At 42.0% G+C, this 72,089-nt stretch overlaps 4 protein-coding genes and 1 pseudogene across 4 annotated transcripts; 4 read left to right on the top strand and 1 right to left on the bottom strand.

Annotated features, from left to right (window-relative positions):
- Nucleotides 1-101: 101 nt before the first annotated feature.
- Nucleotides 102-5,302, top strand: LOC146712152 (uncharacterized). The gene is made up of 6 exons (XM_085452831.1): nt 102-237; nt 1,545-1,586; nt 1,681-1,950; nt 2,137-2,379; nt 2,463-2,657; nt 5,235-5,302. The coding sequence occupies exons 1-6, from the start codon at nt 207-209 to the stop codon at nt 5,300-5,302; spliced, it is 849 nt and encodes a 282-aa protein (XP_085308957.1). The 5' UTR covers nt 102-206.
- Nucleotides 5,303-19,215: 13,913 nt separating this feature from the next.
- On the top strand, nt 19,216-25,374 carry LOC146712151 (uncharacterized). The gene is made up of 6 exons (XM_085441819.1): nt 19,216-19,335; nt 19,599-19,640; nt 22,729-22,983; nt 23,071-23,307; nt 23,391-23,603; nt 23,681-25,374. Exons 1-6 carry the CDS (start codon nt 19,248-19,250, stop codon nt 23,755-23,757), a joined length of 912 nt encoding a protein of 303 aa, XP_085297945.1. The 5' UTR covers nt 19,216-19,247; the 3' UTR covers nt 23,758-25,374.
- Nucleotides 25,375-34,446: 9,072 nt separating this feature from the next.
- LOC146712150 (ladderlectin-like) lies at nt 34,447-36,140 on the bottom strand (annotated as a pseudogene).
- Nucleotides 36,141-42,393: 6,253 nt separating this feature from the next.
- Nucleotides 42,394-44,042, top strand: LOC146712149 (uncharacterized). Its single transcript, XM_085441842.1, has 2 exons — nt 42,394-42,896; nt 43,784-44,042. The coding sequence occupies exons 1-2, from the start codon at nt 42,637-42,639 to the stop codon at nt 44,040-44,042; spliced, it is 519 nt and encodes a 172-aa protein (XP_085297968.1). The 5' UTR covers nt 42,394-42,636.
- An 11,484-nt stretch (nt 44,043-55,526) lies between these two features.
- Nucleotides 55,527-57,483, top strand: LOC146712148 (E3 ubiquitin-protein ligase TRIM21-like). The gene has a single exon (XM_085441792.1). The coding sequence runs from the start codon at nt 55,531-55,533 to the stop codon at nt 57,211-57,213; it is 1,683 nt and encodes a 560-aa protein (XP_085297918.1). The 5' UTR covers nt 55,527-55,530; the 3' UTR covers nt 57,214-57,483.
- Nucleotides 57,484-72,089: the final 14,606 nt, after the last annotated feature.

The following is a 72,089-nucleotide window of genomic DNA, read 5'->3' as shown; positions in this document are numbered from 1 at the left end:
CTTTTATTATTTCCAATCATGAAACAAATATCATATTAGACAAATACAAACTGAGTAAATACACAATGCAAATATTGTTGAAACTTACCCACTGTGTGGGTGTGCTTCTCATCAGTGGAGCGTTTGCTCAGACAGTGAAAGTGTTAACAGGGAAGTTGTGAAGCTGAAGACGTCTACGCTGCTCAGACTTAAAGCATTCAGACACCATGAAGACCCCGTCTGCCTCTCTGCTCCTCGGTGAGTCAAACGTTCATCTACTCATTTATCCATGATATCATCTGCCCAGTGTTGGGAAGTAAAAGAATACATGTACCGGTGTTACGTATTTAAAATACAAAATATGGGTAACTGCATTCCTTTACAGTTACTGTTTATATAGGTGGTAATCAGAAGTTACTTTGTTGAAATAAATTGAATACACGGCGGTCATTTCCAGTTTCATATGTTAGCTTATCCCCTGTCTATGCCTTCTCCAATTTTGGTGCTTAATTGCAGCCCGGGGCAGGCTTAGCTCTGTTGGCATATTTCGCATTGCTGAGAGCAGCTGGCCTGGGTTTGAGTAGCATTAATCAGTGAAATCAGGTGTTTTTAATCTCATGACCACAGGTGTATACAACGCAGCAGCTGCCATGCAGACTGCTTTTAGAAACATTAGTCAAAGAATGGATCTTTCTAAAGAGCTCAGTGAATGCGAGTCTAGAACTGCAACAGGATCATAACACGTCGGTTTGGAAAAATCTTTTTTATTCTATTTTATTCTAAATGTTGCCTCTTTCAAACCATCTGTCCTCTCTGTCCAAAATGTGAACATTGGCATCCTCAAAGAGTGACCTTTGTCCTTTACATGCAGATGGACTGCTGACTCTTGTCCTGTGGAGGTGGCTCTTCTGTGTTGTGCCATGCGCTTGTGAAGTGGCTGTTTGGTCTCTCCAATGTAGAGGTCTGGGCATTCCTCGCTGCACTGTACAGCATACACCACATTGTTAAGTCTGTGTTTTGGCGTTTTGTCTTTCGGGTGAACCAGTTCGTGTCTGGGTGTGTTGCTGGATGTCAATAAACTGGATGACTGAGAACCTCCACAGACAGATTCTAAATTTTCCACAGTCGGCTCTAAGTGAAATTATTTCACAGAGGAAACATTTAGTAACCACAGCAGCTCATCCCGGAAGTATAAGACCATATACGGTCACAGAATACAGTCATCGAGTCTCGAGGCAATTGGTGTGTAAAAGTCACGTAAAATGCGGAGCTCCAAACGTCCTGTCAAGATCAGCACAGACACTGTTCACCGCAAAATTCATCAGCATAAAGTTTTTATTTTAATGAGGAGACTAACTGCTGTAGTTTGAAAGATAAATTATTCTCTTTCTAGCTTAATATAAAAAATACAAACTACACAATAAAATGACATCCAACACTTCTGAGCTTGAAAGAAGAATGGCTCATGCAAATACTAAATTCCCTCTGATGACCGTTCCAGGGGTAACTTGTCCGTAGTAACTAATGACCTCTGACCTTTACTGACCTCTGTCCTCCTGTTGCAGGTGTGTGTGTGCTGCTGCTGTCTGCACCGACTGTTTCTGCAGGTGAGGAGATGGAAGTGAAAACCATCAGTGAGACTCCAACAAGAACACAAATACACTTACTGTGTGTGTGTGTGTGTGTGTGTGTGTCCTCCAGTGTCTCTGTCTGTCAGTCCAAACCTTCAGCAGGTCTTCAGAGGATCTTCTTCAGTGTCTCTGAGTTGTGTTGATGATGGACAGACAGCTGATGGATGGACAGTGAAGAGGACCAGAGGAGGACTCACTGAGGACTGTGGAGCAGCTGCAGGCTTTGGGAGGGTTCATGGTTCCTCCTGTGTTCTGGATCACTCCGTCTCCTCAGGGGGAAGTTACTTCTGTGAGAACTCATCTGGACAGCAGAGGGATGAAGTGTCCATCAGTGTTTCAGGTAGAGACAGGGAGATGTTCCAGCTGTGTCTCTGTGCAGATGTTTCCAGATGTTGGATACATGTCTGTCAGTGAGCTGAGAGTGTGAGACTGTCACTGTGGAAGACAGCAAGGTGCTCATTCAGACAGGAAGCAGCTCGTCTGAGAGGAGCTCTTGACTCTGCTCTGTTTGTGTTTCTGTTGTCAGATAAAGGTGTGATCCTGGAGATTCCTGCACTTCCTGTGTGGACAGGAAGTAATGTCACACTGCGTTGCAGAGAGAGGAGCGGTGACACAGCTGCTGCTTATTTCTACTTTAATGGACGTCATGTTGGAGCTGGAACAGCAGCAGAGCTCGTCATCAGAAGGGTCAAACAGGCTGATGAAGGTCTCTACTCTTGTGCTACTGAAGCATTTGGATCGTCTCCTCAGAGCTTTCTGAGGGTCAGAGGTCAGAACAGTGACATCACTTCCTGTTTACAGACATGACCTGCTGATAAAATGACTGAACCGTCTGCATCATCTCTCCTGCAGATCCTCCTCAGCACAGGAGCTCAGACTCCACTCCTCCTGTGAACTCTTCTGCTGACACTGCTTCATCACCTCCTCAGGGTCTCACCTCCTTTCTCACTGCACTCATAGCAGGCCTGGTTCCTGTGGTTCTTCTGGTTCTGCTCTTGGTTCTAGTTCCACTTCTTTTCTACTGCAAAAAGCAAAATGAAGCAAATGGTACGACCTCTGTCACATTGACTTCATATGTTTTATTTTTTATCACAACAAGGAGCCCAGCTGCTGCAGTCTGAGGCCAGATGTTTCTATGTTGGTTGCTCTCAGCTGCTCCTTTAAGAGAACTTTTGGTTTGATAAAGCTTCAGATGTTTCAGTGGGTGAAACAGCTGGACTACAGGCAGGCTAGCTGAGCAATGTTACGGATTCAAATATTGGGGATGGATACAAGAGGAAAAACCACAATAACAACACTGGTCCGGCCGGGTTGAGTCAAACGATGATTTTAATAGTCACACGCGTGGGAGATGGACACTGATGCAGACAGCCTCAGATCTCAAAATGGTGGAGCATTGCTCAAACTCTTATAGCCTCTGGTGCCTCCACCTTATCATAAAAGCCTAAACATTCACATGCTTTCTCTCACACGGCGCCTAAGCTACGACCTTGGCTCCCTGTTTATCTGCTCCTGCTGAGATGGGGCAGAAAACTCCAGCATGTTCTCTTCTAATCAGACAAATAAGGCGATGACTTTCTGCAAACAGTATTTCTTATAACTCAGCAGTATAATGCATCATAAACAATATCATTCATTCACAATAAATCAGCAGTCTAATGTAATGCAAATCAGTTTAACTAATGCAATAGTTATCAGCTTCTTCTAATTCAGGAGAATAATGCAAACTAAGACTACATAATAATTCACAATCTTTAATTAGGGGTATAACATGGCATAAAATAATATTATAATCTCACACTCACCCTGATGAGCTCTTTAGAATAAACACTTAGGCCTTCAGGTCAGAGGTCACTGTTGGTCCCACGTACTCTGTTCAAAACACCAGTGGATTGTGCTTTTCAGGCAGCGGCACCAAGGTCGTCTCCTCCGCTGTGTTTACACTGAATCCACTGAGTGTCTTTAAAAAGCAGCTGAAGGCATTTCTGTACAGACAAGCTTTTAATTAATTCATGGTTGCATATTATTATTTTATTGATACTTCTGCTTTTATTGAGGAGCAGTTTGTGGTTTTTATCTGTGAGTGTGTGATCTACTGTGAACACATTTTACTTATGGTACTGTAAGGTCATTAAGATCAGACGGGCTGCTGTGAGGAGCTGACATCATGTTTGTCTCTGAACAGGAAGCTGAGGACACCCTGGGCCTGATGGACCTTCATCCTTCCTCTGCTCCTCTTCTTCATGCTGCCTGTGCTTTAGTCTGTTTAAAATACAGCTGTTAGCTGTCACCTGTGCACACAGTAACATCTGCTCAGGAAGCAGGTTCAGTAACTCTGAGTTTCCTGTTGTCACCTGTGCAGGTTTCAGACTTGCACACAGACACTGTGTGCACCGTGCTGCACTCTAACACACTCTCACACTGATGGAGGCTGCAGGCTCTTTAGCACAGAGGTCCTCTGACTGCCAATCCACAGTCTCTGATTGGTGGGGACCCGCTGCACCCCTGAGCCTGAGATGAGCCGACAGCGCCCTCTGCTGGTCTCAGTTTGAGCTGCTGCTGATCGTCCACAGACCATCGTTGTTCATTCCTTTTCCTCCTACATGCTCTCCTTCACACTCTTTACATGTTTGTACTAAAGATCAGAAGTCATGGCTTTCTGGATGCGTGTCATCTGTTGCCATGGTAACTGACCCTGTTCAAGTTATCCTTCTTACTGCGACCAAAAGCTGAGTTTCCTTCATCTGAGGATTAACAAACTCAGAGTTTCACTCAAACCTGCTTCCTGTAAGAGAAACTGTGTGTGTGTGTGTGTGTGTGTGTCTCTGTGTGTGTCTGTGTCTCTGTGTGTCTCTGTGTGTGTGTGTGTGTGTGTGTGTGTGTGCATGTGTGTGCATGTGTGTGTGTCTGTGTGTGTGTGTGTCTGTGTGTGCGTGTGTGTGTGTGTGTCTGCGTGTGTGTGTCTGTGTGTGTGTCTGCGTGTGTGTGTCTGTGTGTGTGTCTGTGTCTGTCTGTGTCTGTGTGTGTCTGTGTCTGTGTGTGTCTGTCTGTGTCTGTGTGTGTCTGTGTCTGTGTGTGTCTGTCTGTGTCTGTGTGTGTCTGTGTCTGTGTGTGTCTGTGTCTGTGTGTGTCTGTCTGTGTGTGTGTGTGTCTGTGTGTGTGTCTCTCTCTGTGTGTGTGTGTGTGTGTGTCTGTGTGTGTGTGTGTGTGTGTCTGTGTGTGTGTGTGTGTGTGTGTGTCTGTGTGTGTGTCTCTCTCTGTGTGTGTGTGTGTGTGTGTGTGTGTGTCTCTGTGTGTGTGTGTGTGTGTGTGTGTGTGTGTGTGTGTCTCTGTGTGTGTGTGTGTGTGTGTGTGTGTGTGTGTGTGTGTGTGTGTGTGTCTGTGTGTCTCTGTGTGTGTGTGTGTGTGTGTGTGTGTGTGTGTGTGTAATCTTTTTTGCTTTTGTTTTTCAATGATTTTTTAAAAATGTTTTCTAAACGTTTGATTGGATAAAAAGAATAAAACTCTTTGTTTGTTTTGGGGAACTTTTGTGTCATGATTATCAGATCTGTCCTGTGTCAGTGGAAGAATCAGCACACCTGTCTGATGTTTCCCTCTGAGCTCTTTATTGTAAAACATTTACAGGTCTGAGCTCCATCAGAGTACATGTGGGTCCGACCAGCTGGTGTGCTGAGCTGCCACAGCCCTGCTGAGGGAACAAGTCCTGGTCCTGAGCCAAAGTCCAGTCTGAGGTCTGAGAGACTCTGTGTTCTCTGAACTGTTCAAATATCTCTGTGTGTAGTCACACTGAGAGTTTTTTATCATCACACTGAATAAAATAATAATAAGACTGCAATAAAAACATGTCAGTCTCTAAAATCACAATAATCATGATCTATACTGAAATCCGTCCTGATTTAAATTGTGATCATAATAATCATGATGATCATTTTGGCAGTGCTGATGCATGCTGGACTCCTGCCTCACACAACCTCAGTGAGGAGTTAATAATAAACTTTAACTCCTGCAGGAGGAGAACGTGAGGATCATGGGTCGACCAGATGATCATGAAGGAGTCCACAGTTTTATGATTGAGCTGATGTCAGCACTGACAACATCAACAAAACAAACAAACCATCATCTCCTCATGAAGTGGATTCAAAGACTGTTTGGATTTACAGATATGGCTGTAAAATACGATGAATATCAGATAATCACCAACTGCAGATGCTGATCATCTAAATCCATCAGAGTTCATCACGACTGAACATCACAGCTCTGAAGCTTCTAAACACATTTACACATCAGTGTGTTCAGCTCCAACTACACAGAAACACACGGTTTACACAGGCAGAGGGTCAAAGGTCACGGGACAAACTAAGATCATTTAAAATATGAGGATTATTTTTAATGCTAATGAAAATCACATGCAGTCAGTGACTCAGTCTGGAGCTCATGGCAAGGCAAATTTATTTGTATAGCACAATTCAACAACAAGGTGATTCAAAGTGCTTTACAGAGACATTAGAAACAAAAACAGATAAAAAGCATGATTTAAAATTGATTAAAACAAGCAAACAAACTAACTAACTAATTAACAAACAAACAAACAAAACAGTATATAAAATCAAAACAGATAAAATCAGAAATAGATAAGATCAGTAGTTAATGTAAGTTTTGAAATTTAAGCTTAAAGTGTGGATTTGGTGCTTTATTCAAATGCAGCTGAGAACAGGTGAGTCTTCAACCTGGATTTAAATAAACTGAGTGTTTCAGCTGATCTGAGGCTTTCTGGGAGTTTGTTCCAGATATAAGGAGCATAAAAGCTGAATGCAGCTTCTCCGTGTCTGGTTCTGACTCTGGGAACTGATAAAAGACCGGATCCAGATGACCTGAGGGATCTGGATGGTTCATACTGGGTCAGGAGGTCATTGATGTATTTTGGTCCTAAACCATTCAGAGCTTTATAGACCAGCATCAGAACTTTAAAGTCTATCCTCTGACGGACAGGCAGCCAGTGTAAGGACCTCAGAGCTGGACTGATGTGGTCCACTTTTTTGGTCTTAGTGAGGACTCGAGCAGCAGAGTTCTGAATGAGCTGTAGTTGTCTGACTGATTTTTTAGGTAGACCTGTAAAGATGCTGTTACAGTAATCAAGCCTACTAAAGATGAATGCATGGACTAGTTTTTCCAGGTCCTGTTGAGACATCAGATCTTTTATCCTTGATATATTCTTGAGGTGATAGTAAGCTGATTTTGTTATTGTCTTAATGTGTTTTTCTAAGTTTAGGTCTGCATCCATCACTACACCCAAATTTCTCGCCTGGTTTGTGGTTTTTAGATGTATAGATTGAAGTTCTCTGGTGACCTGTAATCGTTTTTCTTTGGCTCCAAAGACTATTACTTCAGTTTTGTTTTTGTTTAGCTGGAGAAAATTGTGGCACAACCAGTCATTGATTTCCTCAATGCATTTACCAAGAGCCTGTACAGGGCCTCGGTCTCCTGGTGACATTGTGATATATATTTGTGTGTCATCTGCATAGCTGTGATAGTTTATTTTGTTGTTGTTTATAATCTGTGCCAGTGGTAGCATGTAAATGTTAAACAGAAGGGGTCCCAAGATGGAACCTTGGGGAACTCCACATGTGATACTTGTCTGCTCAGATGTGAAGTTACCTATTGATACAAAGTATTTCCTGTTTTCTAAGTATGTTTTGAACCAGTTTAGTACAGTTCCTGAAAGACCTGTCCAGTTCTCCAGTCGTTTGAGTAATATGTTGTGGTCAACTGTGTCAAATGCTGCACTGAGATCCAGTAAAACTAGGACTGACATTTTTCCACTGTCTGTATTCAGACACACTTTGGTCAGAGCGGTTTCAGTGCTGTGGTTCTGTCTAAAACCTGACTGGAAGGCATCGTAGCAGTTATTCTGTTTTAAGAAGTAATTGAGCTGTTGAGAAACTGCTTTTTCAATGATCTTACTTAAAAACGGGAGATTTGAGATCGGCCTGTAGTTGTTCATTTGTGTCTTGTCAAGATTGTCCTTTTTCAGTATAGGTTTAATTACAGCAGTTTTTAGTGATTCTGGAAACACACCTGATAATAAAGAAAAGTTGACGATCTGTAACAGGTCTGACTCTAAAGTCTTTGAGACCTTTTTGAAAAAACCTGTTGGCAGGACATCTAAACAGCAGGAGTCATTGCAGGCCATGGTTGAATGAAGTTCAGCTGCCACTGGCACAGGAGGGTTTGTTAGCCTGTCAACTGTAGAAAATAAGGACTGTGATTCCCCGAAATCTGTGATTCAGTTCTCTCCATGGCCTTCATGATAGACTACTCAATATGGTTTATTAACACATTTTACAAGGTCAACTTTGACCTTGAAGGTCAAGGTCAAATGTTTAGCCAAGCTAGCGTTTGACAAAGCCCTGGTGTATTGTTGTGAAGTTTGAAGATAAATATACAAAGTTTCTATTTTTTTATATTTGCTATGACCTTTGACCTGTACCATGACAGAACATTTGAACATTATATGTTGAAAACTGTGGACGTGGACTGTAGCAGAGTAGCAACGAGTAGACACAAGACTGCAGCGAAGCAACAAAAAAACCTTTACTCCAGCGCGTAGACACAGCCCAGAAACAACAAAATAACATTCAGTGTGTAGACACAGCCCAGAAACAACAAAATAACATTCAGTGTGTAGACACAGCCCAGAAACACCTCTAACAAGCTCAAAACCAGACCTACTCAAACAACAACACCGAGAAGTCCAGTAGAAGAAACCCAAAGATGGACACTGACAGAGCTCTGTGACCAAACCAAAGAAAAGAAGGAAGAGCGAATACTTATAAGTTTACACTTCCCAAACTGTTCATCACATCTGATAATCTTTTGTTCTTTTAAGAAATGAAACACATTTTATTCATTGACATGAAAGTGATGATACTATAAGCTGTACATGACATCATTTTCCAGGTAAAAGATGATATTTTTGTGTGAGCTGAGCTGGAACAACCCTGCTCGACCTGCCATTGTAATATTTGATGTGAAATATTATCACCTGTAATTTTAGCATTTTTAGCCAAGTGTTGTTATGATTTTGGGATTTTTAAATAAAACAGAATTAAATCAAATAGACTGAGAAAACAGAAATTTGCAATCTATGAATAAACCTCATCCAAACCATGTGCACACGTGTAAAAGGTCATTCAACCAATGAACTGTTTTAACTGTCATGTTTGGATTCAGCTCATGATGAACAAAGAGCACATTTTGTCCCAGAACAGACGACACAGGCTCAATCCTGAAGAAACAAACTACTGTACGACAGAGCACATGCTGCTTATCAGGAACAATCTCCAAGAAAACTGATTAATATGAACTCACTGCTAATGAGACCAGCTGAGGACCTGGTGGAAACAATCACAGACCAGTGACCAGTGAGTACAAAGCCCCCAAAACACCAACAAATAGAAAGAAGACTAAAAGGAGGTGTGGACTTGATGACACCATGACGAGATGTGTGGCCTTCACGGGACCACTAAGACCTCGTTGTACAGAGTCTTCTTGATGGTTGGATATGGTAACAGGGATGTTAGCGTGACTCTGAGGGCGTCTCTGCTGATCAGACTGACGTCTAATCATCTTCTGGACAACATGAAGTCTGCATCTATAGCTCTGCTCCTACAAGTGCTAATAAACATAAACATAGCTGCTGAGTGTGCATGAAAGACCCTACTGTGACACCGGCAGTACAAATGTGTCACAGAGGATACCTTAAATCAGACACACGGGGGGAGTTTAAAGCAAAGTTCCAAAAGGGGGCAGCAGTCCACTGGTGACCATGGCAACACTCCTTAACAACGTCACACTTTATGGTCATCTGTTCGTGGTGGGGTGTGGTTTGTGGCTCTGCAGAATGGGAGGGGTGGAGTAGCAGCTTAGGTGTGGTGTCAGAGGAGGCTGGTCGTCGCAGCTGGTGAGCATCATCCAATCACACCTACATTAATACTAATATAGTACTGTTAGCCAAAAGTCACAGCAAACTCTATTTATAAAGTTTTCTTATTTATAAAACTTTATTTAAAAACTGCAACCTGATATGCTGGAAATAGCAACACAATAAAATGTAAATAAAATAATACAAATAAATATAAAACGAACAGAATTAAATTACAACACAAAATGAGAGCATCAACACAATACAACATATAATTAAACTCATATAGCAGCAGTATTACAGAGCGCAGAGTGAATGTGAGGCAGATAAAGCAGCAGAGTGAGTGCGAGAGGAAACAGCTGCTGTGTTAATAAAGTTTCATGTGTTTGAAGGACAGCACGGAGGTCACAGACCGATCTATGATTAGAATAGTTTGAGGGGTTATAATTAGATCATTCATTACATGTTTAAAGGCTTTTATTCTCTCGGCTGCAGACTTGCTGCTGTAATAAATAGTAAATGAATTCAAACATAATCTGTGTACAGATCTGATCTGAGGTCAGCTGGTGCACTGCTGGTGTTTCAGGGTCAGATGTTTGCAGAGCAATAAAGTTTTTCCAAAATTCTTCACAGCCAACAGAAAAAATGAGTCCAGTGATCCTGTATGTTTGTTGCTGATGCTCATCATTGAAGCACAGAGACTTCAGATATTAAATCACTAACACTGCAATAATATCATAAATAACTAACACTGTAACAACAGTGTGACCTCCAACATGAATGCTTACAGCTTCAGGTCACAGAGGTGGGCCCTGATTGTCACTTTCTAAAATGATTTTCCATCTTTATCCTTTTTCAGGGCTGAAAACCAGATTTATTAAAAACTGCAGCCAAATCAGTTTTAGTTAATTAGTGCTGATGGTGGACCGACATTAATATGTTACTAACACAATATTAATAAACATAACTCACTCTAATTTGGATATTATATTATAGATTATTGAATATGATATATAATATATTAATATATTATAATAATACTGAATATTTCCTGATCAAACAGGAAGTAGGTTGCAGGAGAGGAGCCCCTGTTCAGAGCCCTGACAAGCATACTGACATGTAACACGGAGACGTTTACTTTGTTCTACAGTTACCATAAAAACACACACTACTGACAATATCAGTATTTCTGTGTTACCTGTAACACCTGACTGACTCTACAGGTGTGCTACCTGTGAGTGTCTGCAGGTAAATAGCACATAATCCTGTTAATTACAAGGGATCAGCTGTGAGGCGTATTATAAAGAGTTTCACAGTGAGGGTCTGATACTGGGACACACAGGGAAACTTGCCTACGGGTCACCATGGCAACGGGTGAATAAAGGGCAGAGCCTCCATTGGATTGTACCAGTGCAGCAAGAATGAAGGTGTAAGTAATGACCATATTAATGTCGAGAGGCCTGTGCTGCGAGATCGATCAACTTTAGACCAGACAACAAACGACAGAGGCTCTGGAAAAGTGCAATCAAACGATGAGTTTTATTATCACAGGAGAACAACCAACCGTCAGCATACGGAATGTGTTGCTCTGACAAGAATACACTGGGTTCTGGTTTTATAGGACAAAATATCACACCTACGTCAATACAGTTCAAAAATACAGGGTGACAGACGGGCAAAAGTTCAACCCGTGCAGACAAGGGTTCATCACCTACACTTCTATAAACCGACATATAACTTCTCTTTTCTACATTACTTGCCTTTTAAGGTAATAATTTCAGGTCTTAGCATCTCTGAGAGCTAATAATGGACCCTCGTCATTAATCACTAAGTAGAGTACTTTGCAGCCAGTCTCAAACTGAAGTAGAAGACGCTTAGGCCTTCACTCAGACCTGCTACTAGATTAATATGTGTATCGTAAGCGTGCATGCAATTAACCTGCTATGTTCTCATCTCCCCTCAGCATGTATCATCTGGACACTCTCACCAGTGAAGCTTAAAACCTTCTAGAATGGAACATCAACTCTAACCAAGCACATTCATGCATTGTGTATAAAATGAACTCAACCTGTAAAAATAGAAAGGTCAATGTGATGACAGACATATTCAATGCAATATAAACCCTGCAGGAAATATTACTGATAAATGATACTGTGAAACATGTTATTAATACATTCTTCATAAGGCAAATTATATGGTAGCAATAAAAGAATCTCTGAATCCCAACACCTGATAAACAAAGTGACCAAAGACAAATAATCCCTGATGTCTAATCCAGAATCAGAGATTATTCTGCTGTGATGAACACGCCTGTTTATGATCAGTATGAATGTGAAAAATGTAAAACAGCTTGAACTTCAGGCCTTGGTCAGGTGCTTTAAGCAGAGAGGTGATGAGAGGTGAGTCACATCAATGCTATCAGGACATATTCAGGGAAAACCTCATTTAAACATCAGCTTCTTCATTCTGCAGACGTCAGCTGACTAAGTGAGGTCAGAGTAGACAGGGCTGACCTGCTTCAGCCTGTTTCAGATGCAGCAAAGCTGGAAACAGTTTGTTGAACTCTTTTAAAAATGACCAGAATCAGCTGATGTACAGAAATAACACCATGATGAGGCTGAAGGTATAACATCCACCCACCAACACACCCACCGTGGGTTTGTTGTTACAACAGGTGGGTGTTACAGCCAGCTGTGAGGACAGCCGGCTGTAACACCCACACACAGACACTAGGTGGCAGCAGAGTGTGAGCACAGACATCAGTGATGGAGGTGATTGTGCAGTGACAGGTGGAGCTGTGATGAACACATGATCAGATCTCAGGGACCTGAGTGAGATCGTGTCTGCGTCACAGAATCATAAAGAGACAGATGAACTTAATCAGAAAAGCACCATCACAGCCTCCTTGTTCCTGTGTGCTGGCTCAGTGTGTGACACGTTACCCAGTCAGCACCTGTTTAAACAGAACCATCATGGCTGATTAACATGTGGCAGGTACCTGACAGGTGGCTAGGTCATATTCTTATACTTGATCTCCTCAATTTGAAAGCTTATCAGAGACAGATACTTTATTGATAACACAGGGGAAATGTTTGTGTTACAGCAGCATAAAGTTCAGTCTACGATGAACACAGTTAAATAAGTGTCACAGACACAGAGAGAGACCTTACATCAAACAACACACCAAGTACTAGAAACACAGATAAACTCAAGAGACACTGGAAAGAACTAAAGTCAAGACTAAACCGAACAAAGCTAAAGCTAAAGTCATCTTATTAATGTAAAGGAAAAATAATGAGTCCACACAAATCACAGATGGAGAAAAGGTTTTTCCACCAACTGTTTCCTGTTTACAATCAGGCGTCCAATTAGTGTCCTCCTCCAACTTAAGTCCGACCATGACACTAACAGGTCCCATGATGTAGAGATAATCAGTGTTAGGTGTCAGTAGTCATAAACTTATGCCTGACTGGTTCATGGTGACTCACTGAAACAGACTCTGACGTCATTCTGCAGCAAAGCCTCAAATATATCAGCAGCATTAAAAAGGAGATTTTACCCAGACTTAGGTTTTTGGGAGATGTAATTGCCTTCTGTATGTATCCAAACAGGTTGATTCTGTTCATGTGGACACAGTGGGAGAAACGTTTCATCACTCATCCAAGTGACTTCTTCAGTCTTAGCTGGTCTTTAATCATTGGTCGAGACAGTTTGCATATTAATGATCATAAACTGGCCTCACAGCCCGTTGCTCCTTCAGTGGTGTTAGTTTCAGTCTTTGTGCAAAGGTACTGTTTATAAGGTTTGGCTTTGTTTACGGAAGTGGCTCTTTCAGGTGGCGGATGCTGAGGCACCTCTGGCCTGGATGCACGTCCTCGCGAGAGCCGATTTCAGCAGACCACAAAGCCTCAGCTGAAGCATCTCACTGTGTCAGTAAATGTTGACAGTCTGGCGATCTCACAGCTGTGGTCATGTTTGTGCGTACAAACACAAAGTGTCTGTCTGTTTGTCTCTGCGCTCACCTCTCAGAGCTGCTGAGGCTGAAGCAGGATTAAAAACAACTTGTCGTGTGCAGTCAAACAGAAAACGTGAAAGCATTTTCCACCTTGGTAGGACTGAGCTGTACGTGGGAGTCGTGATAAGATCAGCTCTGCTGTTTGTGTCCTTCTCAGGAACTCTTTGTCCTTCAGATCATCTGCTGTTTTGTCTTTAATGAAACGCCCACATTAAGCCATCGGCTCTCTGACTGTTACACTAATTCTGTTTGTGTAGCTTTGTAACTTCTGTGTCTTTGGACTTATGTTGTACTTGTAATGTCATCACCGCCTGTTGCTGTGTTTGACTTTTAAACAGCTATTAAAGTTCACACAGCAGTTCTTTGGATGAATACACAAACTAACCTGAAACTAGAGATGGCACGATACCACTTTTTTATGTCCGATACCGATATCATAAATTTGGATATCTGCCGATACCGATATGAATCCGATATAGTGTTTTTTAATCAACAAAACTGTTTTTTAAATATCTTGCTGCATTTTGTATAAGTTCATACTCAAGTTTAAAACAACAACTACACTAAACCTATTCTGTTATACCTGTATGCAAAAAAAAAATATTTCATAGTTCAGCAATACTGATCAATCTAATAAACTTAAACCTGCACCATCCTCCCTATTCTGGTATTTTAAAGAGTACTTAGCGTAAATATTAAGCAACCTAACTAATAGGGCTCCAACTCCCAGCAACAACAAAAATAAATAAATAAAAAATAGGGAACCACCCCTCACACTCCACCTCATGATGCTTAATCGACGTAATCAACCTTAATTTGATGCAGTGTGAAAAAAAAATGCACAGAAATCAATTATTTTTCAAGAAATATTAAATAGATTCAACATCTTTCTTCAACAAAATTGCAGACTGCACAGATGGTACCTTCCCAAAGGAAAAAGTACTATAGCTTACTAGGGTATATATTAGACTTAATAGTCACTATATACAGTAATTGACTTCTATTCATTTTACATCAAATTAAAACTTTGGGTGTCAGATAATTATTTATTAAAAGCTCGACATTTTAAATGAGAATAAGAAAGAAAAGTATGTCTTTGTGCCCCCTTTTCCCTGTTCATGCCTTATCGGCCCCCCTGGCTAAACTTTGCTAGATCCGCCCCTGCACAGTTACCAGCGTCAGCTACGTAGAAAAAGATCCTCGAGTAGAAAGTAATATTAAATAAATTCTAACAACAGCTGATCAAGCTTAAACGTGCTGCTGTTGTTCAGCCGCTGGTTTCCTCTTTCTGGTGCAAAGTGGGCCAAAAGCAAACTAGAGACAGGGACTCGCGACAGAAAAGCCGATCAGCTGATCATTAGCAGTTTCATGATTGAAGTAGCAGCAAGAAGAGGCAGTCGCTCCATATATCGCTTGTTAAGCTTAACGCAGGAATGCTTTACAAACATTCAGAGATGGACTTACACACTTGCTTTACTTCTCTCGGGATAACTTTGTCGGAGATGAAATGCCGGGTTGCTAGCGAAGCTCCACATGCTATCCAGACCACCGACAGGTCCCGCATGCCACAGCCGCTCTATCACGTGATGCATACTGCTCCGACTGCTAACGTTCTGAGGTGAGTTACGGCGTGTTGCAAGTTTTGTGAGGTGCTTTCGTGATATTTAATGGATCGGATTACATTTTTTATTTTTCTCCGATATCCGATCCAGTAATTTAGGTCAGTATCAGACCGATACCGATACGTAATATCGGATCGGTCCATCTCTACCTGAAACGTTTTCTAATCACAATTTGTGCTAAAATAATTTTAGAAAAAAGTCAAAGAACAGTTCTGGGCCCTAAAAAGCATCAAATGACAATCTGTGGTCAAACTAATTTAAACTTAAATGACTTAAACTGTTGGTCAGATGTCATGATACACCACTAAATTAGTCCTGACATCGAAACCAGAATCTATTTCTGTGTGGAGGCCTGAAGTGACCATAAGGAGAAAAACACAAGTTTAAAACTGATTAAAACAATGTGCACAGGTGAAACGATCAGCAATTTATATCCCTCAGCTGGAGTTAAACAAAAAACCATTACACCATGCTGCCGCCTGTAATACCTGATCAGCACTCGCTAGGAACCAAAACAAACCATGTGTCTGTGAAGGTTCTCAGTCATCCAGGTCATCGTAGTCTAAGGAGCTTGCAAAGAAAAGCGTCTGGACTTCTTTAAGTCGCTTGAAGACGTTTCACCTCTCATCCAAGAAGCTTCTTCAGTTCTAAGGTCAAATGTTTCCAGTCTCAAAACTTTGTTTTCTGCATTATTCATTCACTTATTACCAGTGTTGGTCAAGTTACTTGAAAAAAGTAATCAGTAACTAATTACTGATCACTTCCCCAAAAAAGTAATCCTATTACTTTACTGATTACTTATTTTCGAAAGTAATTAGTTACTTACTACTTTTTAAAAACACGATTTACAACCTGAAGAGGTGATAAAGTGATAGATCTTTCAGCCCAATTCTACTTTTTCTACATAATCCATCATACAAAATGTAATCAAATGGAAAAGTCTCTTTTTAAAACTTGTTTTATTAGTTTTAATCTTTTAACTTTATGCATCAAGCAAACATTAAATTATATGCAACATTCTCTGACTGGAAGAAATTAGTTTAACATTTAAACCTATTTTCTGCACATTCCAGCACATAAAATAAAATATTTTTTGTTTTTACACTCAGTCTTTCAAATAGATGCAAGTAAAACACAGCAGAACATAAATAAAGTCAAAGACTCAGCGGTCCTGTTGCTCTATTTTCACCTGTAAAGCAGGAGTGGGGTAGGCGGAGGGTTACCCTGGTGCAGGTGTGCCGCGGTCAGTGGAAGAATCCACGAGTTTCTCTGTGAGTTTCCCATTACGTCGTAGCTACTCGGTGCTTGTTGGAAGTTTAGGGGTTTTTTCGCTGTAAAAAGAAGTTTTCTTCCCACGCACAGCGGACACTAATGTTTTTGTCACTTTTTATGGAATCAAACTCAAAGTAAGGTCAGTACTTCCACGCTTTAAACGCTGCACGCTCATACTCTCTCTGCACTCGATATATGATCCACTGTTGATCTGCACACAGCTGTTGTCACTAACGTCGCACTCGCTTACGTCACTGTCGTGAGACATTCTCGCAAAAAAATCACGGTTTTAGTAACGCAGTAACGCAGCGTTCCTACGGGAAAGTAACGGTAATCTAATTACTGTTTTTGCAATAGTAATCCCTTACTTTACTCGTTACTTGAAAAAAGTAATCAGATTACAGTAACGTGTTACTGCCCATCTCTGCTTATTACCCACCAGTCTACCGTTGTTTACAGCGCTGTCTTTTTCTTTTTTCACTTAAATGACCTCGGACAAGAAAGCCTCATTTCTGCTGTTCAATACTGAAGAAATTTAAACTTCTTAAAATTATGCAAAATTGCAGATTATTGCAGAATATTTTAAGGTTATCTGCTATAAAAAGCCAGACCAGGAAATCTCCTTCATGTTTTTCTGTTTTATTCTCAGTTACTTTCACACAAAGGCATCTGCTGTGATGTTCACAATGCTGATGAAGTCTCACATGTATCAGTGCTGATAAATGATCAGAATTATAATATTTCTGACTGTCTGAGGCTAAGTTGAATCGAATCGGGACTTTGAAAACCGGAATCGAATGGATGATAGAAATCAGTGATGATACCCAGCCCTAGTGAGCAGCCTAGGCCTGAGAGAGTGGATGTAGCTGTGGGTAATGAGAAAAGATGAAAAGAACGATTGATAACTTTTTCATTAAGGCCTGATCCTTCTGAAATTCATAGCCAGCTCTGACACGGTGCCATCAGTCTTTGAATGCTGAAAAAGCAGCAGTGTATCCAGGAAACACATTATATGCTGCAATAAATGCACTGCCCAAGTGTCCCCTCTCCCCACTGCCTTTCAGCAGCAGACAGGTCGTCAGAGGAGCCGATGTGATGATTAAGTTAAGACAAAAGGACCATCAGGGGGTCCTTTTGTCCCTCTTTGGGGGGGGGAGAGATACCCCCACTGGGTTTAAATCGGTGTGAAACATTTAATGACCACTAACCCACTGTGACTGTGACTTTCCACAGTAATGAGTAACACAGTCAAACATACCAGTAAGCTTCCTGCCTAAATGTGTTACAGGCTGTAAACAAAAGAGACTCAGCACACAAACACTCACATTTTACATACTTCATGTTCCCCCCATCACAATCAAAAGCAACACAATTCTGTGGGCTACATATTGAACACAGAAACAAAGCATTGATCGACTACAATTTATATCTGGATCAATCCACCCGCCTCTAAATCAGACCCGACCAACACAGACTGAAAGTTCATCACTTCCCATCATCAGTCACGGCTCGCCATCACGACACCTTTTAAGGAAAAAGATGAAGCAGGAAAAGAAACAGAAACAGTTTCAGGAGCATCATGTAGAGACGTGCAGGATAAAAATACAAACTGAGAGTCGCAGCGCTGTGCAGGACCAAAGTCTGACGCTGCAGGACAAATGGACATATATTTAAATCCACAATGAATATCTGAACACCTTCAGCTAACCTGTCAGTCCAACAGTGACCCAGAGCAGACATCCACATAAACAAAAGCAGGAAACACCAGAAGAAGGTGAAAGTTTTAGATGATCCATCTGAAACCTGTGGGGTGACCTGATGAGGTAAATGGTAAATGGCCTGCATTTGTATAGCGCTTGTCTAGTCCATAGGACCCCAAAGCGCTTCACACTACATTCAGTCATCCACACATTCACACACACATTCACACACTGGCGATGGCAGCTACATTGTAGCCACAGCTGCCCTGGGGCGCACTGACAGAGGCGAGGGCGCTCATAGAGCTGCAATGTTCCTGCAAACATGGGCAAAAATCTGAAGGTGCTTCTGCAGAGTTTGAGAAACACCTTCACCTGAATGCAACCAGGTTATTGTAGGTTTTTATTTTATCCCCGTTAATATTCCAGCCCAGTTCAGGGCGATGGTGGCGTTAAAGGTGGAAATGTTCAGGATTAAGGTGAGTTTCCAGACATTTCTGCTGATTCAGTGATCCTGTCTCTGACTGTGACTATGATGAAGCACAGGTGAGGCCACATGCTGCTGTTTTGTAGGTTTCTCTTCAGATCTGTGACGCTGTCAGCATGATTTATGATGGACTAGTGACACTTTAAAGTGTGATCTCACCCCAACCGGTCGTGGCCGCCCCTCCCTGAGCCTGGTTCTGCTGGAGGTTTCTTCCTGTTAAAAGGGAGTTTTTTGTTCCCACTGTCACCAAAGTGCTGCTCATAGGGGGTCATATGATTGTTGGGTTTTCTCTGTATGTATTACTGTAGGAGCTACCTTACAATATAAAGCGCCTTGAGGCGACTGTTGTTGTGATTTGGTCCTGTGTCAATAAAGTTGAATAATGTCTCTGTTTGGCAGAACAGGATCTGTACTCACACACCAGGAGGAGGTCACTTGTTATGATTAAGATGCAGGATTACATGGAAAAAAGATCATTTAATAATGAACTTGTGATGTTGGTGTAACAGAGGGATTCTTCACTTGATGCCTGATTTTGTGCAGGTGCGTTCTGACTGAGCTCAGTCAGACGAGTAGTGAAAGCGTGGAGCAGAGGGAAGTGTTGAGCGTGTAACAGGGAAGTGATGAAGCTGAAAGCATCTCTGCTGCTCAGGCTTCAGACTCTCAGTCGTCACTCAGACATGAAGACTGCGTCCGTCTGTCTGCTCCAGGGTGAGTGAACATCCTTACAGCTTCATCCAACACGCGCTCAGACAGCACGTCTGCATGAGTGCATCAGGGACACTTCCACTGATGTATCACCTGAGTATCTGCAGGTACATGAGCTCAGTACCTGTTCTGCTCAGAGTCGGGATGAGGTTCTTGGTTCTGGTTTTCCTTCAGTCGAGGAACATAAAAATCCTAAAACAGCATCATTTCTGAACTGAGCTTTCATTGACCTCTGACCCTCAGTGACCTCTGCCCTCCTGTTGCAGGTGTGTGTGTGCTGCTGCTGTCTGCACCGACTGTTTCTGCAGGTGAGTCTTTTCTAAGTTTATATTTATGATTTCAGGAGACAGTCTGCAGTCATTCCCAGTATTCAGATCTCTGTGACAGAACAGAGTGCGTTTCATATAAACTGAGCCAATACTAAATGTTTGTCTAACAGCAGTAATCCCACTCAGTTACATGTAATACAGAGCAGTTACATGTAATACAGAGCAGTTACATGTAATACAGAGCAGTTACATGTAATACAGAGCAGTTACATGTTTCCAACATTACTCATTTTTACAGAGTTATTCATTCTTTTGGAAGTGCCGTAAAATTCTAATTCTTCATATAAGTTATAAATCTTTTTAAATATGGCCTTTTTCATTGGTTGTGAATGGCCTTATGCACAATGTTCTCCACCAGCTGTACTTTTTCCATTAATACATTTTTACTGCTTAAAGTCTTTAAAATAAACTGTTCGCCGGTCTTAATCTTAAGGAAAGCCCTTTGAAGAGGTCCCTCATTGACCCTGTAGTCACAGACTTACAGTAAGTTGTAGATTTTGTGGATAATTTACCAGAGTAAATATCCGTCTGTCATCACCCTTGTTTCCACGTATCAGGATGGTTCACAGATGCATTAAAGAACAACACATCCACCCTTATTCACAATATAATCTGATATTTTTGGTAATAAGCGTTAAGCATAAAACATCCTGGCTTTTACTTTTTGTATTATGACGTACGTATAATAAATGGTTTGTAGGAAAAAGTCCAAATTTATAAATATCAACAGTGTTAAGACAGAGATGATTAAAATAAGCAAACATTTTGTTAATAAGTTTACGCAGGCACGGTCAGTCATTCCCTGTCACATAACACGGACCTTAAATAAGGATTTTTAACTTCATATATCAAATACTTTTCAAGATACTTTATAAAAATATCACATTGCAAAAGACACATAGTGACTGAATCGTACTGTACATTAAACATAAAATTCTCAGACACAAAAATAAAGAAACTTTCCTGCATGAATTAGTGCGACTGCAGTGATGCAGATGCTGACAGATGCCGGTCCGTCATGGTGAAGAGAGAGCCGTTGATTTATCAGTCGATCTGCATCCCTACCCTCACCCATTCTCACAAACTCTGACTTTGACCGAAAGAATAAGATTGTGGATGCAAACGACGGAAATGAGTTTTCTCCAAGGTGTGGCTGTCAGAGAACAATTTCCTGCAGACTGATTCTTTGCTGATTTAGAATACATTTGCACAATAATTGCAAAAGACAGCCAAAGAAAAAATTAAGTTATTTTATTTACATTTAGCTTTGACTCAAACTCAGAATACGAATATCTGACGATGTGTCAGAGGCATGTGTGGTCCTTTAAAATCTGCCTGTGCCTCAAAACTACGTACTGATTGTACTGATTTTTAATGGTCTTTAAAAGTTCTTAAACAAAGCTCTTCCACTCTTATGCTGATGACACATACACATTTTTGACAGTTATAATTGATGATTTACAGATTTATAGTCTTTAATACTAACTGTCGAAACATTAATGGCCACAGAGGTTATTTTTATTGACACACTTTAGTTCCATCTCTGGTTAACTGAGCCATACTGTATGTGTGTTGGTACAATTCTCACTATATTTTGAACTAAATGAGGTAAAAACCGTGCTGCACCAGTTGCAGGCATGACAGAGTGGCTTGGCCAACCCCCATTAAAAGGGAGTTGGAGTATTCGAAGCGTGAGGTGACAAAGCATGGATCACAGTTTCCAAGTTCATGCCTGGACAGAAAGGGCTTTAGCTTCGATCTGACGTGATAGAATGAAGATTTCACCGCCATGTGGCCATCAAAACTAAGTGCAGTGTCGATTTTTACCCCAAGATTAGTAACAGAGCTCTTCAAGCGAGGGCTCAGAGCAGCAAAGTGAACATTTGGGATACCAGAAGAACGATTGGGACTGAATAAAATTGCTTCCACTGTTTGTTCATAAAAATGTAAAACATTTAAATCCATGATTTAACTTTGCTAAGACAATCAAGCAGGAGTCCAATCGATGAGCTATCAGAGTGATTGAAAGGTAGATCAAGCTGGCAATCATCAGCATATAGATAAAATGAGATTTCATGTTTTCAGAAGATCACACCAAGTGGCAGGAGAAACAATGGAAACAGTAGTAAAGTGTTCCTGGGTGAGATGTGGACATGCCAGGAACACCCAGGAGATGCTCTGGAGGCATCCTGGTCAGATGCCCAAACCAATGAACACAATCTGTGACAAAGGGCAGCCCTGGCAGAGTCCAAGACCCACTGGGGACGAGTTCCACTTATTGCCAGCTATGAGGACCAAGGTCTTGTAACGGTTTTATGAGGATCTAATGATCCATAGCAATGGGCTCGACTAGTGGACGGACTCTCCTTTCCAGCACCCTGCCTTATACAGCACTAACTAATACACACTCTAACTAATACACACACTAACTAATACACACTCTAAGCAGAATGGTATTCTGACAGTTGGCATGGTGGTGGAGGTTTGGCATCATCACCAAACACCACGAAGGTCAAGAGTTTGAGTCTTGTTAGATTAACTGACAGAGGTGGTCCACCTCTCCCTGAAATTCAGGGTAAACGTTTTGTAGGTCTCCCAGGTTTCAAGGATGTTCCTTAGAGGGCAAGCCAAATTTCTGGATGAGAACTTAAGTGGCAGTCTTCTTCATGTGTCGTCCTCTTCGTCTTCTATTGGCTGCTGCTTTAGCTGGTTCCACAGGAGGTCATCTGCCTCCATCTCATCCTATCACAACATCCTCCTCGGTCACACCAACCCTCTGCACGTCCTCCTTCAAGACATCCATGAACCTACTCTTTGGGTTTCTTCTTTTTCCCCTGGCATCTCCATAGTTGCCATCCCCCACCTATCAGTTGTAGTCAGTCATGCCAAGTAAAGAGTTAATTGGTCTGCATCCTGTCAAATTCAAATTACCATGGCAACCATGCCCATGTGAGCTGGCTGCACATTTGGATTCTGGTTTTGATGCAGGTCGGTGTGAAGTTTGATGATCATCGTGACACTGGTCCTCTCCTCTTTGGTGGTGATTATCTGTCTGTCTGTCCTCCAGTGTCTCTGTCTGTCAGTCCAAACCTTCAGCAGGTCTTCAGTGGATCTTCAGTGTCTCTGAGTTGTGTTGATGATGGACAGACAGCTGATGGATGGACAGTGAAGATGACCAGCGGAGGACCCACTGAGGACTGTGGAGCAGCTGAGATGAGTGGAAGTTTGTGTGTTTTGGATCGTAACTCGTCCTACGGTGGAACCTTCTGGTGTGAAAGCTCATCTGGACAGCAGAGCGATGAAGTGTCCATCAGTGTTTCAGGTACAGTGAGATGTTCCAGCTGTGTCTCTGTCTCTGTGTGACTCCAATCTGATGGTGGAAGTCTGTCTCTGTTTACCTGCTATTCAGAAAAAGGTGTGATCCTGGTGATCCCTGCACTTCCTGTAAGACCAGGAAGTGATGTTACTCTGCAATGCAAGAAGAAGAGTGGTGAAACAGTTCCATCTTTTTTCTTCATGAATGGACGTCTCCTTGGGTCTAAAGCAGAACACGTTATCCCTAATGTCAGGCACTCTGATGAAGGTCTCTACTGGTGCGCTTCTAACACATTTGGATCATCTCCTCAGAGCTTTCTGAGGGTCCGAGGTCAGAACACTGACATAACTCTGTGTTTAAAGACCTGACCTGCTGAGCTGACTCATTAACCTGTTTCATCATGTCTCCTGCAGGGTCTCCTATAAATACTCTCAGAAAGTCCGTCCCTCCACCTCCAGTTTCTGAGGCCAGTTCTTCTCTGTCCACTCTTCCTCCTCTCACCAACTCTTCCTCCCCTTCTTCGCCCTCTGTGTCTTGGATCAGAGTCATCTGCCACCTGTTGGCCTTCTGCCCGTCCTGCATCTGCACCATCCTGCTCCTGTCCATCTGCTGCAGCAGGAGCTCAGGTACAAACTCAGGCAGATACTCACAGAAACACTTTGATCACGTCAGCACTGTCCTGATTTCTCCACTCTGCCCACAGGTAACAAACATGATGTCTCCATGGAGATGCCATTGGATGTTGACGAGCATGATGACACCACTGAGCATTATGTTTGAGCGGACGGATCCTCTGATAGAATTAAATGTTTCTAAAGCTGAAAACTCTGAAGTCCTCACTCTGAGTTTCTCAATCAGAACCTGATCTGTTCACTGATCGATCAATAACGCTCAAACTACTGATGAATTACTGAATTATTGGATGAAAGCTTTGGTTGACATTGTTAGCATCTTCAAACATTGAAATCTCTGTGCACCTCTCTCAAGTTATTTACTGCATTTCATTTATTTACCACTGGTTCCCAACCTTTGGGAGCCACGGCACATATTTCACATTGGAAAAATCACACCACCAACAAAAATATCACAGAAAGTATATTGATAGTTTTTCCCTGCACACCAGGTACAGTGGTATCGGCTCGGTTTGTCCCCAGTGTACCTGTTGTACTTTCTTCTGACCACTACTCCTGCTAGGACCTTCATCTGCATCTGAGTTTTCTCCAGAACCAGGTCCGATTGTTTTACTGCCAGTTGGCAACTCATTTAAATAGAGCTGGTAGTTGTACTTCCCTCTAGTGGAAGAGAATGTAATTGTTCCACCCGTTACTCGATTACTTCGAGGACTAATCAGGTGGAACCAGATAATCGTCCACGGCACACCTGATCATTTCTCAGGGCACACCTATGTGCTGCGCCACAGTGGTAGGGAAACACTGGGATATATGGTATCAAACACTGGGAGCGTTCGCCGGCGTTTTACAGAATGATGGTGAAAGAAATGGTTGATGCACTTTGAGTTCTTCAGCTTTGTTAAGGTTTTATTTTAATCAGCAGGAGAAAAAAAGCCATGTAGTTTTAGGAGATTATCATATTTATTACCAATCCCAGGTTTCTGCCACGGCTGACTAAATACAGTCAATCCAGCAGTGTGCACGACCTCTTTAAAAAAATGATATTTCAACGCTCAGATCCATGAATTTTCAGTTCCATGGATAAAACGATAAAATTAAACCAGATTGTATTCCATTAAGATTCCAAATGACAGTTTTTTTACTTTCATCCCTGAAGAGGAACTTTGTGTTTTTGAGTTTTGTTGAGATGTCCAGTGTGTCGGCTCAAATTTGGATTTATAAAAAACAGATTCAGGTTCCAAAAGGTAAAACAGGGAGAACTCAGCAAAAACGAGGGTTAGATGACAGGAGGTTTAATAAGTGTGTTGATCAGTGTTTGTGGAAAATCTGACAGAGTTAGTTCAGTTCTGAAACTTTACTGTGGCCTCACAGCTCTTCTTCTACTGTGTCATTGAAGAACCTTCAAACTCTCTGAGCTGGTTTTCCTCCTCAGCCCTGTTTGATGACAGAAAGCACCAAACTGTGTCCTAATCTCACTTCATTATTTATCAACTTGTTTCTTTACTAACCAACAAATTATTTGAACATGTCAGCAAATAGCAGATTGTAGAAAAGCAAAATAATAACTTTAACTCCAAGTGTCTCATATTTGATGCGTGAGTTTTTCACACTTCTACATCGTCATTTTACATTTTACATAATAACCTGCTGGATGTAGTAAATGTGATACAAATTAAAACTCACATATGCAAATGAATGTTACATTTTTAAGTTCTGTTTTTTATGTTTCGTCAGAAGGTTCAATAAACATTCAATAATTTTTTTTATTTTCTGGTGATTATTTCATAGTTAATGGTTTTAAGGGCACAGGAGCTAAACAAAAGTCATCAAAGGTCAGCATGCAATGACATGAGTCAACATCACACTGCTCTGTGACGTCTGTGACATCACTTCCTCTTTTGTAAAGTTTTTTTTTTTCATTTAAATGTTCCATTCAGAGTTTAATCATTCACTTTATTTGGACACTGTTGATTTGTTTCACACAGTCTGCTCTGTGTGGTGACTTCAGCCTTCTGTGAGTTTTTATTAATACACTCACAGTGCACATGTCAGTCAGGCATCTGTTTGTCTTCCCAATAAACACGTTAGAAAGAGACCAAACCAACAAAACCTCTGCTTCAAACACTAAATCCATCCATTCTCCTCTGCTTGTCTCTGTCGGGTCACTCGAGCCCTCCTTTATCCCTCGTTTCAAACAGCTTCTGGATGTTACCTGGTAACTGTCTTCTATGTCTTTTAATATTATCATCTAATAAATCCTTAAATTTCATTGCATTGAATTGAATAAATGATGAATTTGTTGACTTTAGGATTAGGATTCAACTTTATTGTCATTACAAATGTATAAACAGAGACTGAAATATAGTTTGCATCTAATCAGATGTGCAAGAACAGTAAGTGCAATAAGAGCAGATTATATGCAGATAAGGATAGTGTGAAAGGTGGGAACAGTTATGAACAGAGTATGTACAAATAAGCTAAGTATACAGATGTTTATATTGCTATACAAAAAGCAAATATACAGATGTAGTACGGACAATGTACAGATATACAAGTCAAGTGGCTTTATCGTCATTTCAACCATGTGCAGTGGTACAGTACAGAGTAAAATGAGACAGCTTTCCTCTGAGACCCTGGTGCTACACATGACATATAACAGACAAACACACGACTACGTAAAGTGCAATGTGCAAAAAAATTGCAAATAAACAAGACAACACAGTGCAATGGAAATGTGCAAAATGCTAAGTATTTTGAAAAGTAACTTGGTGTGTGTGTGTGTGTGTGTGTGTGTGTGTGTGTGTGTGTGTGTGTGTGTCTGTGTGTGTGTGTGTGTGTGTGTGTGTGTGTGTGTGTGTGTGTGTGTGTGTGTGTGTGTGTGTGTGTGCGTCAGCCCAGTCTCTGAGTGTTCAGGAGTCTGACGACACGACTATGTCAGTGTCCTAAAACTACAGCAACTTTATCATGTTTTTTCAAGTTTTTCAAAGTAAAATGATTCAGCTGATGTTTGTCTCGGGTCTCCTGGCACCGCTTCACAAATATTGCTGTGAAACTTCATTTATTATATTTTTTGGTGACTATTTAATGAGTGATTTCCTAATATTAAACATTTTTTCCTAAGTGAAGAGAGAGGTGAATAGCATGTGTTACAATCAAAGCAGTTTACTAACAGTCACCAGCTCACGTTCCATGGGATCCAGAAGCTGCTGTAAATGTTCCTGACTACAATAAAGTTGTGTCATCAGCAAAGAAGATACACCTCAGAGACATGAGACTGAACATTAACCTGTAATAAATAAACAAACATGGTCCAAGCACCGAACCGTCTTTGGATGAGAGTGCAGAAACATGAGTGAGACTCCTTTATAATCTGGTTATTTCTGCTTTAACAGCAACGATACTCGGGGGGTTCCCCGGAGGCATCTTCCTTGGGGGGCTCAACCCGGGGTAGCGGTCACGTCCGGTTGAGGGCTCTGTTGGCTCTCAGGTGACTGTTTCCTCGCGGCTGCGTGCAGCGGGGCTAGAGGAGGGTCTGTGCTGACGGACGCGGGTTACTGACCTGGCAACCTGGCTGCCCCTGGGTGGGTCCGGGATGGGCGTGAGGTTCTGGGGGCGCTCCGTCTCTGGGCTGGGGCCCGGGCCGGGCCTCGGGGGCTCGGGTCCTGGTTGGTGTGTTGCCGGGGTTGTGGGCGGGTGGGTGCATGGGGGCCCGGCCCTGGAGCAGGGTGCCGCCGGTGCATCGAGCCGCCTGGGGGGCTCTTCAACTGGTGGGGGGGATGGTCACATCTTGCAGGAGCTTTCTTCTCTCAGGAACTCTCTGCAGGAGGGGGAGATACAGGAGAGGTGGAGGAAGATCTCAGCCTGGGCGTTTACCGTCTTATGTAGTCTGGAAGATGTGTGGTTGGTGGGGTGGGTGCAGTTTTCTCTGTGGTGGGGTTGGGTGGACTGTCCAGGGCTCTGTGGAGCCGGGGGGCGCTACTGCACTGGGCCCCGGTCTGATGGGCCTGGGCCCCCCTTCCCTGGTGGGTCGTGGAGGGTGGGAGTGCCTACTGGGGTCAGCGGGGGAGCTGGCCCCAGGGAGGGGTCACTTGCCCCTCCCTTCCTTCCCTCCCCATCTCCAGCTGCCTCCCTCTTCCCGCTCCTCCACAACCACCCACACATGCAGGGCCTTGGAGTGGGGGTATGTCACCAGGGTGCAGAGGAGGCTACCCCCCCCCCCCCCCCCCCGTCCCCTTCTGGCTGCCTCTGCCTCAATTTTATCCCACAACTTAGACATTCACATTATTCACACTCTCATTACACATACATATAGGATCTTGGGGGTGGGCACAATCACGGAGTCCAAATCACCATCAGGGTGTACACCCCACCCCTGACGTCGTTGCCCACCTCTCAATTTTAAATACACTTAGTCATTGAGGGTTAGCAGGAGGGACTATGCGCTTACCTGCTGCTCCTTGGCAGGTAGCTCCATGCCCTCCTGGGTTTTAATTGCACCTTAGAACACATATGCATCAACACTACAATGAGCGGGTGGAGGGAGGTTTGGAGTCTTCTCCCACCCCCATTCTCTGCGGCCTGCTGGAGCGGGAGGGCTAGTGGGAGGAGTTGGCCGTCCGACTGCGGTCTGGGGTGTGGGGCCTCCCTGCTGCTGCGGAGTCGGGGTGGTCTGCCTCTCCCCACCGCAGGGAAAAGGGTAACACCACCTGGGTCTGGGTGCAATTCCCCCCTCCAGGGGCAAGGGTACCTAGACCCGGTTTGTAGAGTACGCTTGGGGAGTGTGATCGTGTGTACAGCGTCTCTTTATGTCTGTCTCCACGTTGGTTGAGTGTGGAGTGAGTGCATATGAGAGCATGAGGGGGGGAATGGATGTTTGTGTCTGTGTGTGCCTGTATGTCTGTGTCTATATGTCAGGTTGGGTATCAGACGCCACCTCTCTGGGGACACCTCAGGCCCTCCAAGGTTTGGAGGCCTATCTCCACCCACCACCACTTCCCCTGCCGGTGGCGGACTCCCTCAGGTGTCGGTGTGTTGGTGGTTCTTTGTGTCTGGGGGTGGGCGTCCGGGTACACACCGGCTCACTCCTTGGCGGCCGCTTGTCGGGGCCTGGAGCCTGGGGCTCGCTCGGGCCCCTTTGGAGGTGGGGTGCCCCCGGCCTCTCGGCCTAGGGCTCGGTCACTCAGGCGCAGCTGGGGGCCGGCGGAGCTCACGGGCGCGTCACTGCAACTCCCCCTGACTTCTGCTCCGCGGCTGCTGGGCGAGCCCTCATCTGGGACTCTCCTCAGCTCTTACTGGGACAGTGGCGCGGCTGCCCCTCTGTTGGTCTTCCATGGTCTCTTGTGTTCTGGGGGCCTCTGGATGTCTGGAGTTTTGATCTCCTCCATACCCGCTTCACACCCTGGAGGACGGGGCTGTGGCCCCCCCACACTCCCTAGCAGATCATTACATGGAGAAACCTTTGGAATGCAAGCATGCTGATCCACACAGGTATGCACACATGGGTATTCACAGACGCGGACTAAAGCTTTCTTGGCTGCTGCCTCAAAGCACACTGTGCGCTGTCTATCTTGCGTGCTGCACAATATCGTTTATTACTTAGTAAATACTGATATCTATGACTAGCTAGTTTATTGTGATGGTGCTTTGTTTTCTCTATTATTATGTTGCTCTTTGTTGTTTGCTGTCTCCTCTGTTTGTTTTTGTTTGTTTGTTTTTTTTTTTCTCCATACAGGTGACCCAGGAGTTGTTTTTTTTTTTTTGTCTCTCTTCCCCCCCCTTCTCACCGTCTCTTCTCCCCTTTGGTTTTCTTTCTTTCTCTCCCCCTCTCTCTCTCATTCATTCCCCCTGTCCTATTTATTAAAAAAAAAAAAAAAGACAAAGGATGAACTGAAGCTCTGCCATCACGTAATGTCGCATACTGCTGTTTCTGATGTCATTTAGAAAAAAAAAACAAAAAAAAAAAAAAAAAAAAAAAAACAGCAGCGATAAAAGGAGGAATCACCAGGACGCTGCAGCTGCTTCACTCCAAAAACTCTAAAATGACCTGTAATGATACCGGCAGGAAACAGTCACAAAGAAACCCAACAGAGTGGAACTGATCTCAGCAGCTGGACGTCTATTTTAGCTCTTCTGGAAACAGCTCAGTGAAACCTGAAGTGACAAACTGGGACTTCTGCTTTTCATGCACAAACTGCTTCCATCCTGTCCGTGAGCTGCCTGTGAGGCCATGAACCTGCTGCTGTGATCTCTCTCTCACACACACACACACACACACACACACACACACACACACACACACACACACACAATATCATTTTATTCTGTCTTTGCACATTGCACTTTATGTCGTCCTGTGTTGATTGTCTGTTATATGTAGGGATGGGTAACGGTATCCGGTGACATAAACGGTAGTAACCAGACCGAAAAGCAGCGCACATTTCGGTGCTTTTTTTTCCTGAGATGTGATACACTTTGGATTCTAGCCAATCATTTTACCTTTCCAAGGATAGTAGGCGGGCCCAGGTACGTACGTTCTTTTAGAGCAGAGCTACAGATTAAAAAGGCGAAGTGGTCAAAGTCTGGCTGTACTTCACAGCAAAAGATGCAAACTCAGCAGCAACAAGTGCTTTAAGCTGATACTGTGATACTGTCAAAGGAGGTAACACCTCGAATCCGATGAAACACCTGGCGACGCATAGCGTTTTTTTAAAAGCCGAGAAATGCGCCGTATTTGATAGCTTGCTGCGAGACCTCACACCGTGCACGTCGGGTGGGTTGCCAGTTATCGGACCCGGAGCAACATCCCCCAAAAACCCGAAGAGGAGAGTCCTGGCCCCTAGCCCTGCCAGTGTAGCAGAAATGATGAGGATGATGATGCAGCAGCAGCCGTTCTTCTCTGCGTGAGTAGCTTAATGTTGTTCGTGTGTAATTTACGTTGAGTAGGCTAACCACGTTATTACATTAATGCATGTAAGGTGAACTAGCAAACATCATCATAGCTACATGCGGCTGTCTTCTTGTTTGATGGCAGATACTCCCTTCACCCTGGCCAAAAAGGCTAAAATGACCAAAGAAAAAGAGGGAAACAGCTAAACATGAGAGGTTTTTGGACAAAGTTTGTGTTTTTTCCATTGTTTAAGCACTGCTTCCAGCCAAGAGTGATACCATATATGCCCCATAGCTGCAGAAAAGGCTAACATTGTTATCTTTTTACAAAAAAAACAGCTGAACATGAGAGGTTTTTGGACCAATTTTGTGTTCTCCATTCTTTAAGCACCGGTTCAGCACCGTTTAAGCAGGAACATTGTGTACTGTACCTGGACATGGTTGTGTAACACAGTAACAGGAAAAAACAATATTAATTATTATTAATTAAAGAATATATTAATGGGCCAATAGGTTCGACTATAGAAGCACAGGGATGTGTTTTAATGAGACACAGAGACAAGAATGTAACTCAAAAGAACAAACCGGCTTTAGTGAAATAAAGCACGAGTTTGACAACCACAGGTTAAAGGCGATTTACAATTGTAGAAAAGAACAACAAATGAAAGCAAAGTAAAACACATAAAAATAGTAACTTTTGATCTCAATGTTGGGACACCCTAGTAACCTGACTCCTTAACTGTTATAGAAAGCAGATTACACAAATTCAGTGTTCATTCAGATGAAAATCTCACACACCTTTCACATGTGGAGAATGTTCTACACAACAGCTTATCATTTAAAGTCCCAAATAAAACATGTCCAAGGGGTAAAGTCCAAAAACTCCCAGGGTGTGAAAGAAAATAGGGGTGAGAGAATGTCAGTCAGTGGTGTTATAACCAGCTGTGTGTGAAAGTGTGAGTGATACAGTCCTACCACAGCGCAAAGTGCAGCAGATCATCAAGAAAGAAGCGAGTCTTTCAAAGTCTTTCAAAGTCCAGGTGGGAAGGCTCGCACCTCAGGAACAATCCAGTGTACAATAAACCAGACCTGTCAACAGAAGGGGTCAGCAACTCAAATATTAATTATGCTGTTCTAGCTGTAATTCACAACTTAGAAGTTTGATGACGTCATATTTGACATAAATGACAAAAAATAAAACATCTGTCATACAAACTATGCATTAATGCAACGTATTGTTAAAACACTTTTCCAAATAATATATGAAAACATTAAAACTTACAATCCAACAAAGTAAATTTATTGCAAATGCGACAATTATAAATCAAAACAATTTAGAGAAATTCAGTTACTGAACAATAAAGTGCAAAACAAACTAAAACTAACTGTATGTGTAGTATGTGCTCACTGATCTCAGCGCATCGTGGCCGAACACAGTGGTATGGTGTGTCTCAGTCAGAATCATGGGGTTAGAACGATGCCACCTTAAAATGAAACTGAAAAACAATATTGTAACTGAAATAAATGTACTCTTGTATTGAAAGTTAAAAAAAAATGATAGTGAAAAACAATTAATTGAAACTACATTTTTTGTATCACATTTTTTGTTTTTCAGTTTCAATCTGCTGGCACTGTCCGGGGGTGCGCTTAAGGGGCGGAGATTCCGACCTGCATGTATTTGCATACATTATAGAGGCAACTAGTGCTGACCAAGCTGCCATCTTTCTCTCTTCACCTCTTTCAATGGCTAGTTTTTTTTAGCTACATCTGGTGAAGTTGTGGTAAAATGTTAATGTAACCCAGTGTTAATTTGGTGATCTGATATTGTGTGATATTCAGTATATATGTATATATCTGTATTGGGTGTTCGGTTATCAAATGTTCTTCAATGATTTTGAGGGTTTTTGTATTGCTATTGATTTGCGGCTGCTTTACGACGGTCGACTGTGGTAGTACATCCTAGTGGGAGGGGCTACGAGCTCACATGGCTTGTAGCTGTGCCAGAGCAACACGTTCTCACTCCCAACTCGTCAAACGTGTGACGCATGGTCAGGCTCCCTCTGCTTCACTTATCGACGCGCAGGGTACCCCCTCGCGTCGAGAACTGACGTGCAGGGTCCTCTCATTGAATACTATAGAGCTCCCTAAACGTTGCTTATTGACGACAAGAGATTGCCGTGGAAGAGCCTGTTGTCCGTATTTATATATTTCCGAAATCCCACTGTAGTGACGTGTACTGAACACAATATACAGGGTGGGCCATTTATATGGATACACTGTAATAACATGGGAATGGTTGGTGATATTAAAGTCCTGTTTATGGCACATTAGTATATGTGAGGGGGCAAACTCCTCAAGATGGGCGGTGACCATGGTAGCCGTTTAGAAGTCGGCCATCTTGGATACAACTTTTGTTTTTCCAATAGGAAGAGGGCCATGTGACACATCAAACTTATTGGTAATGTCACAAGAACAACAATGGTGTGCTTGGTTTCAACGTAACTTTATTCTTTCATGAGTTATTTACAACTTTCTCTTTGTTCACAGCCATTGACATGTCGAAGAGGTTAACGTTTCTCGCGGTTAGTATCATGGTTGCTAGGCCACCTGAACAGCACGCCTCTCACTTCCGCACTTCTCGTGCGTAGTGCACTAGTACGCGTAGTGCACGTAGTGCGCGTACTTCAAGCATGAGACCCTGAATTGGGACACAGCCCTGGAATCGATTAGTCACTTCCGGAGTACTTCCGGTAAGGTCAAAAGGTCAAGGCTAGGGTCATCAATCAAACTCGCATTCTTGAGTGACACAAGCAGGGGTGGATATGGCTCTGTGGAAAAATTAAATAATTATAACTTAAGCTGACCATAGTTGGTTTTAGTACATAAATATTGGGCTGACTGTGTTTCTGCCCATATGGAAAAGAAATAGGAAAAACTTATAAAAGACCTGCATAAGATGTGGCCTGCTTCATATAGTGAATCATATCAGGCTTACGTGATTTACTCATGAAAGTGGCCACTTTCTCATTACTTTCACATAAGTATCCAAAACATACATGTTTCATTTATATGATTTTTCTAGGCATCTTATATCTGTTTTCACTCTTGTGTGCTGTTCATACAAGTTTTCATACAAGTTTTTTTCTTTAGCATTCTGCAGTGCATAGGCAGCGTGAGCTAGTGCATGAGGTTGAGAAATACTTTATTATATGTTTTTAAAAGTTTTAAATTGTGTAACAAAAAATATACAAATACCAATTTAATAATTGTTTAAGTATTATTAAACAGCACAAGACACAATAGTAGGAATATGCTTGTTTGATATTTAGCAGAACAGTGTCCAAGATGTTTACTGATATACTTTCTTGCATTTGAAAATCACCGTTGGACTGAGTTTAACTGCATTAGAAGAAATGCTGATAGTTATTTTTTAGCCATACTTATAGTCTTTAAGTGTTCTACTATAAATCTCAAGTTCAAGGATGATAAAACATTGGCAAAATTTAAAATAGTAAGCTACCACAAAATTTATATATATTTTTATTTTGTTAGATTTCAAATCTTTTTCAGTGGATAAACCATTAGTATTGCTCACGCAGAAAAAATGAAGTCATCTGTAGTACTTTGTACTCACAATGATTAAGTCGTCCTAATTTAGTCATCAGGCGTTGTTAGTGTCTCTTTGTTTTCTAGGCAATGCGTTTGCATACGTTTTTTAAGCTCAGAGAACTAGTTAGATTTTACAGTGAGGATGTATGTGATATTTAAGAGTACACTGATAAGCATGAAGCATTTAAATGCACAGACCATTTTGATTCAATGCTTAAGATTTTAATGATGAAGAAGATGAGAAACAACAATTCATTCTGGGAAACAACGTTTTGCTAAAAGCATTCTTTCAAGTACACATGCAGTCTGCTCCTGTTAAAAGAGCAACTCCAGTTTATGTCACTTGTCGCTTCATTCCTTATGCAGCATTACAGTAAAAGAAAAGAAGTAAATCAAATCAGAACCAGATTCTTATTGTGATATATTAGAGGATTTGCTCTGTCGTCAGGTAGGCCACGCCTTCACGAGAGCCCAGGAATCAGCAGATGGCCCTGACACAAATAAATGGGTATTGGCTGTCACATCTCCCATCATTCCAACACTTGCTTCCTGTAAGTACACAAAATCAGCATGAACTGAAATCACAATCACATGGAGAAATGATCACTGATCTAAATATGCTGTTCTGTATAACAACAGCACCTGACACATACATGTGTTTAGCATTGCATCAAAACACTATGTAAATAATTAATATGATGGAAAAATGTACTGCTGACATTTTTTCACTCATCACTGTTTGTCACATTAAATGCATAAAGATTATTTGGGGGATTCTGGGTATTGTTTCCTTTTTTCTTTAACATTTATAGTGCTCTTACATTGTACTTTTAGGTTTACCTGAAGAATTCACCATTAAGCAATGCTCGTTTCCCCCAGCGTTGTTAGGTTCTCCATGACATCACTGCGTAAATGTGAAATAGGTTCCATCAATCCAAAACCAGTAATTCTCCTAGAAAACAGAAAAACGTAGGCAAGAATATGTTCACAAATAAGCTACAGTTCCAAGTTCTAAATGTGCATGTAGATACAATAATATGAAGAAGGAATTTTAAAGTCTTGAATAATCAGATCCCATCTTAAAGACCTCCATATCTACTGCAGGTGGGAACTAATCCCTGAGCCTGGTTCTGCCTCGGGTTTCTTCCTGTTAAAAATTGTTTTTCTTCCCCACTGTCACCACGTGCTTGCTAATGGGGGAGGGTCCTCTGAATAATGATAAGTGATATACCTGTTGACCATCTGAGCCACCAACCCATGTTAGTCCACTTTCACGAGAGGCACTAGATATGACGGCTCGAATGAACTGGTACTCGTCGTTGCTGTTTACAGATGCCAGGTTTGCATTCAAGGACTGGCAGATTCGCTACAATGGAAATCAACAGACTGAGTTCATAGAAATGACAACGTAAACAGAAAGAGTTAAGATTGCACAAAGGATAAATGATAAATTCCTATCAGTGCTTTTACCTGCGCCTGAGCCCAAGTCATTTGATGGTTATCATAGAGAAAGCATCGATTCCCATACTGAGTCCAGCCGCTTGGACAAGATGCTGCTCTCTTCTCAACATGATGTTCTCCTGAAGACAATCAAAGAATATTGAGCTACTTTACTGTGTCGGAAAAGTTTTTAAAATAAAAATTCATGAAAAATGTGTTTTTATCTGAGTGTTAAAGATGAACTTTTTTAAGCTATAAATGTACTTGTCCATCACACATGAAAACAAATTTATGAAAGCTGACGTAGGAAAGCTGATGTACTGATGATAAAAATGTGATTAGTTTTGGTTTCAAACCTGAAAAGTCCACTGACCTGCTGAAATTGATGCCTCTGTCCCATTACTGGCCACTTCATCTGGAAGTGCTAGACAACAGCAAATGTTGATTTTCATTATAATTTTCAGTTTAATATATTCATGCATAAGATGTATAGATGATGCTCAGTATACTGGAATACTCACCAGCAGCAGTGCCCAGAGCCACCATTGCGCAGAGAAGTGTAGACACAGTCAGCAGCTTCATGGTGATGTTTAGCATCTCTGTACAAATCAGAAAATTCAAAGTAGGTCGTTTATAAAAGAAAAGATAGACAATAATCTGACACTTCCCAGCAAGCATTTGATATAATACCTTATCTTCCCTGTTATCAGTGTCAGCTTGTAACTTCAGCCTTCAAGTGTGCAGGTGCTGAAACGAACACCAGCACTTATATACTGTTTCTGTACCTTCACTCAAAACCAAGAACAAACAGACTAAAATACACTGTTATTTATTTTAGCTCCATGCTTGCTGGCATTTCGCTTTATAACAATGGTTTTTACCTCCACCCAGATAAAATGTCACTGCTGTTTAATTTGTCATATTGACTGATGGTCAACACAGAGATACATAACCTCATCTTTGTGTCACACTGTTGTTTTGCATGGTGAAGGTAGCTGTCTTTTACTCATCATTATCCACACTAGATGAAATAAAACATGCCAACAGTGTGTTCCTTTGTTCTTCCCAGTAATGACTGGGGACACCCCTGAAATTGGGGAGCAACCTGAACAGTGATTTGGTGAACAGCCAATTGGAAAATGAGACAGAAAAGGACAGTTTAGAATGACTTCCATGTAAAATAAAAGTCATTAGATGATCTATTAGTACACCAACTATATACATTTCAAGTGTGCAAAGAAAGAAAAGAAAAGGAAATAAAATGGTCTCTCAAACCTTTTTGTAGAAGAACACAAAACCCAAGTCCTAACTCAAGCATGGAGCTTTAACAGCAGCCCAGAGGACTCGGCTGAAAACTGCTTGGAAACCAAAAACCTCTGTGAAACGGCGACAGAAGCATCTTTGTGCGTCTGCGGTTCATTAAGTACCTCCAGATTATGGCAAATGTCATCTTGATGATTTTCAAACTCAATATTGCCAAATAAAAAACCAAAAGGATATGGTTCAGTTGGACAACACACACACTTTCAGATTACCAGTCAGTGACATGCAGTAAACGGTGTGGGCTACAGTGTTGAAGACACAGCCAGTGTGCATGATGCAGGCACTCAGGTGAGCTATTAAAATGTTAGCTTCTTATAGTTAGTAAAGCATATGCTTTTGAAATAAGTGTTTCCTAGCTTTAGTGGTCTTTTGTGCTACTGAGCCACGTGTTTTCATTTAGTAGTCTTAGGCTACGTTCACACTGCAGGCGAAAGCCCATCAAATCCAACTTTTCTGACCCTATGAGACCATCTATCCCATCATGGTGTGACGCAGTGAAGCTGTCACTAATGCACCAGTGCAGCCTGCCTCACTTTCCCTGTTGCAGTAATGTTGAACCAAGTCAGCGCACTTTGCTGAGCTGCACCTGTGCAGATGCAGCTGCAGCTGCAGTGTAATGATGCACTCAGGGAGAGACACTGACTGGCCCGCACAGTTTATTAGCTGCACTCCTGCAGCAGCGCCCAGCTCGTCTACATGCGGCTCCAACCTTGTGTTTGCTCTCATTTATTTTTCTGGGTTTCTGGCAGCATGTTCATATTTCTAACTTGTGTAATTTTGACAGGATATATTTTTATGGAGAGCAAAATATTTAAAGTTTATTTTTTTAAGTTTATTTAATAATATTCCTGTCTGTTTTTATTCATATTTATGTTTAAACACATTGTTTTAGTGTTCAATAAATGTTTATCTTGTGTGGCCCGCGACCTAAAGTGTGCCTTGACCTTTGGCCCCCTGTGCGATTGAGTTTGCCACCCCTGACCCAGCACAACTGTTGGAACAATACAAGTAAGAATACAAGGCTTTAACTATGTCCTTATTGCAGCATTAATGAGCACAATAAAGCCAGCCTACTGATAAACATAACGGCTGTTGAACAGGTGACTTGTTTTTTTGTGAGACATAGAAAAGTTCTGGCTTCAGCGAACATGATTCAGGGTGAAAGGAGAAGACGTGGGTCAGGCAGCCAGGAGGAGCGGTGTGCCTCAGAACCACACGAGGAACAGAATCAATCAATCAATCAATCTTTATTTATAAAGCACTTTTCATACAGAGAAAATGTAGCACAAAGTGCTTTACATAGTTAGAGTGGCTCGTGTTCTTGGGTAAGCCACCCCTGCTGATACACGTGTCCTTCAACATGCAAAGTGCTGCTCGTTGCTACATATAACAATTCTGGTGTGTTTGGTCCATTTCTTGGTCTTGGCTGCCCAGCTTGGCCTTACCTTGGCCTCAGAAACATTTCACGTCAGAGAGTACACGCCTGTCACATGTACGCCTTTTACTAACACTCAACAAAAGCCTTCAGTAATTCTATATACCTGAAGCTCTCACATGTACACAAGGCTAGTAGGTCATCCTGAGTTCATCAATATATGTTCGTTTCATCTGTCTACAGTCTGTCTGTGTGTGTCTGTGGGAGGTTGTCTGTGTGTGTCTGTGGGAGGTTGTCTGTGTGTGTCTGTGCCTGTGGGAGGTTGTCTGTGTGTGTCTGTGCCTGTGGGAGGTTGTCTGTGTGTGTCTGTGGGAGGTTGTCTGTGTGTCGCACAGAGGCTGAAAGGACTTCATCCCAATAATGTGTTTGTTGACTGTTATTTCTAAAAGCTCTTTGTTTCTCTCACCTCATCCCCACTTGTGAAAAGATGACTGAATTTCCCAGAGTTCGTTCTGTTGGAGGTTTATTTCCTTCTGCTGCTGCTCAGAGATCATCAGAATCTATAAAGGCCTAAACTAACAAGCTTTTCCAATGGGACATTATTTTCAACAGACCTGAACAGAGTATAAGAGGACAAGAGAACATGAGTGTTTGTGTTCTACACATAGAAGTGAAGCTCTATTTGCTGCAAAACAAAGTTGTATAGAAAGATTTTCCATGTGGAAAATTATTGCTATTATTGCCAAATAGCATCTCTTGTCTGGAGAACAGGACTCGCTGAAACATTATCCAGAGCTTTTGCTGACACGACATGTTCCAAGTCAAAGTCAGCTTTGTTGTCAGAAACCATGTGTGCAGATAATACACAGGAACTGGAAACTACAGCCTGAGTGTTGCACTAGAACAACGTAAAAACAACATGAAAGATAAAAAGACTCTGAGTTTGAAAAGAAATGAACTGTGGACTCATTTTAATTGTGAGAGAGCATAGCAACCAGAGATTCTGAAAGAAAAACACATTAGCAGGATTATGAATTGATTTACATGCCATTGAGTCAAATAATAAACAGCCAATTATTCTGTCTCAGAGCTTTTCATGCTTTCCTCAGCTCCTCCCATCTCTATGTTCAGTCGTACTCACTGCCCATCATCCCAACTCCTGAGGGAAGAAACATAATCCTTGTAATTAGAAGGATGTGATCTCATAGTGTGGCTGTGGTTCAGAAGGGAGCACATCTATCAGTCTGCATGCCAAATATCCTCGGGCACGATGCTGACCCCAGGTTGTTCTCCACAGCCCACTGCAGTGTGAGTGTGGGATAGAAAGCACTTAAAGCTTGAGAGATAAGATAGAACTTTATTAATCCCTCAGGTGGGTTCTCTGGGAAATTCGGTTTCCAAAAAAGCACAGCACCGACAGAAGTTACAGAGTTACAGAATATTATATATACACACACACACACACACACACACACACACACACACATATATATATAAATACAGAGACAATATAAATAAAATATACAAAGGGGATAAATAGAATAAATAGGAATAAAAATAAAAATACAAGTGAATTGCACATTTCGAGTATTGAGGTCTATTGCACCGTTGACTATTAGGAAAAGTATTGCACAGTGAGGTGAAGAGGCACTACAGCTTAGTTGTTCCCCCCTCCTTTGTCCTCCTGTCTCCCCTCCCTCTCCCCTCCAGAGAGGAGTTAAACAGTCTGATGGCGTGTGGGACAAAGGAGTTTTTAAGTCTGTTGGTTCTTGTCTTTGGGAGAAGCAACCTGTCACTGAACAGACTCTTCTGGTTGTTAATGGCCGTGTGCAGAGGATGCCCAGCATTGTTCATAATGTCCAGCAGTTTCTTTAATGTCCTTTTCTCTGCCACTGTCACCAGAGTGTCCAGCTTCATGCCGACCACAGAGCTAGCCTTCCTGATCAGTTTCTCCAGCCTGCATGAGTCCTTCTTTGCTGTGCTGCTCCCCCAGCACACCACAGCATAGAAAAGTACTCCAGCAACCACCGACTGGTAAAACATCCTCAGGAGCTTGTGCCATTAATGAGGCGTGTTGTATAAAGTGGTGTGAGTGCTCAGGCAGAGTATAAACAAGCTGAATAAGAAATACTCAACTTCCACAAAATGACTACTACATAATTCATTCTAAAGTTCAGAAGCTATATCTGAATTCTGCACTTATATTCTAATCTCTCTGCCTTATTTAAACATCCACGTTTTCAAAAATCTGTGGTAACCTCAATTGTTTTAATAATACATGTCGATTAGCTCTCCATTGTGTAGCCCCTTAAAATACAGCTTATTTCAAACCGTCAATCCTTCCTCTTGGATGCAGGATTATATTCTGTAGGAAAGCTGAACAGATGTGGAAAAAGACCTTATTAACCTTGTTCAACTGACTAAACGCTGCAAGAACATCTTACTTTACTGGCTTGATTAGCAGTGATAAGCACTATACGCACATCTCTGACTGCTTTGTCAAGGAGGGAGTGACAAAGCCGTCCTTCGGTGTAACCCGACCTCAGAAAAGAATCTCCACAAATATTTGCGTACTCATACTCAAGCTTGATATATTACTCCCTGTCTCGTGAAGGTCTGATGATCAGTGTGTCAACGTTTTAAAATTCTCTCCCAAGTTGTGCATTAAGGTGAGCCTGACTCTGTCTGGCTGGTACTCCTCAGATAATATCTGATGTTTAGATCATTTAGGATGTTTGTGCTTAAATGGTTTTATTTCATATAAAAACCTACAGTTACAAGCAAAATAGAGTAGAAAGCATTCTGTTAGTTCAGGCTTATTAAAAGCAGAAGAAAATCCAAATCTCTGGTGTAATGCACACACTGCTTCAGTCCTTAAGCTGCAGAACAAAGGAGAGAATAAAAATGCAGACAAGTAGCGTCTGAGCCGATCACGTTCATCTGTAGTTCAGACATGTGGATTACAAACTGAGTTACAGGTGAACTGTTAGCTTGTTTCAGTGCTGGGATGATAACAGATTATGATAACGACAGATGGAGATTAGCATCATTCATATAAGAACAGGATCCAGATTTCCTCGCACACAGACAGTGAGAGCGACGGTGATCGTGACAATCAAAACAAAAGTAGTTTATCGAAGCAGCCGCTCAAAGACACGAAGAGAAGAAGAGCTTCATCTGTCAGTGTCTCACACACAGCAATGACTTCTGAACATTGATTTATGTGTCATTAGAAGTGACCGAGATGCAGGAGATAAACACAACGACAGCACAGAATGATTCTTTTCAATTTTTAATTCGGTTTTATCGCCACTTCACATAATAATACATGATTTACTCTGTGTGCTGGGATATGAGAACGTTTTCAAAGCCACCGTATCAGTTAAAGAACCACCTCTGCATCTGCTACCAACTCCTATTGAACAAACACAGCTCAATGTCATCACATTAACTAACAGCTGAGTGCTCTGCTGTGTGACTGAAACGTCTCGTTTTATTTCCAGTCTTCATTTCTGTTGCTTTATCCCACAAGTAGTCAGTAGGTATGCAGATTTTATTCCTCAGACTAACTGTGACAGTTCAGTGTAAACTGTTCTTTCAACATCAGGTTTAGACTTCAAAGAGAGACCATCATGTGTTGGAAATTTGGTAATTGAGTGTTGTGCAGTGAATTGTGCCTACAGTTTTACAAAGTGTGTGTTACAAAATTGCAAACTGAGTGCAAAGCAGTTTTTGTGCTTTTAGTTTTGCAAACTCAGTGAGTGGTTTTGCTATAAGTCTGAATAGTTTTAGAAATTGTGCTGCAGGAATCACAGTTAGGGTTTAAGCATTCAGAAAAAACTGTAAAAGAGGAGATTCAGATTAGAGACCTCTGCTGCCACCTTCTGATGAAGACGCTTTGTTCTCCACACAGAAGTAAAGCTGTGACTCAGTTCTTCCAGGTGATAAAGTATTTTTCATTTCTGTAGTTGGTACATTGATATACTAAAGTAAATATTAATAATTCATTTTGGGGTTATGTCATATTTATTATCTGGGAATCTGCTACAGTAAACATGGCCAAATATTCAAAGTGTGTGTGTGTGTGTGTGTGTGTGTGTGTGTGTGTGTGTGTGTGTGTGTGTGTGTGTTTGAAATACAGCTCTGACTATAACGGTGTGTTCACACCGAACGCGATGGACGCGAATAAAACGCCCCAAACGCCCCTAATTTGACGCGTGTACATTCGCGTCTCAACGCGTGTCCAAGAAAAATCCATCGCGCGTCAAAATATGATATTTTGACGCGCGTGAACCGGAAATGTGGGAGGAATGTGGGAGGGAGTTGTGCCAGACCGGTATCTTTGCAAGATGGCAGCTGTCGAGCTAGCGCTTGAAGAGAGAGTCTCCCTTCTCTATGTACTGTGGAGAGCAGAGCAGCAGCGTAAAAGACGTCCTCGCCGTACCTGGGTCCATCAGGTCCTCCAGAGGCGTGAGCAGTTTGGTGAGTTTCACCACTTGCTCCAGGAGCTGCGCCTGGATGACGGCCGATTCCAGCGCTATCACCGTCGGCCAGTTTGAGGACCTGCTTTCCCTCGTCGGTCCCAGCATTGCCCGCCTAGACACCAACTACAGGCGCTCAATCCCACCTGCAGAGCGCCTGTCCGTCTGCCTGAGGTTAGTAAAACTATTTAATACGGTAGTCCTTTATTGATATCTGTGCTAATATGCTAATCCATCCAGTTATACACTGCTAACATGGATGTGCTATGCTAACAGTGAATGCTGTCGGTGTTTACTGAAAGCAAACTGTGGTACAGAGACGACTCTTTATAATATTTCTAGTGATACTCAGAAGGTCTCATCAAGTCCCGATTTAATTCGATTTATGCTGTTATCAGTGTTTGAATGATAGCATGGCTGTGGTGTCACATCAATGTATGCGCTCGGTGTTTGCTGATATCAAACTGTAGCATTAGCACCACTGAGTTAACCTTGTAGTGATACTCACTCCTTTTTATTTAGACCTGGTTTAATTCTGGGATAGTTGAATATTTGTATATAATCCCTGCAGCTGTCAGACTCTATAGCAGGGGTCACAGCCTTTATTAAAACAGAGTTAGATAAAACTGTGAACAGTTTGGTTCATCTCTAGTTACATGGTTCTATCTTGATAAGCTGTCTTATCACAGATTAATTTTTCAAAAATATTAATGATTTAAGCAAGGAAAGGGCTACATGTCAACACACAACTCTTTATTTCTATTAATGTCTCACTTCATTCCTACCTGATTGACATGTTTAGGAATTATGAGTGATTGGCTCACTGTAGTTGTGAAAGTTGCTACCAATCAAATTATGATATGTTAAAGTTAAAATAAAACACAACTGTTTTAGATATTATCTAATATACATTTTGTAATTATCCTTATAATTACAAAATGTTTTATGTAAGATTTAAGTTTTGTGATTTAAATCTGACATCACAAAAGTATTTTGGAATTTGAATAATGTATTTTGTAACTGCAGTACACATAATACTGATTTTGAACAATTTTGTCCAGGTTCCTTGTCACCGCGGACTCCTTCAGGACAAAGCGTTCAGTTACAGAGTCGGTGTGTCAGATCGCCCCCCAGGCAGCGACGTCCATCTGGGACTGTCTAGTGGACGACTTCATGGCTGTGCCTTCACCTGGAGACTGGCGGTCCATCACAGAGGGATTCCAGGAGCGCTGGAACTTTCCTCTGTGCTGTGCAGCTCTGGATGAGAAGCACGTCCAGACAAAGGCACCCCATATATCATATAGGAGACACACACATTGATATACACTAAATATTCATTTCATTTCTTTTTTGTGGTGCCCAAATTGATGCACCTGCTTGATTTTGTTTAAACAATTATTGCACACTTTCTGTAAATCCAGTAAACTTCTTTTCACTTCTCAAATATCACTGTGTGTGTCTCCTGTATGATATTTAACTGACATTTTTTATTGTAACAACCAACGATTTATACAGGAAAATGATGTCTATTAACAAGGTTGCCCAAACTTCTGCATCCCACTGTATCAGTATATTTTGTCATTAGTATAATATGAAATAAATTCTACATGTGTCAAGTTGTGTGCCAACATTTGCTGTGTAGTAGAACTGAGACATTAGTCATTATAAACATTTATTTGAAATAATATTAAAAGTCTCAAACAGAAAAACATTAAACATAAATATATAAAATATAAGAATTTACAGAGAGACAGGAATAAAAAGGACCAGCTGCTCTCCAGAGCAGGAACAAGGCTGAGGAGGAAATGCTCCATTGGAGACTGGTGTGGCCTCTTCAGGGACTCCAGGATGGCCAGCTCCACCGCCGATGGACCGTCCTGGGACCCGTCCCTCATCTGCCTCGGAGCCGTCCTCCTCTGTGGGCCTGTAAAACAGCACAAAACACAAAGAAATGAGAAGGCTGCTACTAGATTTTAATTTCAACATTGGAAAAAAAAAAAAAAACAATAACAGGATATAATCAGATTGGTTGTAGATATTTAGTAAAGGTGATCACAAGGGAATCCCACCGACTAAAAAGATATCAGTGCTTGCTGTACATATCTGTGGGTGCAGCAGCAGGAGCTCAGGGACTGGGGATGCTCTGCTGCAGAATCAGTTGGTTCTATCAATACAGTATTAAATGTTAACAGGTTGGATATAATAATCGTAGAGTAGACAGTGGTCCCTCATTTATTGCAGGGGTTCTCAGAATAACTAGCCCCTGGTCACAGTTCTCACAATTGATTCTCAAAGTGCAAACCTTTGTAGATTGCAAAACGTAAAAGTATTATTATGCCGCGGTTTGTCTTCATCTGCCCGCCACTTTCGTGCGCCTTTTTCCCTCACGGTGCAGGTGTCTATTTCCGAATGAGGCTCATAGTTATGGGTGTTTTTGTGCTGTTTTTTCTATTGGACGCGATGGTTATCAAAACCAAACGTGATAAATTTGGCAAGCGCAGGAGATTTGTCAATCAGGCTGCAGAATGCAATGCTGTACTGTGCAATAAAAAATCAGCGAAAAAGCAAAGCAGTGACGGATGAACAGCGGGACCACTGTGTGCTGTTTATTAATAAACAATAAAATATATTCCTAAATGACAACATGCATAAAAGCAGAACGGTATTTGTACGTCAGTGGGAAAATAGCGGTGGCTTGCTAGCTTTTGTGCGGCTTCCCGGGTCAGTGAAAACTTTCAAAAGAGAAATGAATGAACTTACCAGGTTGCCCGATCTCTTCACATATCTTCCTCCAAGCTCGGTCCTTTTTATTCCTGTCTCGGTACTGAAAGCAGCTGGTGTTGTACAGCTCCGAGTTGTTTGCTACCGCATTGATTAGCCTTCCCCTCCATTGAAGTATGAAAGGCTTTGGCTGGATCTGCCCCTTTGACCTAGGTAACAGCCACGTCACCAGGCTCCTGATTGGTTGTCGCGGCGCGATTTGATGCTGGAGTTCAGATTTTTCCAACTCGAGCGGTAGACGTGAAACGCGCGTATGCACAAAATGCAACACAAAAACTCACGCGCGTGGTTTTATTCGCGAGTCAAACGCGCCAGACGCGCTACACTGACGCGCGTTTCACGCGTTTTGGCGTTTTCGCGACGCAAATCTGCTTCCGAATTTTCGCGGGACCCGCAATCGCGCGTCATCGCGCCTTTCCATTGACTTTACATGTAAACCTGACGCTCTATTCGCGTCCATCGCGTTCGGTGTGAACACACCGTAAGAGTGGAAGTGCACCACCCACCAAATTCAACACTGTGGACCTCCAGCCATCCTTTTAAAGGAGTTCAAGCTGGTGTTTTCCGTTGCTGTTTTTTTATTTCACAGGGAAGTTAGAGCTGGTATGGGCGCATGAGAAGTAAAAGTATAGCAATCTTTAACGCACCACCCACAGCACACACCCAAGCCCAGGTCAAAAGTCTGAACTTGTCCACTCCTTTCTCATTCAGTGTGACTGCTTTTGCGAGGCTGGTCTTAAAGGGTCTCTTGTGTCTGAGGAGAGGATGGTTACTTCCCAAACATTAATGCAACAACAGCACTGCACTTGAGTTTTTTCTGGCTGGATCAGAAGATTTGGATTTGCTCACTTTGCCTTCATGTGAGCAAAGCTCCGTTAAATCTATTCTGAAGTTAGTCTCGTGATTTTTAAACATGGACTCATCAGGATTTGTTCAGTGCTGTAAGTGTGTCAGTCTGGTATTTGAATAGTTTTTGTGTGTCCTGTTGTTTGAATACTTATTTCAAAATCTGATATGGTCCAGAGCCTGCTGAGGTGATGTTCACTGTGAGAGGATGTGGAAGCTTTCTTAGTGGGAAAAGCACAACCAGAGGTGCTGAAGCTCTTCAGATCAAACTGACATTATTATTTCATCATGACTGGCTCCAGCTGAATTGCTGTTGGCTGTTCTTTGTCAGTCTGCGACTGACCTTTGACAACGTTTCTGTATTTTTCAAATGTAGAATTGAGCGTCTGTGGAGGGAGGTTTGGACAGGTGTGACACATTTACTATGATGTACTCACAGCTTGGAGGAAGATGGATTTCTCATCATCTCAGATACTCTTCATCTCTTCTGTGCCCAGCACTCCTTCCTCCCAAGTCTCAACGTGGATTTCTTCTCTGTTGTCTGTCATGATACCCACCCAGGTGTTCTGGAGTCTCCACTGAAGGATGAAGATGTCGAATCTCAATGCCTTGACATTGATCCCCTTGTGCCTTCATCTAGTTTTGGAAGAGACATTTCCTGGACCGCACTCTCACATGCTCTGTACCTACATCACCATCCCTGAGAGTCGCAGCTTGGCCCGTCACAGGGTGAAGTTATAAGAACGTCTTATTTTACCAAGTCCTCTCTCAGGTTCCTAAATCATTGATGGCACTGAGATAGTTTTTTACAATAATCTCTTCTTCTGTAATATAAGAACCTCTCCTGCTTTTAATGGTACTTTTCATTACTTCATGGTGCATTCTCGTCCCAAACAGATGCTGACGAGCTGACACAGTCACATGGAAGAGGGAGAGAAATCTGACAAAACTAATGATTTCAGTGAACCTCATGTCTAACAATGACAGATGTATAAAATAAATAAAGATGAAAGTAACATGTGTCCTCTTTAGTTTTCTGTGTTACTAATACTCCACTGATCAGATGTCTGAAGCTTCTCCTCTGGCAGGACAGGAGTGAGGCCTGGTCCTGTGAGCCGCTGTGAGGATGTACTCGGGGAAAGGTCACCGGCCTCAGGCTCTTCACCTTTTTAAAGACAAAGCAGTCATTTAGATAGAAGATTGGACAGTGTTCACCTGCACAAAGAGAAATTAAATTAAATGTAATTACTGACCAACACTCACAGTGTTTTCTACAGCTGTGGCCAAACATTTAGAGAACAACAAGTGTTGCTCTTCACACACTTTTAGATCTTTTTGTCAGATGTTTTCTGAAGGATAGAAACTTCTATGTTTCTACAGCATGTGATTGATTATATTTGCTCAGCTCTGAGTTCTAATTGTAGCTGATGAGAAATGACTGAACCATCCTAGTGACAGCTCTGGATCTTAGACTGTAGGATCCACAGGAAGTTTATAAAGATGATGACCCCGAGCGTGTTTCTGCTGTGCTGATGGATCTCCACGGAGCGTCCTGACTCTGTGTCACATGTTAGCTTCATGTGGGTCAAAGGTCAAAGCTGCTGACTGTCAGGAAGCTTCAGAGAAGATCAGACAAAAACGAAACACAGAGCTGAAGATGAAGCAGATCTACATGTGACTGTTGATGGTTTCAGATGTGGATCTCTGTGCTGTCCACACACAGATGCAGGCTAATAAATACAAATAGAACAAGATAAAATACAAATACTATGAATAAATGAGTGGAGACTAAATGTAAGTGTGAGGTAGATGTATGTGCAAAGGAGCTGTGAGCTTGATATGAAAGATGACCTGATGTGCAAACATTACTGTTAAAACAGGTCAGCTGTCCAAGAGTCTGACAGCAGTGGGAAGAAGGAGTTGTTGAGTCTGGATGTTCTGGATTTTGAATGGATGTTTTGGATTTTGGGGTTCAAAATGTTGAAAATGGGGAACAAAACAAGAAAAAAAAGAAAAAAAGAGAGGAGTGTAGAAATGTGTGTAACAGTTGTTTCCGACTAGAGGGTGAGGGTGGTACTGCAGGCCACCAGCATTGTCTCACTTTCTGGATTTTAAGAAAGGGGCGTTCAGAACCAGAGAGGGGAGATGTGTTGTTTTAAGCAGTGAGAACAATGATCAAAATGTCTCAGTGTGTCACTTGCAGGTGAAGAGCAGACCTGCATCAATTTTCCACGTGCAGCAGACGGAAGAAAATTATAGGTTAACACCATTATAGGTTAACATCATTAGAAACACTCAAGCCAAGTTTTGGCTGAATTGTTTTACAGCTTAACTTCCATGTGTTTGTCACCCTGAGAACACAAGCTCCAAAATCTCTCCCTGAAGACCAGAAATGCAGTTCCAGAACAACGAGATGGATCTCAAGAGCTCACAGCAGCATCCTGAGTAGTGAAGAAAAGGTCCAGCAGCAGCAGCAGCAGCTGTGCAAGACAGCGACAGCAAGGATAAAAATGGCATCATCATGACTGGATGGGTGGATGTGCATTTCCAACGAGCTGCAACTTCACTGTGTGTGAATGGACTTTGAAAAGACTGCCTGAGTTGGACATTTGCCACTTTCGGCGCAAAAATGGCAAGATGAGAGTGTTAAAGACACAGGACAAAGCTGAAAGACAACTGACTCTCACTGGACTGCTGCAAGGAGGGAGATGAGATGAGACCACAGTGGAAGGAGCAGGGAGGACATGGAGGAAGGCTGTTTTAGTGTGGGAATGAAATTTGGGTTTAGGAAACTGGGAAGAAAAAACGACTGCCTTGCGTGGAGAATTGAAAAGTGTCTGGACCACCGCAAAGAGGAGAGGTACACAAAATTACACAAACAGAAAAAAGCATTAATCCTACTAACACAAACACACATGCAATGAAGCTCATGAAGATCAAACAGTATTTTAAGCATTTCTGTTAACATCATCTTGTCCGGTTCACTTAGTAGGTTGAGAAGTGATACACAGACTAGTGAACTAGTATTATTTTTGGGGAAGGATGATTGAATCATTGCAGGGGTGAACAGAATGCTGCAGGGGGTCAGATGAGTGGAGACTAATAGATTATTGAGTTTCTTGTTTCTGATGTGTGGGGGAGGTCTTATCATGACACACATCTGGGTACATGGGGGAAAACAAAAACTCATTATGTAATAGAATATTGCTGTTGTGTGAGGTGTGACTGGTGGATGAAAGTTTTGGAGATTTACTGATGCATTTTGTTTTGGTACCACTTTGAACCTGCCAGTTTTGATCTATTATTCTAAGAGTATGCTTAGACAAGTCCTAAAACTAGGCCTTCATATTTTTTGATTTTTAACAGTGCACTGAGATTTTTTGTTTGGCAATTTTCTCTTTTTCAAGCAGGCTGCAAGATCGGAATCGAAAGCGCTACACAACATGTTGAACAATCGCAAGTGAGCTTCTCCAAAGTTAAAATGGGCTGTCATTACTGTTTGAACTTTACCCACACACCACTCCTCACTCCTCCCACCCGCTGCACACAGTCACTGAGTACAGACCGGCTGATTCCTGTAAAGGGAGAGGCAGGAAGAGGCGGAGCAACAGCTGAAAAACAAGAAGCCCAACGTCATTTTGCAGAAGTGAAAGTGTGAGAGAGCAGCAGCAGAGCTGCAGTCGAGTCCTGTTTGTCTCTAAAAGAAGATTCACTGGAGTCCATCAGGTTCCTCTCAGCAACAGTGGTGAGTGCAGCTGATCACACTTCCTGCTTCTACACAAATCTTCACTCTGTTCACTTCATCAGGACTCATCACAGTCACACTGGATCCATAGAAATCTGCTCATGTAACCACAGATCCACTGTAGGAGCATCGAGCTGCTGCTTCAGTCTCACTGTGGCTCTGCTCAGGACTGTGGACTCAGGCTGTGCTCTGGACTTCAGACTGACTCAACACTTCTTGTTTAAGATAAGATGAGATAAGACTTTATTGATCCCACAACGGGTAAATTTTTGCGTCACCTCAGCTCAGGTACAGATATCAGAAGGAAATACAAAAATACAAATAAGTACAATCAATGAAAAAAAGTAAGATAATACACTATATACAATGGTAGCATACACAGTATGTGATTATGGATATAATTGGAAATATGGAAGACATAAACTATATAGCTTGATATAGCTATTGTACCACTACTATTCCTATTTATAGACATGCACACACACACATGTACACACTAGATATACATATGTATACATATACAGACATATACCTGCACATGTCCGTACACATGAAGGTCCATTATGCATGAAGTGGTGACTGTGGATGTTCACAGTGTCCAGTGACTTATGACATCGTGATTGAGGAGTTATAGAGTCTAACTGCTGTTGGGACGAATGATCTGCCAAAGCGCTCCTTCCTGCAGCAAGGGTGTTTCAGTCTCTGACTAAAGGAGCTCCTCAGCCCACTCACAGACTCATGCAGTGGGTGATGTGGGTTGTTCATGATGGATGTCAGCTTTACTAACATCCTCCCCTCACCAACCACCTCCACAGACTCCAGGGGACATCCCAGCACGGAGCTAGACCTCCGCACCAGTTTGTCAATCCTGCTTCTGTCCCTGTCCGTGCATCCACTCCCCCAGCAGGCCACTGCATAGAAAAGGGCAGATGCTACCACAGTGTCATAGAATGTCCTTAACAGAGTCCTGCAGACTCCGAAGGACCTCAGTCTCCTCAGCAGGTGGAGTCGACTCTGGCCCTTATACAGGACGTCTGTATTTGTAGTCCAGTCCAGTTTCTTGTTGAGGTGAACACCCAGGTACTTATAACAGTCCACTATCTCAATGTCTTTCCCTTGGATGTTCACCGGTGTTGTAGGGGGTGACTTCCTCCTGAAGTCTATGATCATCTTCTTTGTCTTGCCGGCGTTGATTTGGAGTACGTTGGTCTCACACCAGCCAACAAAGTCACTGATGACCCCCCTGTATTCCTGATCATTCCCGTCTGATACGCATCCAATGATGGCTGTATCATCTGAGAACTTCTGTAGATGGCAATCGTCCGAATTATAACAGAAGTCTGAAGTGTAAAGGCTGAACAGGAAAGGTGAGAGAACCGTGCCCTGTGGTGCCCCCGTGCTGCAGATTACCACCTCAGACACACAGTCATGGAGCCTCACATACTGTGGTCTGTTGGTAAGGTAGTTGATGGTCCATGCAGTCAGCTGTGTGCCTACTCCGGCTCCCTCCAGCTTCCCTCTCAGTAGTGCGGGTTGGATGGTGTTGAAAGCACTGGAGAAGTCAAAAAACATGATCCTCACAGTGCTCCCCGTCTGCTCTAAGTGAGAGAGGGATCGGTGTACCAGGTAGATGACAGCGTCATCCACCCCAATTCCAGAAGGGTAGGCAAACTGCAGGGGGTCCAACACTGAGCCCACCAGTGGCTGAAGGTGGTGCAGGATGAGCCTTTCCATGGTCTTCATCAGATGAGAAGTCAAGGCAACAGGCCTGAAGTGGTTGGGCTCCCTGGGGTGTGCGATTTTTGGCACCTTAACCACACAGGAAGTCTTCCACAGTTCAGGAACCCTCTCCAGGCTCAGGCTCAGGTTGAAGATGTACAGGACCACCTGACAGAGCTGGTCTGCACAGTCCCTGAGCAGTCTGGAGCAGATTCCATCCGGACCTGCTGCCTTCGTCCTCTTGAGCTGATTTCTCACCTGATCAGCTGTGAAGGAGATGTGAGGCTGGGCTGGAGTGGGGGGTGGGGCTCGCTTCGTTGTGGATAGATGTGTGGATAGGGGTGAAGCAGGGTTGTGGTGAGAGGAGAGCTCAGGTGACAATGGCATTGCACCCGGAGGGGGGGGGGGCGGCAACTGGAGGGGGGTTAATGGAACCTGGGGGGTGGGAGAGGTGATCAGTGGGCCATTGTCAAATCTGTTAAAAAACAGATTCAAGTCGTTAGCCCACCCCCGGCCAGCAGACACTGTGGCTCCTCCATTGTCCTGGAAATGTCCAGAGATTTGTTTCATGTTCCTCCAGACTTCTCTGACGTTTTTCTGTTGGAGTTGGTTTTCCCATCTTCCTACTGAAGTGCTCCTTGCCTTCTCGGATCTTGTATTTAAGATCCTTTTGGACTTTCTTAAGTTCCTCCTTGTCTCCCGACCAGAAAGCACTCTTCTTCTTGTTCAGCAGGGCCTTCAGTTCTGGGGTGACCCACGGTTTATTGTTTGAGAAACACTGTATCTTCTTGGTAGGCACAGTGTTCTCAACACAGAAATTAATGTAGTCCGTGATGCAGTGGGTGAGGGCGTCGATGTCCTCACCGTGAGGCTTGCAGAGTTCCTGCCAGTCTGTGCATTCAAAACAGTCTCTTAAGGCCTCAGTGCATTCCTCAGACCACACCCTTATCACCTTCTTCGTGGGGGGGTTCCTCTTCACCATAGGAGTGTAGGTGGGGTGGAGAAGGACCAGGTTGTGGTCTGAGTGGCCAAGCGGGGGGAGGGGTGATGCACTGTAAGCCTGCTTTGTGTTGGCAAACAATAGATCCAGGGTTTTGCTGTCCCTTGTATGGCAGTCAACGTACTGGGAGAAGTTTGGGAGAGTGACAGATAGTGAGGCATGATTGAAGTCCCCAGAAATAATAATGAGGGACTGCGGATGTGCCATCTGTAGCTGAGACAGTGGAGTGAATGTACTCACAGGCTGCTGTAGCGTCGGCCGAGGGTGGGATGTAAACAGTCAGCACAATAGCGTGTGAAAATTCCCTGGCCAGGTGGTATGGCCGGACGCTAACTGCCAACAGTTCAATGTCTTTGGTACAGCTCTGTTCCTTCACAGTGATGTGTCCCGGGTTACACCATCTCTCACTGACATACATTGCTAGTCCCCCACCTCTGCTCTTACCACTCTCCATTGCATTCCGGTGCGCTCTAACCAGTTGAAAGCCATCCAGAGTTATGACAGAGTCCGGTGTGTGGTCCGTGAGCCATGTCTCAGTGAACAGGAGGAGGCTGCTCTGCTTGTACTCCCACTGCAGTCTGGTTAGCGCAATTAGCTCTTCCATCTTGTTGGGAAACGATCTTACATTACCCATGAGAATGGATGGAATGCTTGGTTTGTACCGTCTCCTTCTTTCCTGGTACTTCACTCCAGCCCTGCGTCCCCTCCTCCAACGTCGTAATTCCTTCGGAATCTTGGGTCGCTCCTCCGGGAGTACTTTCCTGTTGCTCAGTGCTAGCAGCTGCTCCCTACTGTAAACAATGGCTTGGCTTACAGATTCTCCAGAAGTGGTGGTAAAAAGTCCCAAAAAGAGTAGAAGACATACTACTACTCTCTTTTTTTTTTTTTTTGTCCCGTTTGGATCTATAGCCATCAGAATTGTTGTCTTGAGGCAAAGAAAGATGCCAAGAGGATTTATTTTACCAAGTGGATCATCATGGCCTTGCCATATTGGTCCATTTGATTGACCTTTATTATAATTATGAATTTATTTTATTTTCAGTTGCAAACGGGACAGACATGACTGTGGGATAGGACAGGGGGAAAGAATGAAAGAAAGAGAGGGAGAGAAAGAAAACCAAAGGGGAGAAGAGACGGTGAGAAGGGGGGGAAGAGAAAAAAAAAAACAAACAAACAAAAAAAACAAAACTCCTGGGTCACCTGTATGGAGAAAAAACATACTACTACTCTCACGAAAAGTTGTGGGTCCACGTTGCACAAGAAATAAAACACGACCAAGAGTGTCAGGTAAAAAAAGCTTAAAGCACAAGAAAAAACAGAAAGGAAAGGAAAAAGCTGGGAGCTGAGGAAACAGGCTGCCTACCGTGGCCCCATCTTGGATGTTATTGGGGTGATTTATTCATCACTTACTGTTCCTATTAGATTGATTCTGGATCTGATTGATCATAAGGATTACAGACGTGAAAACACCTATTTATTCTTTATTGATATAAAGCCTTTGATACTGTAAACCAGCAGATTTTGGTCAGTACTTCAAAAAGTCATTCACACATTTTACAAAGATTATCTGACTTACTGTATCCTGTAAGAGTCACAGATGATCCTCAATCATTCAGAAAACAGTCGATGCTGCACTTTATAACTTTGTGTGGAAACATGAATCTCATTATTTAGACAGATGTGTTTGAATCATCCTGATAATCAGGCTTTAAACATGTCAGAGTTCCACACATCAGCTGTGATATTCAAGCTGACCTGGATCAAACATGTCATCAGACACAAACATAGATGATGCTGTTTAATCCCAAAGCTTATTTAAACAAACTGGAGGACAGAATTCCTCCTTAAATGGGATTTTGATCAAATCCACTGATCTCATTTTCACACACAGGCTTTATCATGGTGGCTTCTTCTCTACTAACATCAATCTTTGATTTGGACAAACAAATATGTGAAACACAAAAATAAATCAATGTTTTCTGAGGATCCAGAATAACATGAATGATGTATCCCAGCGAGTGACTGGAAAAGTTCATCTTCTTCCACATCCTGAGTTTGTGAGGATGTTCCAGTATCTGTGAGAGAAAACAGGACAGTTACTGACGCACAAATGGACCAAATATACAGACACCTCTGAATAAACATGTTCTCATCAATGCCATTAAAATACTGGATCAACAGTTAATAACACATTTCTGAGGTTTGTGATTCATCGTCCTCCTCACTGTCAGCTCTACTGGAACAGTCACTGTTTAATATTAATGGCTCGTTGATCTGGACGTACAATAAGAAGTATTCAGTCACCAACAAGGTCGAAGTTTACTTCACAGTGATTGATGGAAAATATCCAACAAACTGATTTATTCAAGTATACAAATGATCTGGATGAATCTTGGACCTTCTGTAAAACAGAGAAACAATTTCACATCTTTGTAACGACTGTATTTATCTTCATCCCCAAACGTTGATCCTGTCCATCTGGACGCTGCACTGTACAGCAGACACTACGATGTTAGGTTTGTGTTTGGATGAACCAGTTTGTGTCTGAGTGTGTTGCTGGGTCTCCACCAGTTACTCTGAGAACTGAAGAAGCTTCTCTGATGAAACGTCTTCAAGAAACTCAAAGAAGTCCAGACGCTTTTCTCTCCAAGCTCCTCAGACTACTGACGCTTGTTTCTCTCTTTGTAAAATGAAATTTAAAGTGAATTTTGAATCAAATGTTTCTCTTCTTTCTCCCTCAGAGTGCAGACATGTCTGCTGCCAGCAATCTGCGATCTGAAGATCAGTTTCTGTGCTCCATCTGTCTGGATGTGTTCACTGATCCAGTCTCTACACCATGTGGACACAACTTCTGCAAAACCTGCATCAGTCAGCACTGGGACATGAATCAGAGCTGTCAGTGTCCCATGTGTAAAGAGACTTTCTACACTCGACCTCAGCTGAGGGTCAACACCTTCATCTCTGAGATGGTTGCTCAGTTCAGACGTGAAGCTCAGCAGAAAGCCAGCAGCAGCAGCTCAGAGCAACAAGCTGCCAAACCAGGAGAAGTTCCCTGTGACGTCTGCACTGGAACCAGACTGAAGGCCCTGAAGTCCTGCCTGGTGTGTCAGACCTCCTACTGTCAGACTCACCTGGAGCCTCATCTGACAGTGAAACGTCTGAAAAGACATCAGCTGGTTGATGCTGTGGAGAACCTGGAAGGCAGGATGTGCACGAAGCACGATAAACTCCTGGAGCTGTTCTGTAAGACCGACCAGACATGTGTCTGCATGCTCTGCTCTGTTTTAGACCACAAGAACCACGAGTTTGTTCCTCTGAGAGAAGAATATGAAGGAAAGAAGGCAGAGCTGGAGAAGACAGAGGCTGAGATTCAGCAGATGATCCAGAAGAGACGACTGAAGATTCAGGAGATCACAGAGTCGGTGAAGATGAGTAAAGATGCTGCAGACAGACAGAAAGCAGAAGGTGTTCAGGTCCTCACGGCTCTGATGGAGTCTGTTGAGAGACGCCTGAAGGAGCTCATGAAGGAGATCGAAGACAAACAGGAAGCTACAGAGAAACAGGCTGAAGGTCTCATCAAAGATCTGGAACAGGAAATCTCTGAGCTGATGGAGAGAAGCTCTGAGGTGGAGCAGCTCTCACGCTCTGAAGACCACCTCCACCTCCTCCAAAGCTTCTCCTCCCTGAAAGCTGCTCCACCCAGCAAGGACTGGACAGAGGTCAGAGTTCATCCACCATCATATGAGGGGACTGTGGGGAGAGCTGTGGCTCAGCTGGAGGAGACAGTCTGGAAACTCATGAAGAAGAAGCTGTTAGAGGCTGAGCTGCAGAGGGTGCAGCAGCATGAGGTGGATGTGACTCTGGATCCTGATACAGCTCATCCTAATCTCATCCTGTCTGATGATGGAAAACAAGTTTATCATAGTGATGTGAAGAAGAATCTTCCAGACAACCCAGAGAGATTTTCTCTGTGTGCTAATGTTTTAGGAGAGCAGAGTTTCTCTTCAGGCAGATTTTACTTTGAGGTTCAGGTTAAAGGAAAGACTGAGTGGATTTTAGGAGTGGCCACAGAGTCGATCAACAGGAAGGGAGGAATCACACTGAGTCCTCAGGATGGTTTCTGGACTGTGTGGCTGAGAAATGGAAATGAGTACAAAGCTGCTGCTGACCCTTCAGTCCGTCTCTGTCTTCATCCTGGTCCTGAGAAGGTGGGGGTGTTTGTGGATTATGAGGAGGGTCTGGTCTCCTTTTATGATGTAGGTGCTGCAGCTCTGATCTACTCCTTTACTGGCTGCTCCTTCACTCACAAACTCCACCCATTCTTCAGTCCCAGTCTGAATTATGGAGGTAAAAACTCTGCACCTCTGATCATCTGTCCTGTCAATCAAACTGATCAATGACTGATTTTATTGGATGAATGATTGATTTTTCTTGAAGGGAACAAATGAACATATTGAGTGTAAATCCTCTACAGTCTCCATGTTTCTATAGAATCTGATCATCAGGACTCTGATTCACACTTTGATTCTCATGGAGTTTGATTTGAACAGAAGAAAAGTTGAATCAGGAAATGTTCCCACTGATGGAGACTCGAGCTGAAGAGCAAATATCAGAGAACAAATGTCCAAAAGCTTCATTTCCAATAAAGTTTGTTCAATGCTTTGAGTGAATCCAGACTCATGTGTGGCTGTTATACGGAGCATCAGAGTCCAGCTGAGTTATGTTGGATACAAACTGCTTATTTTGGCTCTGTGAGGAGTTTTGTTCACTGAAAACTGATGAGACGGATAATATTCAAAGAACTCTGTAGAGATTCATGCATCCATGTTCTCCACCTGCAGGTGTGGAGGAGAAAGGTGGAGCACAGACTGCTGCATCCTTCCAGTCACATCATTTTGATGATTATATTTGCACGTTGTGATGATTTGGGTTAAAGACAAACAGAGTTGAACGGCTGCAGTCACAGCATGAAGACGATGCTGAAGCTGAGCTGTCAGTGAACATGTTTCACTGTGATTTGATTTGAAGAATAGAAAGTGTGTGTGGCTGCTGACAGCTGCAGTCTCTGCTAGTCTGCATAACACACACACATGTAGCCCTCATTTACTCAATACCATTAAATAAATGGGCTTTGGGTTCTTTCTCTAGTGTACTCTCGTACGATATTTTTAAGCTAACTTCTCTTTTGTTTCTGGGATCAATGAAGCTTATTCCTTAACAGCAGCACTACACGTGAAAATGAACACGAGTGTCTACAGTGCAGTAAATCATGTCATACACCATGTAAAGTAGAGCCTTGCAACCCTCCTTTAATTTACCAAACAATGAAAACAAGAAAATAATAAAATGGCAGATTTCAGTATTCAGGCAAACCAAAAACACACACAGCAATTTACCCACTGTACACAGAATCTCCACACATACAGTGTAAACCACCAGTGATAAAACAATTAGAGTCCCAAACTAAACCTAAAGCCGGCAGAGATAAACCCTACGTTGCAGGCCTGTGTTGCTCCAGAATAAATCCAAAACGATCTCACAACCGGAAGTTCTTCACTCAACGAGCAAAAAATAAATAAACTCAGTACCTTGTGAAACGTGCAATTCCCACCAGATTAATCCAGGCAACAAGTTGTCCTCAGCTCCTTCAGAAACACTCCGCTCTGAATGCAGCAGCACAAAGATGAGGAAGGTCCGTGATCTCCACCTGCTCCACAAGCTACCTGTTTTAGCTTCCCACGTTGCCAGAGGTACTCTGAGTGACTATCTGGGGTGTGTCCGTCGTTATCCAGTTCGGTAACGATCCTCTGCAGCTTGTTATGTTCCACAACTTTAGCTAAACAGCAGCCTACAGTAGTCCTTATTAGCGAACGGCTGGGTTAGCCTCACTTTAACTTTAACGTGCACGGCCGCAAGAAACAAAGCACACAGTCCAGCAGACTCACGCTGAAACTTTACGTGTCATGTCACTAGCTTACCGACACTAACTTATCTGTCCGAAAAGTCAAAACACACTTACTACTAAGCTAACTTCTCTGGATGCTCGTGTAACTCACGCACCACCGCCCTCTCTCCTCGCGCTCTCTTTTTTTCCTTTTCCTCTCCACCCTGTGTTACGTTCACAGACCTTATCCCCGTAGGAAATTACAGTTCTCACAAACAATTCACAAGAAAAAAAAGATAACTTATTTTAAACAATGCAAACATGTTTTTAATCATTTTACATGAACTTTTACCTTTTTAATAAACAAGAAAATTTAAATAAATGAACTCTTTGATATTTATATTCTCAGACTTCACTTATCTTTTACTATTTATGCATCTTTTTAACCCGGGTTACACACACAACATTCCCCCTGAGGCAACGATGCAGCAACAACACAAAGAACAGCTGCAGACACACACACACACACACACACACACACACACACACACACACACACACACACACACACACACACACACAATATCATTTTATTCTGTCTTTGTTTAGATTTTTTACAATTTTTGCACATTGCACTTTATGTCGTCCTGTGTTGATTGTCTGTTATATGTAGGGATGGGTACCGGTATCCGGTGCCGTAAACGGTAGTAACCAGACCGAAAAGCAGCGCACATTTCGGTGCTTTATTTTCCTGAGCTGTCACACACTTTGGCTTCTAGCCAATCATTTTACCTTTGCAAGCGTAGTAGGCGGGCCCAGATACGTACGTTCTTTTAGAGCAGAGCTACAGATTAAAAACGCCCAAGGCGAAGCGGTCAAAAGTCTGGCTGTACTTCACAGCAAAAGATGCAAACTCAGCAGCAACAAGTGCTTTAAGCTGATACTGTGACACTGTCAAAGGAGGTAACACCTCAAATCCGATGAAACACCTGGCGACGCATAGCGGTTTTTTTAAAAGCCGAGAAATGCGCCGTATTTGATAGCTTGCTGCGAGACCTCACACCGAGCACATCTACTGCGGGTGTGGTGCCTGTTATCGACCCGGAGTTAGCAACATCCCCCAAAAACCCGAAGAGGAGAGTCCTGGCCCCTAGCCCTGCCAGTGTAGCAGAAATGATGAGGATGATGATGCAGCAGCAGCCGTTCTTCTCTGAGTGAGTAGCTTAATGTTGTTCGTGTGTAATTTACGTTGAGTAGGCTAACCACGTGATTACATTAATGCATGTAAGGTGAACTAGCAAACACCATCATAGCTACATGCGGCTGTCCTCTTGTTTGATGGCAGATGCTCCCTTCACCCTGGCCAAAAAGGCTAAAATGACCAAAGAAAAAGTGGAAAACAGCTGAACATGAGAGGTTTTTGGACAAAGTTTGTGTTTTTTCCATTGTTTAAGCACTGCTTCCAGCCAAGAGTGATACCATATATGCCCCACAGCTGTAGAAAAGGCTAACATTGTTATCTTTTTACAAAAAACAGCTGAACATGAGAGGTTTTTGGACAAAGTTTGTGTTCTCCATTCTTTAAGCACCGGTTTGAGCACCGTTTAAGCAGGAACATTGTGTACTGTACCTGGACATGGTTGTGTAACACAGTAACAGGAAAAAACAATATTAATTATTATTAATTAAAGAATATATTAATGGGCCAATAGGTTCGACTATAGAAGCACAGGGATGTGTTTTAATGAGACACAGAGACAAGAATGTAACTCAAAAGAACAAACCGGCTTTAGTGAAATAAAGCACGAGTTTGACAACCACAGGTTAAAGGCGATTTACAATTGTAGAAAAGAACAACAAATGAAAGCAAAGGAAAACACATAAAAATAGTAACTTTTGATCTCAATGTTGGGACACCCTAGTAACCTGACTCCTTAACTGTTATAGAAAGCAGATTACACAAATTCAGTGTTCATTCAGATGAAAATCTCACACACCTTTCACATGTGGAGAATGTTCTACACAACAGCTTATCATTTAAAGTCCCAAATAAAACATGTCCAAGGGGTAAAGTCCAAAAACTCCCAGGGTGTGAAAGAAAATAGGGGTGAGAGAATGTCAGTCAGTGGTGTTATAACCAGCTGTGTGTGAAAGTGTGAGTGATACAGTCCTACCACAACGCAAAGTGCAGCAGATCATCAAGAAAGAAGCGAATCTCAGTCTTTCAAAGTCCAGGTGGGAAGGCTCGCACCTCAGGAACAATCCAGTGTACAATAAACCAGACCTGTCAACAGACAGGGTCAGCAACTCAAATATTAATTATGCTGTTCTAGCTTTAATTCACAACTTAGAAGTTTGATGACGTCATATTTGACATAAATGACAAAAAATAAAACATCTCTCTCATACAAACTATGCATTAATGCAACGTATTGTTAAAACACTTTTCCAAAAAATATATGAAAACATTAAAACTTACAATCCAACAAAGTAAAGTTATTGCAAATGCGACAATTATAAATCAAAACAATTTAGAGAGTCATGGTGCCACGACAATAACTTGGTCTTAAACACCAAAAAGACCAAGGAGATCATTGTAGATTTCCAGAAGAAGGGTCATAACAACCATCTGCCTCTCTTCATTGGCAGTGAGGCGGTGGAGAGGGTGAGCAGTTTTAAATTCTTGGGGGTAACTGTGACCGAGGACCTGTCCTGGGGCAACCATATCACCTCAGTTGCACGGAAGGCCCAACAGCGCCTCTACTACCTGAGGAGACTGCGGAGCGCACACATTCCCAGATCTCTGATGCTGAACTTCTACAACTGTGCCATCAGCAGCGTTCTGACGTATGGATTTCTAGTGTGGTTCCCCAGCTGCACCAAGGCCGATCAGCAAGCACTCCAGCGGGTGGTGAAAGAAGCTGGCAGAATTATTGGAACAAGTCTGCCAGAGATCAGTAATATCTTCCCCACTCGCTGTCTGAGGAGGGTGCACAGTATCCTGCGGGACCAACATCACCCTGCGCGCCACCTTTTCCATCTGCTGCCCTCAGGGAGAAGGTACAGGTCTATACAGGCCAGAACATCCAGACTGGCCAACAGCCTGTATCCACAGGCTGTGAGGCTCCTGAACTCTCTGCCCCCCTCTCACGGACAATAACCATATCCAACTTCTTAATAGCAATGAACTGGTCTGCATTGGTGCATCATATCTTTATTCTCTTCCCCCTCCTGCCCCCCCCCCCCTCTTTCTTAAATAGATAACTATCATATCTGATATCATATCTCACAGTACAATAATATTGAATGGGTTGCATTGTTGTATTTTGTCATGTTTCTCAGGTCTTTGTCTGAATTTCTTATGAACATTACTTGTCATTTTCTCATGTTGTTGCTAAGGATTGTCTTGTTGTACTGGAGTCACACTGGGTTAAATATTTACACTTGGGTTTTAAGGGGTATTTATTATTTTCTTCATTATTTTATTTACGGGTTGTATGGAAGCCCCAAACGCAATTTCATTGTTCTCTGACAATGACAATAAATACTTAAATACATAAATAAATACATAAATACATGCCACCTTAAAATGAAACTGAAAAACAATATTGTAACTGAAATAAATGTACTCTTGTATTGAAAGTTTAAAAAAATGATAGTGAAAAAACAATTAATTGAAACTACATTTTTTGTATCACATTTTTGTTTTTCAGTTTCAATCTGCTGGCACTGTCCGGGGGTGCGCTTAAGGGGCGGAGATTCCGACCTGCATGTATTTGCATACATTATAGAGGCAACTAGTGCTGACCAAGCTGTCATCTTTCTCTCTTCACCTCTTTCAATGGCTGCTTCAATTTCAGCTTGACCCTCTAAACCGCATGTAAGCAACTGTTTTTTGTCATCTTTCCTTGCTGTCCCACTGGGCTGGACATGAGTTTAGTTTTTTTAGCTACATCTGGTGAAGTTGTGGTAAAATGTTAATGTAACCCAGTGTTAATTTGGTGATCTGATATGGTGTGATATTCAGTATATCTGTATTGGGTGTTCGGTTATAAAATGTTCTTCAATGATTTTGAGGGTTTTTGTATTGCTATTGATTTGCGGCTGCTTTACAACGGTCGACTGTGGTAGTACATCCTAGTGGGAGGGGCTACGAGCTCACATGGCTTGTAGCTGTGCCAGAGCAACACGTTCAACTATCAAATAAATGTTGTGTTTAGACTATCAAGCCTACAAGTTCCTAATAAAAAAATGCATCCTCTTAGTTTTACTACATTTCTTTATACTATAATATTATTTCTTAATACTTGGAGCTGAAAGCTGAAGGAAAAGAAAAAAAGATACATAGTCCATATACAGAAGTCTAGAAAATACTACATTATCTGAACTCAAAAAAATGATTTTTTTTTCCAGTAATGCGTTTTGTTTTGGGTTTTTTAGCCTGAATAATTTTATACTAGCAATGATTTTAATTAAATTTGAATTTCTTAGTCATTCCCAGTGTTATTATGCGATGTGGACAATTACACCTACTTTTACATATACATGTGTCATCTAAGGGTATTCTCTCTGCACAATATCACAACTCTCTTGGTGTGATTCAGTGAATTTCAACTTGACTGCATTAACATTTCAACCTTGGAAATTGCCCACAGTTATATTTACATGCAATCTCACGTTCACATTTGAAAAGCAATCAGTGTAATTTTCAGGTCTTGTCACACAAAGGAGCATTAACGTACAGGAGCAGTGTAATATCTAATGCACAGAAATCACTGATTCATCTGCACTGAGAAAGAAAAAGAAATGTCCAAGAGGGTCGAGTACCACATTCTCAGCTGTAGACTTTTACAAGATAAATGATTAAAGGCAGAAAGAAAAATGAGTCAGACAAAGCACATGTTCCTCATCTAAGAACATCTAGTGATGCTGTTGTTACGTTCTGGTCCCGGCAGAAACATAAACGTAACAAAAAGTTTGCCCCACTCACTCCCCACCCACGCACAAACTTCAGCAACAACACTTTTTTCAATTATTTAAGCAGCCATTTATTTTCATCGGCAGTGAGCAATGCCAAAACAATAAACAAAACTCCCTACAAACCATCCCTACACTTCCCTACACCAAAATAAAAAGAAGCCAAAACAAAAGACAAGTCGCTTACCTAACTATCTAACAAAAACAGGAGAAAACTTGTTCAGCAAAAGAAAACGGCTTCTCACGCCTACTAGGCTGCGACAGTGAAAGATATACAGCAAAGGAAAAAAAAAAGTGACTGCCACTTGTTAACTTATTTACAACTATCTACATGGCAAGGCTAGAGGTACATGTGAATACTCCAGCCTATACTGTAATGACACAACACACACAACTCCGTGACCGAGTCAACGGGGTTCCAAAAAAAAAGCACTCCCAGGTGACTGTCATCCGGACGTTAAGTACTGGAGGTGGTCCATCAATTATCCAGTCCGAAGATATGTAGAGACTCCACCCAGATACCTAGCAGCCACGCCCAGGTGTCCACCTCCTAGGAGAGAAAAAAGGGAAAATACCGCCAGCCATCCTCCGGTGGGAGGCACAACACCAACAAACACATCACTGGGTCATAACACTGTGGTAAAAAATAACCAGAATAAATCAGAAATTACTCAGGCACACAAGAGTCTTTTTACTAGAGCAAATGGTGTGATGCTTTTCCAGCCAAATTTATGACTGATGAAAATATGGAGACAAAAGTATGGTCCTTAAACAATAAAGTTCATGTTGACTGAAGATAAAAGTAAAGTATTTCTTGCCTGAAAATATAAGAATGCACTTTTAAATAATCATCATACATTGGGAATTTGTTTCTTTAATTAACACAATCTGAAACTTGACTAATAGTGACTTAATTTAAAAAGCTAATTTGATTTAATTTTTACAGCAAGCTTGAAAACAAAACTAATTTGTAGGTACTGTGGGGGTTTTTGGGTGCCAATTTTGAAATGGTGTCACCACCTTAATTGGGTCCATTAATGTTTGGACAATGACTATTTTTTTGTGATTTTGACTTTGTGCACCACCACAGCAGAACTTAAATGAACAAAAAAAGATGTGATTGAAGCGCAGGCTTTCATCTATTATTCAAAACTAAATTATTACATACATTGTTAAGTGCTTACAACCATTTTGATACTTATGTCTTCATTTTCAGAGACTTGGAAGTAATTCAACAAGCTAACATCATTTTAAATATTATGACTTTTTAAAATATTTTACTTATATTTTTACTTGTATGTAAAATCTTGCAGTCAATGCCTGCCATAAGGCTAGAACGCCTGTAGTTCATGAAATGCTGTGTTTCCTCTCTTGAGATGCTCTTCCAGGCTACTGCAGCTGTCTTCAGTTTCTGCTTGTTTATTTGTATTTCTGTATTCAATTTTGCCTTCAGTAACAGAAAGGCTGCTCTACTACACTGAGATCAGGTGAATAACTTGGCCACTGAAGACTATCCATTTTCTTTACCTTGCTTAATTATCCATTTGCACTGTGAAGGGCCAAAGAGTTTTGCAGCATATGGCTGAATTCAAGCAGAGTACAGCCCCATGCATGATGTGACTACTTCCATCAGAGGTAATATTGTCAATAAACACTAGTGGCCTGAGGGGTTGACTGCACACTTACACAGCCAGGCTTTCTTTGCATTAGCTGGCCTGACTTAAAACCCCAGTTAGAAATAACAGCTATTACATTGGTGGTTGTCAGCTTTCTCCACTAAGGCCAGCTTCCTGCCTTATGCTTTATGCATGTTCACTTCAAAGTTAAAAAAAAGGGCATTTCACAGGTCATATGACTTCTTTCCCACAAAAGTGATCCCTATGAGTGCCACCTACTCCAGTCACAGACAGATGATAAGGATGGTGATAAAATGGTAATTAAAACTCTATAAAGAACAGTGGCAGGCTCAGCTGCAAGGGAGGGGAGGAGCAGTGGGTTCAGAGGGCAGTGCTAGGGGAGGCTGGATATCAGCTGGCCTTCATTAATTCCATCATGTCTCCCCTATTTTATTTTTACAGCACTCTTCACCAAGTGGCACGGTGTGACTCAGGTCATATCTTCACAAGAACATAAAAAAACAAACAAACCCCAAAACAGAACAGTGAAATGCAACACTTACACAAATAAAGAGGTTAACACTACATTTTAGTTCAAGTTAATTATTTTTATTGCAGAGTGCCGCTGTTCTAAGGTGACAGCTGCACATTAGAGCTCCGAAACATTTAAACATTCACATCTCCTGTCTAATATCTAATAAAGGAAAATGGGAATCACTTTAAAAAAGATAAAAGATAAAAAAGTGAAATCAATTTTACTGCTTGAATAGGTACTCTTCATGAGAGTTCTGTGTTCTAATCGCTGCAATTCCAGCAGTGCAAGCGATACTTTAATCTACTGGTAACATTTATACATTTTATGCATCAGCAAATCAATACACAGGTATTCCTGTAACAATATGATGGACAGTTTGCGCTTTATTCAGTGGTTTTAGTAAAGTACAGCATTACCACTTGCAAAAAATTATATTTCCCTGGCAGAGAATCTGTAAGTTATTACAGTGATCTAGGCAGGTAAAAAGATACTTCAGAACACTGACTTTAACCTGAGCATAACTCTAACCTATTAATCTTGCATTATAGTACATTCCTCTGGTTCCAATTCCTCTGGTTCTCGAGCAGGTCTATGTACCTGGTCTTGACTTGGCTAGATACTGAAAAAGTTTTCTCCTAACCAATTCTGCAATCATCCACTAGTGTTGAGCACTTGAAAAGAAGGCAACCGGATTTCTTTCGGTAAAAAGAGGTCCAACACTCAAAGACAAGGTCTCAAGACTGCCATGACGTGGATGGCTGAGAACCTAAACAGATATCATAATATGTGAACAATGGATATAAAATAATACAGCTTGAGTGAAGCAACTGCAGGGACACTTGACTGTGATTAGTTGTTTGGATAGTTTGGATCCCACATAAGAACTGATCCAGTCTAGAACTAACAATTTCAGAAATGATCTGCAAAACAGTGACATCTTTACAGGGACCCGTTTGACTTCAACGGGTTAATGGGTGGAGCACAGGATTTTGGATGAGGTGAGCAGGGCAGTCTTTTGAGGCTTATGAGATTAGTAACTATAATAGCTCCCAGAGTGATGACCATTAGGATGGTTAGTGCTGCAGCCCTACCATCCTCATAAATAAATGACAGACTTTTATAAAGTATCACAATCACTTGTTAAATTAGGATGCTTTGAAATTAATGAACAACTGAGAAATTGAATTGATATTTTGTGGATCATACCATGACAGTGATGTCATCATATCCAAAAGCAATAGAAATTCAGTTTGCAACTGGAAATTTAGGCTTATCAGAAAAATTGTATCCACAAAAAGGAAAGAAGAGGGCTTAGTTTGACTTAAGCTGATTAAAAAGAAAAGTGAAAATTGTTTACATTTGACCTCAGAATTGTGTAATTGTGTTTATTTATGAAGTAATTTAAACAAAATCAAACCAGATGATCTGTTCTATATGGAGTAAATATGGTTTACATGTTTTTGGCATATTTATTTACAGTCATCTTGTTCATGTTGCTACAGTGCCACTGAATGAAAAGACAATATAAAGCCTTACATAGCATGTTTCATGACTGTAAAGCCAGTAGATACTCACAGTTAAACAAGCAAATGACGCAAGTGGCCATAAAGCTAGTATCTTTATATCAGAAAATTTAAAACATCCTCTGAACTAAAAGCAAAATGGAAACACTCAACCTACAACTATGTACGAGTATGCTTAGTTATTCAGCTTTTTTCTCCGATTTTCTGCTAAAACAGATCAAGATGACTTTTTAAAAACAGAATTAATGGTTAACTATAGTGGTTAAGGCACTGGACTGTGACCCAGGAGTGAAATTCAAAGGTGTTATCAGCACGAAAGAACCACAGTAGGTATGTGAGGCCATTTGTATGACACAAGAGCGACTGAGGTACTGTGGTAACATTAAAATATATAAATAAATAGCTTCTACTACTGCCACTGTTACTTCTACTACAGGTTACTGGTTATTGTCATGGTGTAGTAAGTGTTATGGGTGAGGTGGAAAAATATAATAAATCATCCTTATCTATATACAAGCCACTACAGGACATGGTGTTGGGATAATACAAAAAAGCTATGGTCAAATCTGGATTCATTTTACATTTACAGTCGTTGTCAGAAATTTATGTACACTTATCATGGGTGTGATTATCCTGGTAATTCTGGGCTTTTAATTATTTATTTGAACTTTATTTACTTTTGGTGGAATTATTGTACGCCACACTTCCTTAAAGAGGTAGTAAGTAAAATCTCACCACCAGATGTCAGCAAATTTGAGACTGCAGTCAACTGAATTCTGTTTTCTTACCACTTCCAATTCAAGTGCATAAATCTAAGTACAGTGGACACTGTAGGACAAATAACTCCACGTTTATTTACTCTGGAGGAGGTTTTAAAACTTGTGAACTGAGTCAACGAGTCAGTGACTCTCACTTCTATCCAATGACAGTGATACTGAGGTGAGGTGTTGAGGATATCTTGAACTCCTCTGTTGGTGAGGACTGCTGTTTTTGCCAGGGAAACTAACTGAATTAATTGTGATATGATGCGAGAATGTAATCAAACTGTTTATCAGGGAGAAAGTGTGATTTTTAGGACACTCAAGCCTCATAGTATCTAGCATAAGAAAATTGGGGTGTCCAATTTCCTTTTTGGGTGCCTTCTTGTGAGGGCTGTCTGTTTTCCACATTCTGCAACGGTAAAATACGACTTAGAGGCGGATATTTGTTTTACTTTATGGGCAACAGTTGTCTGCCCTTGTTCTTGCTCGTGACAAAACTCGCCTCCTGTTGACAAAACTCGCCTCATGGTTTAAACTTGACTCTGAGAAAAAAACTCTTTCCCACAGAGGGGGGTGCTTTAATAAACTTATTCGAATATGAGCTTTTTTCCACTAAGACTTATTTTATGGGGAGATGTACGAAATTATTTACCGGGTTACAAGCAGTGATAATATCGGCTGTTGACTCCTCAGCGTCATCATTTTCATTTTCTGTCTATTGAGAAAACCCATTGTAAAAGTAATGAAGAAAAAAACTCTACCAAGGAGCAGGCTGCGCAAAACCTACCTCATATAGATGTTTTAATAATAATAATATTTTTTTGGGGGGCGCGTTATAGGTTATAAGCATTGAGACAAAACTGATATCTGCTGTCTCTCTCCTCCTTGACCCGCGGTGTGTGTGTGTGTGTGTGTGTGTGTGCGTGTGTGTGTGTGTGTGTGTGTGTGTGTGTGTGTGCGTGTGTGTGTGTGTGTGTGTGAAACAAGATCGCCTGTCATGGTAATTATGGTTTGTTTTTCAGTCCCTTGTAAAAAGGACTCTCAAAAGGAAAAGTAGTATTCAAAGAAAAGTATTCACTAAGGGGTATTTATTCATTTTTACACATACGGGGTAGGCAGCCTGTAGGTTACAAGCGGATAGAAAGTTCTTCTTTTCATCACAAGCTATGGTGTAGCCTAAACATGCAATTTGTTGCTAGGCTGATCATCTTAAAGGTTTTTTACTGCGTCTGTATTATAGGAAAATAAAATACTATTGAAAGAAATGGTTCTCTACAGGAAGTCACTCTTTTTTCCCATTACAAGCGCCGGTGCAGCTTAAGAAAGTAAAATTACATCCGCTATTGTAAAAAAAAGAAATACAGAGAAAATTGTCATAATATTGAAACAGAATTCAAACTATGAGTTTGTGGAAAACTAACTGCCGCTCTGTCTCTCTATACAGCACAGACTCAACTGCTGCATCACCCCTATGCTTCAGGAACCCTCCCTCCCTCTCTGATCTCCCCAGCTGTTGCCTCCCATGCTCGCGGCCTCGGGAGAGCAGATCTCTTCGCCGTCCAAGTACACAGGAACGCTGCTGGGCTGCAGAATGAAAGGATCCATCTTGCGTCTGTGCCTAGAAATTGTGACGGCCTCCTCTCTGCTTTTATTCCCCTCCCATGCCGCAGACCCTCCCTCCCTCTAAAAACTTTTTTCTTTTTTTTCAAATCAAATCAAATCAAATCAAATCACTTTTATTGTCACATCACATGTGCAGGCACACTGGCACAGCACATGCGAGTGAAATTCTTGTGTGCGAGCCCCACAAGCAACAGAGATGTGCAAACACAACAACACAAACGAGCAAAATACAAGAATGGCCAACCTGAAACTAATAAATATATGTACAATATATAATAGTGTATGCATTTCTGGATGTGTATACTAAATGTTTTTCTACGTGTGTGTGTGTGTGTGTGTGTGTGTGTATACATTTTTACAAATTAAATAGTAAAAAAATAATAAATAAAATATATAAAAATATACAGAGTTGAATATGTGCAAAACAAGTGGCATTTATATACAGTGTGGAGTGCATAATGTTGAAGTTCCAGTAGTGAAGCTGAGGTGTCTATGACATGTTCAGCAGTCTGATGGCCTTTCCAACAACAGGTGGTGCGCTTAGGGGATCAAATTACACACTTCCGGGGGGGAGGGGGGAGGTCAAAAGGTCATGATTAGGGTCATCAATCAAATCGAATCAAATTTTGTCACATACTGTAGGGAGTATCTCTCTTACCTTATCTTCCCTGTTATCAGTGTCAGCTTGTAACTTCAGCCTTCAAGTGTGCAGGTGCTGAACCGAACACCAGCACTTATATACTGTTTCTGTACCTTCACTCAAAACCAAGAACAAACAGACTAAAATACACTGTTATTTATTTTAGCTCCATGCTTGCTGGCATTTCGCTTTATAACAATGGTTTTTACCTCCACCCAGATAAAATGTCACTGCTGTTTAATTTGTCATATTGACTGATGGTCAACACAGAGATACATAACCTCATCTTTGTGTCACACTGTTGTTTTGCATGGTGAAGGTAGCTGTCTTTTACTCATCATTATCCACACTAGATGAAATAAAACATGCCAACAGTGTGTTCCTTTGTTCTTCCCAGTAATGACTGGGGACACCCCTGAAATTGGGGAGCAAACTGAACAGTGATTTGGTGAACAGCCAATTGGAAAATGAGACAGAAAAGGACAGTTTAGAATGACTTCCATGTAAAATAAAAGTCATTAGATGATCTATTAGTACACCAACTATATACATTTCAAGTGTGCAAAGAAAGAAAAGAAAAGGAAATAAAATGGTCTCTCAAACCTTTTTGTAGAAGAACACAAAACCCAAGTCCTAACTCAAGCATGGAGCTTTAACAGCAGCCCAGAGGACTCGGCTGAAAACTGCTTGGAAACCAAAAACCTCTGTGAAACGGCGACAGAAGCATCTTTGTGCGTCTGCGGTTCATTAAGTACCTCCAGATTATGGCAAATGTCATCTTGATGATTTTCAAACTCAATATTGCCAAATAAAAAACCAAAAGGATATGGTTCAGTTGGACAACACACACACTTTCAGATTACCAGTCAGTGACATGCAGTAAACGGTGTGGGCTACAGTGTTGAAGACACAGCCAGTGTGCATGATGCAGGCACTCAGGTGAGCTATTAAAAATGTTAGCTTCTTATAGTTAGTAAAGCATATGCTTTTGAAATAACTGTTTCCTAGCTTTAGTGGTTTTTTGTGCTAGTGAGCCACGTGTTTTCAATTAGTAGTCTTAGGCTACGTTCACACTGCAGGCGAAAGCCCATCAAATCCAACTTTTTTGACCCTATGAGACCCATCTATCCCATCATGGTGTGACAGTGTGAACGGCACAAATCCCATATTGTCAAATCCGATCTGGATCACTTTCGTATGTGGTGCTGAATCCGATACATATCTGATGTTTCAGAAAGCGACTGCTGTTTGATGGTCAGGTCGCATTAAATCCGTCTTTTACGTCACTGACACAAGACAGACGCCAATTATCAGCTCCGGAGAAGACATCGCGAACGCTTCCTGGCCATCCCGTGTAGATGTCAGTGAAACTGTTGGGAAGACAACGTTGGAGAAACGTGAACATTTTCTTTGTACTGCAGAAATCTGCAACTATCTTTTGAAGCAGCGCTCCTCTAAAACAGCAGTAAGGATCATTATTAGGCCAAATGTAAATAACAAAATAACTTTATAACTTAAAGCAAAATTGGGAAACGCAAAGTCTGAAACAAGTCTTTATATTAAGGCCATCAGTCAAACAACACTGTTTGCTCTGGGTCTGAACAGAGCGCGTTGTGTGTGACATCTTCTTTTGTGCATGCTTTGAGCGTTCACACTAGAGCGCGTTTGCTGTCGTATTTTAATTGTAGTGTGAACGAGCAGACAAAAACATCGGATT

Source organism: Copadichromis virginalis, linkage group LG3, assembly GCF_057382275.1.
Source record: "Copadichromis virginalis isolate Kocher_CV1m ecotype Utaka linkage group LG3, C_Virginalis_male_GT1.1, whole genome shotgun sequence".
NCBI lineage: Eukaryota > Metazoa > Chordata > Actinopteri > Cichliformes > Cichlidae > Copadichromis > Copadichromis virginalis.
This window is presented reverse-complemented; position numbering and strand designations above follow the sequence as displayed.

Excerpts from the sequence above, each read along its gene's own strand:
- LOC146712152 (XM_085452831.1), top strand. The coding sequence starts at position 207 with ATGAAGACCCCGTCTGCCTCTCTGCTCCTCG. Across the intron at positions 238-1,544 it reads GTCTGCCTCTCTGCTCCTCG|GTGTGTGTGTGCTGCTGCTG; the intron begins GTGAGTCAAACG and ends CTCCTGTTGCAG. Across the intron at positions 2,658-5,234 it reads AAAGCAAAATGAAGCAAATG|GTCTGAGCTCCATCAGAGTA; the intron begins GTACGACCTCTG and ends AAACATTTACAG.
- LOC146712151 (XM_085441819.1), top strand. The coding sequence starts at position 19,248 with ATGAAGCTGAAAGCATCTCTGCTGCTCAGGCTTCAGACTCTCAGTCGT. Across the intron at positions 23,308-23,390 it reads GAGCTTTCTGAGGGTCCGAG|GGTCTCCTATAAATACTCTC; the intron begins GTCAGAACACTG and ends TGTCTCCTGCAG. Across the intron at positions 23,604-23,680 it reads CTGCTGCAGCAGGAGCTCAG|GTAACAAACATGATGTCTCC; the intron begins GTACAAACTCAG and ends CTCTGCCCACAG.
- LOC146712149 (XM_085441842.1), top strand. The coding sequence starts at position 42,637 with ATGTACTGTGGAGAGCAGAGCAGCAGCGTAAAAGACGTCCTCGCCGTA. Across the intron at positions 42,897-43,783 it reads CGCCTGTCCGTCTGCCTGAG|GTTCCTTGTCACCGCGGACT; the intron begins GTTAGTAAAACT and ends AATTTTGTCCAG.
- LOC146712148 (XM_085441792.1), top strand. The coding sequence starts at position 55,531 with ATGTTTCTCTTCTTTCTCCCTCAGAGTGCAGACATGTCTGCTGCCAGC.